Here is a 66552-nt window from a genome sequence, read left to right on the forward strand (position 1 = left end):
CAGAGGGCCCAACACCGAGGGAGACCCCAGGAATTCCAACCGCCCCCCCGACGGCATCTCCACGCACCCTTGGTCGACCAGGATGCGCACGGGCATCCGGACCAAAAAATCGGTGGCCAGGAGGCACGGCACAACCAAGGCCCCGGAGACCAAAATGGTCCCTATCACTTCAATTTCGCCGATCGCCACCGACGCGATGACGTGGCCCAAGATGCCGAGGCTGCCGCCGTTGGCGGCTATGCAAGCCCCGCGAACCGGCCGCAACAGCCCAACGCTGCGTGGCAGCGACTGAAAAATGGCCTCCGAGACCATGGTGGCGGACGCACCCGTGTCCACCAGTATCCGCACCTCCACCCCTTGCACGTGCCCCACAACGGCCGAGGAGCCCTCAGCGGCAGCCACCACGCGATGCGCGAGGCCCTTCCACTGGCGAGTCCGTCTGGGCCACCCCACCGACTGCGCGGAACTCGAGCCCGAACCTCTAGAGATGATCCCCTGAGGATGGACCCCAGCCCCGCTACATGCGTAAGGATTCGCGGTTTCGGCGAAAATCACCGCCCGCCGAGTGTACGCGGTCCCCCACCTCTGCCAACGCGACGGCGAGCTGCGCCATCGTGAGCTGCAGCGTCTCCAGCCTGGCCGCGATGGCGCGCCACTCGTCCGATGGCAGCGCGGCAGCTCCCCCGACCGTCGCCTCCTCTGGCTCCGACTGAACCATCTCCACCAGGATCATCACTGGGGCCCCGGTCTCCGGGCTCGTCGCCAGCTCGTCCTCGCCGACGTCCTTGTCGCCCAGGTGCACCCTAGGCTTAGACTTTTGTTTCGCGCCGGATTTAGACATTGCGGCTCGTAACGAAGCCACTTCTGGCACCAGTTGTTGAGGTGCAACTGACGACGCTGACACGGTTCTTGAGTAGGGGTGGATGCCAAGGTTTATTAAGGGCTACTGCCGGTAACTTATTAAAGGCTTACGCCTAACAGGTGACAACCCTAATATCTCCCCAGGGGAAGGGGTACTGGGAGGTCCCTAGCTCCACCCAGACTATACGTGATCTTCCCCCAGCACCGACCGAGGGATCATCCAACTCGGTCGGCCGTGTGAAGTATCACTCTAGCCTGGCGCTGATTCACCCTACCCTCGACCCCGACCCCCTAACTCTCTCCGTTCCTGGCCATTCGTGACGACCCCCTCTACGTCACGGGTCCCCCCTTATATATCCCCGTAACCTCTGGCGTCATCCATTCTCACCCCCCTGAGTGACATGATGTCCTCCACTACTCGTCTACACATGTATGGTTTGGGGGGGGGGGGCGGGCAGAGCTTTGTGACGTCATATTTGAGGGGGGGGGTCTGGCTTTTTGTGACGTCCAAAATTGCGTGACATCATTTATGGACGGCCCCTAACAACTGCAACACAATACAAAAACACAACACGGTAGGGCGTGCCAAAGTTTAGGAAAGGTTATGCATGTCACTAAAATACAAACTTCTTTTTTAAAGTACTATATTTAACTTCACCTATTTTTATTGTTACCAGGTAAGGCCCCACATCGAAGCTGTTGTAGAACTGTCTCAGAAGTGACTTGACCCATCACAAATGATAGCGAGCTCAACGAAGTGGCTTATCATCATCATCACCACGTGGACATTTACAGTGGTACCCCGGAGATCGAACTTCATTCGTTCCAGATGGCCATTCGAACACCGATTTGTTCGAACACCGAATTAATTTTCCCCATAAGAATTAATGTGAATGACATTAATTGGTTCCAGACACAAGAAATCTCTCATTAAAGCATTTTTACACGAAGTTTACAGTAATTACATGCATAAAATCATACAAAAAAACAAGAAACACAATAAATAAATGGAATAAATTAATAAATGTATGGAATAAATGAAATAAATGAACACTGAACTTCACTTTCCCTATATTAAGGAGAGCTGATGGCTTGAGTGGAAGGTGGTGAGGATGAGGAGGTGGTGGTGTTATTGTTTGGAACGGGAGTCCTGTTTGTCTGGGCAAGCGTCATGCACGCTGCTGGCCACACGCTTCTCAGCCATACAGGTTCTTTTAAGTCGTGATTGCCGTTCGACCTCCGAATTTCGTTCCATTTCCGGGGCAAAAAATGTTCGGAAATATCGTTCGAACACCGATTTACTCGAGTTCTGGTGCGTTCGATCTCCGATATTTTAGCAGCAGCCCCAATACCCAAGGGCAGTGGTGGTTTTTGACCCTGGGGTGCATCACGCCACCCCCTGGGGGTGTGAGATGCCCTTAATGTGGGTTAGCGAGACACAGTCAAATTTTATTTCGAAGGTAAATAATCGAAAACACAAATTAAGCCGTAAGTTACAACTTTGTTTCATCAAGCCCTATGTTAATAACCACTGACCTACACGATACACCACAACTATACACTACTAAACACTTCACACTACCCTATACACTACACTACTACAAACTACCCTATATTATACTCAACTAGACACTACACACGACTAAACACCATACTACTGTAGTGTGTTGCACGGAGGCACACACTGGAGTTGGAGGCAACGCGTTTATTTAACAGCTTCCCAACAGGGTAACTCTAAACGTAGCTGTTCAACATCTAACTATACGGTTAACTATGTGAGTAGCGGATTAACTACCTGAACGGGTCAGTCAGAGTGCATGCTGCCTGACCCACGATGCCGAGTGAAGACCGAAGACCCGGAGACGACGAGATGCAGGACCCCAGGATGATTCCACAGACGAGCCAAGAACGCTCTCGGTACTGCCCCTTTATGCTCCTGAGCGTGGCCTCGCTCCCGAAGGATCACGACGGAGCATCACGTGTCCCTCAAGCCCCCCTCACTACCCTGTCCCGGTCACATGCCCTCTCGGGTTCACCCAGACCACCATGTCCTGGCTTGCCCTCTCTCAGGCCACCACCAGGACTATGCCCCCGAGGGCCCGTTCGCATACTGTACTCACTCTGGCCCCAGAGAGAGGTTCCAGATACACAGTAGCACTTATATGAAAGTGCCTGGTGCTACCCCCATAGTGACACCCTTAACATCACTACATCACCCCCCCCCCCCCCTTTATAAAACACAGCCGACCCGGCTGTAAAACCCCCCAGATTCGAAAGGAAGAAAACCAGAAATGTGTGAAGTGCAAGATTGCGCCCAGCATTAGAGCAACGAGTGACACCTGTGTGTGGAGCGGCCATTCCCTAGTCAGTGTGTACTCGCCCATCACCCGGCAAGCCACAATCCCGAAACCTGAATGCATCCACAATTCCCGTAAAAAAAAAAAACAAGAGGGAAGAATATAAAGGAAAAGAGTTTCGATCAAAAAGAGATTTGAAAGGAAAATGCCAGCAATTCAGCGGGACCAACCCGACCTCCAGGCGGAAAGGACCCACCCTCATCCCACGCATGTGGGTCCCCACAAGCGACAACTATGGGAGAGGTAGAAGGAAGAACGAAGACACGGCAAACGCGCCAAGAGCGTGCCAAAAAACATTTAAACTTAGCACAACGAACGCGCCGACATGACCCCCAGGCAGCAGCGCAACCCCATGCCCGCATGTGAGTCCCCACACGCGGCACGAGAGGGGCCAGGATCAGCCAATGACCCCACTGGCTCGTGTGTGAGACCACAGCAAACGGCGTAGGGAAAATTTGTTCGCCGACCAGGGTCATTTAAATCGTGCAGATTTAGAGCGTGTCCTTGTCACCTCACCCCCAGACGGGGTGAGTGTGGACTTGTTGGGGGTGCCAGAGACAGGTAGAAGATGGCCTATTGGGCGGGGCCCCTCTCGGGAAGAAGAAGAAAGTCCGGCAGGAGTAGAAGGAGCGGATGACGGCCGTTCCTCCCCTCTCAATCCACAACCCGGCGGCGCGATCGGCTACTCCAAGGACTCTAGGCACTGGGGTCCTCTGGACAGAGAAGCAGAACTCCCCTGAGGAACAACCTCCACGGATACGTGCCCCAGCTTGTTGGGCGCACCCGACACACCGCCCTTGGGTAATGGAGATGAAGGGATATCGTCTGGTGGACAAATGGTTTAAGTCGCGACGAATGCACAAACCAGCGCCTGCGACCGAACTGGATGCGTACACTTTGCGGACTCTTAGCCAGACTATCCGCCACCGAGAAAGGTACTCGACACCCACCAATAAATGTTTATTTCCCCGCGGGGTGGTGGGAAATGGACCAAGCATGTCCAGCGCAACGAGCTCTTTCACACGGGTCACGCTGATCGATTTGAGAGAGGGGACATGCCATTTTTCGACGAGCGCATTCCGTGCATCCCTTCAAAACATTCTGGACACCTCCTGCCATGCCGGGTCTTTTGGACACCCAGATGCGTCACTCGTTCATGCGTTGCCCATATCAATTTGCCCCGCAAGACAGTGGGAACAACGACATTGTATTTCTGCAATTCCCCGTCCCATCTCATTAATAGACCCCCTCTAAGGATCACTGTGGACAAAGCTCGTCGGCCCCGACATCCTCGGAGTCCTTAACACAGCGTCTTGTTCTAATTAAGGAGGCATCTTCCACCTGGAGTCGCCCCCCATTCAGCGTTGGTAAGACCGAGTATGTGATCCCACATGTCAGCAGCGCCTGTGTGTGCAACGTCTGCTGCAGCCACAACCACGCGACGTGGTGCTGTTTCAGCGGTCTGCATCGTCCCGCACCCGAAATGCACGCACACTGATCACTGGGTGGCAGTCGTGACAGTGTGTCAGCGTTTACATGGCGAAAACCTTTCCTATAGGATACCACAAACGAGTAGTCCTGAAGGACTTCTAGCCATCGGGAGAGCTGGCCGGACGGCTGTTCGACTCGCAGCACATAAATGGAGAGCTGCGTGATCCGAGCGGACCTCAAACTGCCTTCCATATAGGTACGGACGGTATTGCTGGACAAAGTGAACTATAGCCAGCAGCTCACGGCGCATCACACGGTAGCGCTGCTCCACCAGGGACAGTACTCTACTCCCATATGCAACCACACGCTCCACTACATTTCCAACCTGGGATAAGATGGCGCCAATGCCAGTGTTACTGGCGTCGGTATCCAGGATTAAGGGCAAGGAAAAATCGGGGTAGCGAAGTGGAGGCGCGTTGACCAGGCCGTCACGTAAGCGGCAAATGCAGCCTCCTCCTCCGCCCTCCATCGAAATTTCTGTCCCTTAGCAGTGAGGACGTGGAGTGGTTTTGTGATCGTAGCGAACCCTGGGACAAAGCATCGATAATAAGAGGCGAATGCAACAAAACTAGGCACTTCACCCACCGACTTGAGGGTTGGCCTTGTGCGTACGCACGCGGTTTTATCCCGGATTCACTGACAATGTGCCCCGGGTACCGGACCGATCTTTGCAGCAAGTGCAATTTCTGCAGTTTAAACTTTTAGCTTTGCAACACGCATTTTGAGAAAAACTGCCTGCAACCTCCGCAGGTGTCCCTCGAACGTACGTCCGAAAACGATGACGTCGTCGAAGTAAATTAGACACGCGTCCCATTTGAGTCCCGCCAACACCAACTCCATTAACCTCTCGAAAGTGGCAGGGGCTGAGTGAAGTCCCATCGGGAGCCGGTCAAACTCGAACAACCCTTGGGGTGTATGAAATTTGGTCTTAGATCTAGAGCTGTCGTCCAAAGGCAACTGCCAGAATCCTGACAGTAAATCAAGGGTGGAAAAGAAACGCACCCCTGACAAAGCGTCTAAAGAGTGATCCATTTGTGGGAGCGGGTACGCATCATCCACGGAGACTTTGTTGAGTTTACGAAAGTCGACGCAAAACCCCAGACTCCCGCCCTGCTTTTTAACAAGCACAATGGGCGCCCCCATGGGGAAATGATGTCAGTGGCCAATATCTCGTCGACCGCGAAACGCACGTGGTCTTTCTCCTTGGGACTCAATCTGTATGGGTTTTGGCGAATGTGAGCGGCATTCCTCCTTTCGATCTGGTGATGTGACAGCGGCGTGCAACCAATATCATATTTAGATTGACTAAAAACATCGTAAAATGCATTCAAAAGCGCACGCAACTCGAGCCTCTGTGCCGCGGATAAATCCGGGCTTTCGGAGCAGAGTGCATCAATCCATGACTCGTCACATTCCTCACCCTACCCCGCAGCCGCTGCAACTCCCCCAGTCCCGCCGTTTCCCCCCTCGCGACACGCGGCTGACGAGTGAGCCAAAACAGTACCCTCTTGTATGACAGACATTAACGAACCGACATTCAAAACCCGGATAAATGGCTCATGATCGTTTGCCACCAAAGTCTGCGCATACAATAAAGTTCTACCAAGAGCAGCCTTGTTGGAGGGGACCAACAACATCCCTTCCGTGGTCGTTTCCCGGCCGAGTTGTTTTTTCAAACGCAAGGGAACGAGCATCGGTGCACCGGGGGGAATTTTGAAAGTTTGTTTGGCCAGCGCCAGGACTGATGCGTTAGCCGTGCGGAATTGAGTTGGCGATGACAGAAACGTCATTCAGCGGCCCGATGGCAACTCAATGCAGCCTTGATCCACAAGGATCTTTAGCGGCATTTTCCATAGAAAATCGGTCCCTAACAGGCAGGGTACGGCTAGGGACGTTGAAACAAGTACAGGACCCGTTAACCGAATGTCCTCTATGCAGACTGTAGCTAAAAGCTGGCCAATAATCCCTAAGGACTATCCGTTCGCGGCAAAACATGGTATGTTAACGGGCAGAATGGTGCGCGATTTTGGTGGCAAATAATTAAAAATCATTACTGAAATGATGGTCGCGGATGCACCGGTATCAACAAGGACCCGCACCCCCACACCCTCGACGGTCCCGATAACAGCGGACGATCCCGCCGCCGCGGCGAAAAGACAGCACCCCAAGGCCGACAATTGAGCGAGACGCCACGGCCAACCATCGCACGCAATAACCCGACCGACATGCAAAGCACTCCGACAAGAACGCACGACCCGTGACTCCGCGTAAGGTGACTGTGAGGGCTGTGTGTGTGGCGAGCTGCGACTAGCTTGAGGATCCAGCGGAGAGAAGGATGGTCGACCGTAGGATGGCGGCGACGTGAAGGGTCTCCCTCGTCAAGCGCGGCAGCCCATCGAGATGTGTCCCGGCAGGACGCACCTGAAGCAGACGACCGGATCGTCCCTCTGGCGAGGAAAGGGCCCTTTCGGTTGGTTCCGGCCGCCTCGACGACTCGTGTCCGCCTTCCTCCCCTTTGCACCGGGAAGGGAAGCGCAGACTCGAAGGTTGTCTCCGTCCTCGGGTGCTCCATCGTCCTCGGAGGGTCCGGTGCACGCGGCCACTTTGGCGCATCACTGGGTGTTGAAGTGCACCTCCAGGCACCGCGCGACTTTGAGTGAAGACAGGTCGTCCTCCTCCGTGGCTGGCATCACAACTTGAAGTTCTTGAGCCAGCTGTAACATTCTTTCGTGGACCAGCGAGTCTCTCCCCACTTGGTCCATTCCGGGGAATGACAATTTCGCCAGCGCCAGAAGTGCACTGCGGAAGGCGAGGGGCGTCTCGGCCTCCCCCCGCCTGCGCTTGGCGAACTTCTGGCAAATTGGCACAGTAGGTGGCACAGGTGGTGCATCGGCCAGTCATGTCAGTCAGTTGACCCGTGGCACCTGGGTCTGTTCCGTGACCTCCTGCCGGCGGGCGTTTGACACGTCACGTGGCCTTAACGTGCACATAGCCTGGCACAAGTGCCGTGGTGACGTCACCGCCACTTAGTGGCGAATGGCGGTTGTTGTTGTTGGTGGTGGTGTTTGTGTAGGTGGTAGAATAGTTGGGGAGTAGTGGTGGTGGTCATGTAGGTGGTGCTGTAAGTAGTGGTGGTTTGTGGTGCTGCTGTACGGGGGATCTTTGTCTTTGCTGTAGATAGTGGTGGTGGTGGTGCTGTAGATAGTGGTGGTGGTGATGCTGTAGATAGTGGTGGTGGTGCTGTATATAGTGGTGGTGATGCTGTAGATAGTGGTGGTGGTGATGCTGTATATAGTGGTGGTGGTGATGCTGTAGATAGTGGTGGTGGTGATGCTGTAAATAGTGGTGGAGCTGTATATAGTGGTGGTACTGATGTAGGTGGTGGTGCTGTAGATAGTGGTGGTGGTGCTGTATATAGTGATGGTACTGCTGTAGGTGGTGGTAGTGGTGATGCTGTATATAGTGGTGGTGGTGATGCTGTAGATAGTAGTGGTGGTGTATATAGTGGTGGTGGTGGTGATGCTGTATTTAGTGGTGGTGGTGCTGCTGTAGGTGGTGGTGGTAGTGATGCTGTAGATAGTGGTGGTGATGCTGTAGATAGTGGTGGTGATGCTGTACATAGTGGTGGTGCTGTCGGGGGTTTTGTTGTAGGTAGTTGTGGTGGTGCTGTAGGTATTGGTGGTGGTGCTGTACAGTAGGTGGTGGTGGTGGTGCTGTAGGTGGTGGTGGTGCTGTATATAGTGGTGGTGGTGCTGTAGGTGGTGGTGCTGTATGTGGTGGTGGTGCTGTAGGTGGTAGTGGTGGTGGTGCTGTATGTGGTGGTGGTGGTGCTGTAGGTGGTAGTGGTGGTGGTGATGCTGTAGATAGTGGTGGTGGTGGTGCTGTATATAGTGGTGGTGATGGTGGTGTCGTAGGTGATTGTGCTGCTGCTGTGACGTCGGTGTCAAACAACTGATGAGTGAAATCGTTCCATTGTGGGATGGAGACCGTGACGCGTGGGTTACACGCAGGCGAGAAACTCAGCTGTGTGCAGCAGTGGATAGAGCACGATTGCGGCTACTGCTGATGGGAGTGGCCGTTGCAATGATCATGATGATCAGGATAGACTGATAGTAATAGCAGGAGCGTGGATGTCGATGGCGGCGATGATGATGCTGCTGTTGATGGCTCCTACTACTGATGACGATGATGTAGCGACTACGACTGATCATGATGATGCTCACTAACTAACTCACTACCTAACTCACGAACCAAGTAAATCACTAACCAACTCACTAACCAGCTAACTAACTCACGAACTCACTAACTAACTCACTATCTAACTGACTTACTGACTCACCAACTAACTAACTCACTAACTAACTCACTAACTAACTCACTAACTCACTAACTCATTTACGAACTAACTAATTCACTCTGTCACTCAGTAACTAACTCACTCACTAACTAACTAACCCACTAACACACTCACTCACTAACTAATTTACTCACTCACTAACTCACTCACTCACTAACTCACTCACTAACTAACTCACTGACTCATTAACTAGCTCACTTAAGGACTCACTCACTAACTCACTAACTAACTCACTAACACACTCACTAACTCACTCACTAACTGACTCACTAACTCACTAACTCACCCACTAACTCACTAATTCACTGACTCACTAACTAACTCACTTACTAACTAACTCACTATATCACTCACTAACTCACTATTTCACTCACTAACTAACTCACTGACTCACTCACTGACTCACTAAGTCACTCACTAACGAACTCACTAACTAACTGACTCACTAACTAACTCACTCACTAACTCATTCACTCACTAACTAACTAACTGACTCACTAACTCACTCACTCACACACTCACCCACACACTCACTCACACACTCACCCACACACACACTCACTCACCCACTCACCAACTCACTCACTCACCCACCCACACACTCACTCACCCACACACTCACCCACACACTCACCCACACACTCATTCACTCACCCACTCACCCACACACTCACTCACCCAAACGCTCACTCGCTCGTTCACTTCCTTACTCACTCATTCAGCTCACTCATGCACAAACTTACTTACTCAATCACTCGCTTGCTCACTCAATCCCTCACTCATTCACATATCCGCTAGCTCATCCATTCACTTTCTTACTCAATCGTTCACTAACTAGCTCATTCAATCACGGACTTGCTTACGCGCTCACTCATCCACTCACTTGCTTACTAACTCACTTGTTTTCTTACTCGTTCATTCACTTGCTTACTAACTCACTTGTTTTCTTACTCACTCGTTCATTCACTTGCTCACTCGCTCATTCGTTTACTTGCTCATTCACTCACCAATTTCCGCACTCACTCACTCGCTCACTCATCAAATCAATTCACCTCGCTTATTCACTCACTCATCCACTCAATTTACCTCGCGCATTCATCCACTCGGTTTAACTCGCTTCGCTCCCCGTCTCGCCCCACTCATCCGGCCTCTTCACCTCTGCTGCTGCTTCACCGCAGGCGTCTCCTGCCAGGTCTGGCCCAAGTCTGGTCCAGGTCTGGTCTGGTCCAAGTGAGGTCTGGTCCAAGTCTGGTCTGGTCCAAGGGATGTCTGGTCCAAGTGAGGTCTGGTCCAGGTCTGGTCCAGGTCTGGTCTGGTCCAAGTGAGGTCTGGTCCAGGTCTGGTCTGGTCCAAGTGAGGTCTGGTCCAGGTCTGGTCTGGTCCAAGTGAGGTCTGGTCCAGGTCTGGTCTGGTCCAAATAAGGTCTGGTCCAGGTCTGGTCCAGGTCTGGTCCAGGTCTGGTCTGGTCCAAGTGAGGTCTGGTCCAAGTGAGGTCTGGTCCAATTGAGGTCTGGTCCAGGTCTGGTCTGGTCCAAATAAGGTCTGGTCCAGGTCTGGTCCAGGTCTGGTCTAGGTCTGGTCCAGGTCTCTTCTGGTCCAAGCCTGGCCCAGATCTATTTGGTCCAGGTCTGGTCTGGTCCAAGTGAGGTCTGGTCCAGGTCTGGTCCAGGTCTGGTCCAGGTCTGGTCTGGTCCAAGTGAGGTCTGGTCTAGGTTTAGTCCAGGTCTGGTCTGGTCCAGGTCTCTTCTGGACCAAGCCTGGCCCAGGTCTATTCTGGTCCAGGTCTGGTTCAAATCTGGTCCACGTCTGGTCTGGTCCAAGTGAAGTCTGGTCCAGGTCTGGTCCAGGTCTCTTCTGGTCCAAGTGAGGTCTGGTCCAGGTCTCTTCTGGTCCAAGTGAGGTCTGGTCCAGGTCTGGTCTGGTCCAAGTGAGGTCTGGTCCAGGTTTGGTCCAGGTCTGGTCTGGTCCAAGTGAGGTCTGGTCCAGGTCTGGTCTGGTTCAAGTGAGGTCTGGTCCAGGTCTGGTCCAGGTCTGGTCCAGGTCAGGTCTGGTCCAGGTCTGGTCTGGTCCAAGTGAGGTCTGGTCCAGGTCTAGTCCAGGTCTGGTCCAGGTCTTTTCTGGTCCAAGTGAGGTCTGGTCCAGGTCTGGTCCAGGTCTGGTCTGGTTCAAGTGAGGTCTGGTCCAGGTCTGGTCCAGGTCTGGTCTGGTCCAGGTCTGGTCCAGGTCTGGTCTGGTCCAAGTGAGGTCTGGTCCAGGTCTGGTCCAGGTCTTTTCTGGTTCATGTGAGGTCTGGTCCAGGTCTGGTCCAGGTCTGGTCCAGGTCTTTTCTGGTTCATGTGAGGTCTGGTCCAGGTCTGGTCTGGTCCAGGTCTGGTCCAGGTCTGGTCTGGTTCAAGTGAGGTCTGGTCCAGGTCTGGTCCAGGTCTGGTCCAGGTCTGGTCCAGGTCAGGTCTGGTCCAGGTCTGGTCCAGGTCTGGTCCAGGTCTTTTCTGGTCCAAGTGAGGTCTGGTCCAGGTCTGGTCCAGGTCTTTTCTGGTTCATGTGAGGTCTGGTCCAGGTCTGGTCCAGGTCTGGTCCAGGTCTGGTCTGGTCCAAGTGAGGTCTGGTCCAGGTCTGGTCCAGGTCTGGTCTGGTCCAAGTGAGGTCTGGTCCAGGTCTGGTCCAGGTCTGGTCTGGTCCAAGTGAGGTCTGGTCCAGGTCTGGTCCAGGTCTGGTCTGGTCCAATTGAGGTCTGGTCCAGGTCTTTTCTTGTCCAAGCCTGGCCCAGGTCTATTCTGGTCCAGGTCTGGTCTGATCCAGGTCTGGTCCACGTCCAGATTTTATTCAAGTTGGGGGGGGGGGGGGGGAGGAAGTGGGTTGGTGCAGCTCCACGGCCCGGGCAGCACCACCCGGCTCAGCTGTGAAGTGAACCCATTACGCCGCTGAACTCGTTAAATGTTCTCTTATTCACGTCCTCGACTGCCTTTTGTCGGTATCAATACATTTAAAACAAATAAAGCAGCGGCTCTCTCCGTATTTTTGTTTTTCGTGTCCCGACACGAGGTAACCACGGGCTAGGGCGTCACGGTGGCCATGAGATGTTAACTACGTCGCCTGGTGTACAGGAGGTCGTGAGTTCGATGCCGAGCCTGACAATACACTACACACTACACTATACACTACACTATACACTACACTAAACACTACACTATACACTAGTGCTGTACTAGTACACTACACTATACACTACACTATACACTAGTGCTGTACTAGTACACTACACTATACACTACACTATACACTACACTATACACTAGTGCTGTACTAGTATACTACACTATACACTACACTATACACTCGTGCTGTACTAGTACACTACACTATACACTACACTATACACTACACTATACACTAGTGCTGTACTAGTATACTACACTATACACTACACTATACACTACACTATACACTAGTGCTGTACTAGTATACTACACTATACACTACACTATACACTAGTGCTGTACTAGTATACTACACTATACCAGCCACTACACACTAGTGCTGTACTAGTATAATACACTATACACTACACAATACACTACACTATATACTACACTATACACTAGTGCTGTATTAGTATACTACACTATACACTACACTATACACTAGTGCTGTACTGGTATACTACAATATACACTACACTTATCACTAGTGCTGTACTACTATACTACACTATACACTACACTATACACTAGTGCTGTACTAGTATACTACACTATACACTACACTACACACTAGTGCTGTATTAGTATACTACACTATACACTACACTAAACACTAGTGCTGTACTAGTATACTACACTATACACTACACACTAGTGCTGTACTAGTATACTACACTATACACTACACACTAGTGCTGTACTAGTATACTACACTATACACTACACGATACACTATACACTAGTGCTGTACTAGTATACTACACTATACACTACACTATACACTTGTGCTGTACTAGTATACTACACTATACACTACACTATACACTACACTACTATACACTACACACTACAATATACACTATACTATACACTAGTGCTGTACTAGTACACTACACTATACATACACTATACACTACACTATACACTAGTGCTGTAGTAGTGTACTACACTATACACTACACTATACACTACACTATACACTAGTGCTGTACTAGTATACTATACACTATACACTACACTACTATACACTACACACTACACTATACATTACACTATACACTTGTGCTGTACTAGTACACTACACTATACACTACACTATACACTATACTACACACTAATTCTGTACTAGTATACTACACTATACACTACACTACACACTACAATATACACTATACTATACACTAGTGCTGTACTAGTACACTACACTATACATACACTATACACTACACTATACACTAGTGCTGTAGTATACTACACTATACACTACACTAAACACTACACTATACACTAGTGCTGTACTAGTATACTATACTATACACTACACTATACACTACACTATACACTTGTGCTGTACTAGTACACTACACTATACACTATACTACACACTAGTGCTGTACTAGTATACTACACTATACACTACACTATACACTAGTGCTGTACTAGTATACTACACTATACACTACACACTACACTACACTACACACTAGTGCTGTACAAGTACACTACACTATACACTACACTATACACTACTGCTGTACTAGTACACTACACTACACACTAGTGCTGTACTAGTACACTACACTATACACTACACTACACACTAGTGCTGTGCTATTATACTACACTATACAATACACTATACACTACACTATGCACTAATATAGACTACACTATACACTACACAATACACTACACTACACACTAGTGCTGTACTAGTATACTACACTATACACTACACAATACACTACACTATATACTAGTGCTGTACTAGTATACTACACTATTCACTACACTATACACTAGTGCTGTACTAGTATAATACACTTTACACTACACACTAGTGCTGTACTAGTATACTACACTATACACTACACTACACACTAGTGATGTACTAGTATACTACACTGTACACTACACAATACACTACACTATACACTAGTGATGTACTAGTATACTACACTATCCACTAGTGCTGTACTAGTATACTACACGATACACTACACTATACACTAGTGCTGTACTAGTATACTACACTATACACTACACAATACACTACACTACACTGCTATAGACAACACTTTACGCTATACACTACACTATGCACTACACAATACACTACACTACACACTAGTGCTGTACTAGTATACTACACTATACACTACACTATACACTAGTACTGTATTAGTACACTACACTACACATTAGTGCTGTACTAGTACACTAAACTATACTCTACACTATACACTAGTGCTGTACTAGTATACTACACTATACACTACACTATACACTACACTATACACTAGTGCTGTACTAGTACACTACACTATACTCTACACTATACACTACACTACACACTAGTGCTGTACTAGTATACTACACTATACACTACACTATACACTAGTGCTGTACTAGTACACTACACTATACTCTACACTATACACTACACTACACACTAGTGCTGTACTAGTATACTACACTATACACTACACAATACACTACACTACACACTACACTGTACACTGCTATAGACAACACTTTATGCTATACACTACACTATGCACTACACAATACACTACACACTAGTGCTGTACTAGTATACAACACTATACAATACACTATACACTACACTATACACTAGTACTGTACTAGTACACTACACTATACACTACACACTAGTGCTGTACTAGTATACTACACTATACACTACACTATACACTAGTGCTGTATTAGTATACTACACTATACACTACACTATACACTAGTGCTGTACTAGTACACTGCGAGTTTATACGTCGCTTGATGAGTTTATTGGCCTCGACGTGAGTGTGCAGGTTTCTACAGGAGCCTAAGGGTCTCTATGTGTGTCTACGGGAGTTTACGTGGGTCTGTGAGTCTCTATGTGACTCGCAACATCTCTACGTCAGTATATGGGGCTCAATGTGAGTCTATCGATCTATATGTGAACCTAAAGTTAGGAATGCGAGTCTATGGGTCTCTGCGTGAGTCTACTGGTCTCTACAGGTCTCTGTGCGAGTCTACGAGTCTCTAGGGGGGTCTCTACGGGAATCTTTGTGAGTATATGGGTCTATATTCTACGGGGCCTTTCGGTAAAGTCACGTAGATAGGTTCAAAGACGATTCAAAATAGTAAACAAAAAATTACGACGTTTCCGTCACAACACAAGCGATCGTCATCAGGAAGAGGAGAAAGCTGCAGAATGCAGACTGTTTTGTAGGGTGTCGTCCTGGGGTCATAAATTAATTGGGATAGTGATATTCTTAGCTCTTTCGGTAAAGTCACGTTGAAGGGAAGCAATAAAATAATAATAATAATATATATATAAAACAATAAAAATTCTCACGACGTTTCGACCATAACACAAACGGTCATCATCAGGTGTGTCGGTTTGCATTAATTTATTTATTTTTAAACGGTGTATTTATTTGTTTATAAAAAAACGTCAGCGCCACGCGCAGCGATTTGGCAGTTTGTTTAGAAGGACTAGTCCATCTATGTTCTGAAAAGAGGAGGGGGGAGACGAAAAATTAATGTATGCTGTCTGAAAGCCACTGTAAGCGTGAACAATCAATTAAGACCTGAAATGGTTTATCAAATCTTTCCAATGATTGCTAAGCCAGAATCCATCTTCTCGGTTGAAATTGTCTCTGTGCTTGTATATGTGGATAGCCTCATGAACGAATCTCTCGTGGTAGCCAGATGGCTTACAACGAACCTCTGTCTTGGAAAAGTCAATGTCATGTGATAGTGATGTTAATGTTATAAATGAGCATGTTAACATACGAGAATAGCATGTTAATGTGAAAGATTAGCACGTTAATGTGAGAGATTAGCATGTTAATGTGAGATATTAGCATGTCAATGGGAAAGATGAACATGTTAATGTGAGAGATTAGTGTGTTAATGTGAGAGATGAGCATGTTAATGTGAGAGATGAGCAAGTTAATGCGAGAGACCAGCGTGTTAATGTGAAAGATTAGCGTGTTAATGTGAGAGATTAGCACGTCAATGTGAGAGATTAGCATGTTAATGTGAGATATTATCATGGTAATTTAAGATCTCAAAGCAGCAACGTCGAGCTCGGTGGCTGTGTTAGTGTGGAAAATGTAACCTGTCGATGTAAAATAGAGCCGAAAATAACTAACATCGGAAGGTGGTAGGATGGGGACATCACAGCCAGTTATAACTTTTGATTTGAAGCTTTCGTGACTGCAGGGATTCATATTCTTGGTTCTTTTGGTAAAGTCACATAGAAGGGAAACTGGTTGATAACGTCCTTCCAATGATTGCTCAGTTTGTACCCATCTTCCCGGTTGAACTTGTGTCTGTGTTTATATATATGGATGGCTTCATGAGCGAATCTTTGTTGATAGCCAGTGGGCTTGCACAGTACCTTCGTCTTAGAGAAATCAATTTCGTGTGAGCCCACCGCATGAAAACAATGATCACCCACGGCCGAGGTATTGGTCCTACCGTGTTTCAGATCTGCCTTATGTTCACGAACACGGTCCGAGACATGTCGCTTAATTTCCCCAATGTAACTACTGCCGCAGATACAGCTTAGTTTGTAGACGCCGGGATATTGCATGTCAGGGATCACATCCATCACAGATGGGATCAGATCACTAATTTTATGTAGTGTTAAATCGAACCTGGATCTTGTGTTTGCTCATAATTTTGGAGATTTTTTGGTGACCCCTGCTATGTACGGCAAGGTGATGGTTTTGATTGGGTCCTCAGATGGTTCTTTCCCAACGGTTAGGGTGATAGCTTTACGTAACGTGTAGTCTGAATATCCATTAATCTTCAGAGCTTGGTGTACGTGTTTCAGTTCACTGGCTAGGTGATGATGGTCGGAAATACATCGAGCTCTATGATGTAGAGTTTTGACGAGGGAATTATTCTGGGAAGGATGGTGGTGGAAGTCAGGTTTTAGATATGCATCCGTATGGGTGGCTTTCCTGTAGAGTGTCCCATGGAGCCATCTGGTCTCCTTTTGATGGTTACTTGCCATCCTTTTCCATCTCCATGGTGAATTTGATGGCTGGGTGTACGGAATTGATGTGGTTGTGGAATTGGTTCAGAGCTGGTCGGCCATGTGGCCAGATGACGAACGTGTCATCTACATCTCTTCCACAAGGATACAGAGTGAATGCCTGGATGGCCTCCCTCTCAATTTTTTCCACGAAAACATTGGCTACAACTGGAGATAAGGGAGAACCCATTGGGGTACCTTGAACTTGTTTGTAGAATGTTCCATTCCAGGTGAAGTGTTGTTGAGGCAGTGTCTCACTTGGGCCGGTACATCAGCATTCAGTCCTTGTTGGACCAAATCTTCAATGATTGCAATGGTGTCAAGCACAGGAACTTTGGTGAACAAAGAAACTACATCGAAACTAACGAGCAAATCACCTGCAGATAGTGAGATGTCCTTAAGTCATGATACCAAGTAAGCTAAGTACAGCTGAGGTTGTCTTACCAGTGAATGGTTGCAAGGTCTCAGACAGAAATCGGGCCAGTTTGTAGGTGTGAGTAAATGGTGGAGACGATAGGACGAAGAGGTGTACCTTCTTTATGGATTTTTAGTAAGCCATACAATCTCTGTGGTCTATCAGCAGAGGGTTTTAAGGAAACCCGCTTGGTTGGTGTGATTAAAGATGTCGAATCGGTGATGACATTGTTGGCTTTCGCAACGAGGCTGTTGGTGGGATCTCTTTAATCTTTGTATAGCTACCATCATTAAGTAGGTCCTGAATGTGTTATTGTATGTGGTTTTATCCATGATGACTGTGGCATTGCCCTTGTCGGCTAAGAGGATGACGATGTCATCTCTCTTTTTTAATTGGGAAATCTTCACGCTCATCCTTACTGATGTTGCTAATAGGTGTCTTAGCGTTTTTGAGGATTGCAGCGATTTCCGATCTCACCAAGTCTGCAGTGATGTGTCCCAAACTGTTAAGGGCTACGTCAACCTGGGCAATGATATCATCAACTGGGATGTGTTTAGGAGTGACTGCGAAATTCAGCCCTTTCGCTAGAACCGATTTTAGGCTGTCAGAAATTAGACTGTTACTCTGATTGATAACAATCTTGTCAAAGTCTAACTTTTTAACGTGGATCTGGCTTCTTCTTGGACAGGAGGTTGAACTTGGTAATCAGGTTATCTTTGCATTTAGCTGACATTGAGGCAGCTGAAGAGGCTGACATGTTATCTACAAGTTCCCAATCAGATGTAGACATATGCGTCTATGCGAGTCTACGGGTCTCTACATGAGTCTATGGGTCTCTACGGGAATCTTGGTGAGTATATAGGTATCTATGCGAGTCTATGGGTCTCTGCTGTAGTCTATGGGAGTCTACGGGAATCTTAGCGAGTCTATAGGTATCTATGTAAGTCTATAGGTATCTATTTGAGTCTATGGGTCTCTGCTGTAGTCTATGGGAGTCTACGGGAATCTTAGTGAGTCTATAGGTATCTATGCAAGTCTATAGGTATCTATGTGTCTATGGGTCTCTGCTGTAGTCTACGGGAGTCTTAGTGAGTCTATAAGTATCTATGTGAGTCTATGGGTCTCTGCTGTAGCCTACGGGAGTCTACAGGAATCTTAGTGAGTCAATAGGTATCTATGTGAGTCTATGGGTCTCTGCTGTAGCCTACGGGAGTCTACAGGAATCTTAGTGAGTCAATAGGTATCTATGTGAGTCTATGGGTCTCTGCTGTAGCCTACGGGAGTCTACAGGAATCTTAGTGAGTCAATAGGTATCTATGTGAGTCTATGGGTCTCTGCTGTAGTCTACGGGAGTCTACAGGAATCTTAGCGAGTCTATAGGTATCTATGTGAGTCTATGGGTCTCTGCTGTAGTCTACGGGAGTCTACGGGAATCTTAGTGAGTCTATAGGTACCTATGTGAGTCTACGGGTCTCTACGGGAGTCTACGGGAATCTTAGTGAGTCTATAGGTATCTATGTGAGTCTATGGGTCTCTGCTGTAGTCTACGGGAATCTTAGTGAGTCTATAGGTATCTACGTGAGTCTATGGGTCTCTGCTGTAGTCTACGGGTCCATACGCGAGTCTATGGATCCCTACATGCGTCTATGGGTCTCAATGAGACTCTACGAGAGGCTACGGGTCTCTCGGGGAGACTAAGGTTCTCTGTTTGAATCTAAGGGTCTCTAAGTGAGGCGATAGGTCTCGACGCGAGTCTACGGGGTCTATATAAGTCTAGAGGTCTCTACAGGTCTCTACGTGAGTCTACTGGTCTCTACGCGAGTCTACTGGTCTCTACGGTTCTCCACCGGATTCTACGGTTCTTTGAGTTTATGGGTCTCTACGTGAATCTAAAGGTCTGTATGTGAACCTACGGGTCTCGACGCGAGTCGAAAGGTCTCTGCGGCTCTCTACGGGAGTGTACGGGTCTCCATGTGAATCTATGGTTCTCTACGAGAGTCTATCGGTCTCTATGTGAGCCTCCGGTTCTCTATGGGAGTCTACGGATCTCTAGGGGCGTGCAATGGGTCTCTACGTGAGTCTATGGGCCTCTTCACGAATCTATAGGTCGCTATATGAGTCTGCAGGTCTCTCCGTGAGTATGAGTATATGGTTCTCTACATGAGGCTATAGTTATCTATGCGAGTCTATATCTACGTGAGGCTACGGGTCTCTACGGGAGTGCAATGGTTCTCTATACGAGTCTACGAATCTCTGCATGAGTCCATGGGTCTCTTTACGAGTCTAGGGGTCTCTACGCGAGTCCACGTGACTCCGGTGTAATCGCCGTAGCTGTGCGACTTGGAGCCTGGATTCGAACCCAGGATCCCAGCGTCGGTGTCAGCTCAGCGTCTCTGACCTCCGAGCCGCCCGGCCGCCTAAAAAGTGCCGCCCTCCCCCAGCAGCCTCCCCCACCTCAACCCCCCCGCCCCCCCCCCACCACCACCACTCCCACCACCACCCCACCACCCCCAACCCCCCACCACCACCCCCACCACTAATGTAACCACCGCGCCAGGCATGAGCCCAATCCAAACAGTGTATTTTCAAATCGGACTGCAACCCATCATCACCTCCGCACGAATATAACCTCACCGTGAAAAATCAACAACGGTGGCAAGAGCAACCACCTCCATTGCGCCGATTCGCACTAATAATAACCCCCCCCTCCCCGCCATCGGGGAGACAGAAAATAAAACAGACAGATTTTACCGTTATACTTTAAAGTAAGAGATTTTTTTTTAAAAAGGGGAAAAAAAGCCACACTAAAATGGGGGGGGGGGGGGGGAGAACAAAAATGAAAAAGGACAAATCGAAAGGAATCTAAACAGGCTGCAGCGGATACAGTATATCAACTAGTGCCTATGCTCAAAGGTGCCCTTACGTCGACTACTTAAAGTGATTGCTTTGCTAACTTTGCATATAATTGGGGGAAAAAAAGGGAAGCTCTCGATTCGCGAGACACGTGGGGAGTTAAAGTTCGCGTTAGGATAACGGCGGTCGCGATCGTGACCCAAGTCCGCGCTGGTGGCAGCGGCGGCGGCGAGCGTTTTTGCTGTAAAAAGCCGACCTCTCGATGATGAACCGGCGGTAGCCAGGACACGAGGTCTCCGAGCCGCGAGCAATCCCTCAAAATCTCCTTCTCCCTCTTGCCCTCATTCCAAAGGGTCACAACAAAGGTTAACGGTGGTATTCGTCCGGAAGGTTCTAGAGGCGGCCGCGTCGTGACCGGGCTTTGCGGTTCGACCTCTCCAGAGCACGACGGCCCGGGGGGGGGGGGGGGGGGGAGAGTAAAAACATCGGATGGCGTGCCATGAATAAAGGGCCGCATGCCCGAAACGTCAGCTATTCATGACAGAGGCTTTGGGCTTTATTGTTGGGTTAGATCGCGTTATTAGAAATGCTGCGTCGTTTAAACCCTGCCAACCGCCACCCGACCATGGCCAATTGAGAATGAGGATGTTCGTCACGCAAATTAAACGTGGCCAATTCGTTAACTGGTTCAGCACTCGCCCCGGTTGTGTGTCGGGAGAGTGAAACCCGTGACATGTTAACGGCGCATTTATAGTTACGCTAAATATTGCCTCCATGTTAAACCGACGGCAGCGGGCGGGGCAGATATTGGCGGGCACGCCGAGAGGCGTCCGAAGCAAGACGAAATAATGAAAATCCCGATCATTTCAGCCCCTTTGTTCGACGAAAAAATAAGAATCCACACGCAGGAACAAGCAGACACACAGACACGCGCAGACATACATAGACACACAGACGCACGGAGACACGCATATTAGGGAATTTCTATCATCGCCCACTCAAGCTGGTTAAAGGAGAAAGTCGAAGATGGATATTCCAAGTGTTGTCATTGGAAGTTGGACCACGGGATCCTAGACTGGGGGGGGTGGGTCAGACAAAAATCCCCCCCCCCCTTCCCCGGGCCGTGTAGCCTTACCAGACTGTTAGGGCAAGTGCTGTTTAGCGAGTAGCAGTGAAGGCTGGCACGGTGGCGCACACGAGGGGGTTGGTGGCCAGCACCATGCCCGCACCGCCTGTGTCTACCCCGGTGGAGATGTTTTTTTTTTGTTACACATCGCACCAGGCACCGACTTGAGGCCGAGTCGACCTAGGAGAGGGCCCGGGACCGGTTCAGATAAGTCACCGATGTTGGCCGAGAGGGGGCAAACTGACCCTGGCCGTCGGGTTCGTAGGGCAGCGTCGCCAATCGCTGCACCACCGCTCACCGGCAGACGCCACTGCCACCGCCACGAATACCACCACCAATACCGCTACCACCACCCTCCATATTTGTTCTTTTGTGAAGCCACAAGGCCTGCCCCGTGGCACATTTCAGGCAAGAGTGAGAGCGCGAAACCAACAACACCACGACACTGACTCGTCGCTACGGCTGCGAAAGGTTTTCGCGGTTGTGCTGCCGCCAGCGCCGCCGCCACTATCACCGCCACTGCCACCCATCACCGCCGGCAAACACCACCGCCGCCACCACCACCGCCGCCACCACCACCGCCGCCGCCACAACCGGCAAACACCACCGCTGCCACCACCACTGCAGCCACCACCACCGCCGCAACCACCACCGCCGCCACAACCGGCAAACACCACCGCCGCCACCACCACTGCAGCCACCACCACCGCCGCCACAACCGGCAAACACCACCGCTGCCACCACCGCCACCACTGGCAAACAGCACCGCCGCCACCATCACCGCCACCGCCGCCACCCTCCGCAGCTCTTCCCAGGCTGTGCTGCTCGTCGCGATGTCAGACGTTCCGTTCCCCACACGTGCCGGGAGGAACGTTGTGGGGCAGTGGGGGGGGGGGGGAGGGGGGGGGGGGACGTCGGAGAGCAACTTGCCGCTCTTCCGCCGAAAGTCGCGGCAACGACGTCCGTGCCGACGTCCGGGCCAACGTGCGACCGATGGTTAACTACGGCGCGACGACGGAGAGACTTGGCCAGCTGACGTCAACGGGAGCGCGCCGCAGACATCCCCCTCCGGCCGCTTAAAGCATGGCGCGCACGCTCCATTGGCTCGGCAACCCGTGAGCCTCGCAGGCCTGCCAGCGGCAACCTCACACCTGGGCACGCTCGTCCGTCCGCTGGCTCAACAAGGGGCGTAGCGGCCGGAGATAGCCCCCCCCCCCCCCCCCGTTAGGGAGGGGCGGGGCCGGAGGGTTAGGGAGGAGGGGGGGGGGTAATTGCCATCACCAATCAGACAGGGGGCCACCGCGGTGGCTGGGAGACGTTAACTCCGACGCCTGGCACGCGGGAGGTCGTGGGACCGATACCCCGACCCTCGGCTCCGGGAAGGCGACGGCGACGCACCGCGACTGGCGCGGCGAAGGGGGGGACGGGGGGGGGGGGGACGGGGCGGGGGGGAGGGGGTCTGGAAGGCGTCCGTCCGTATCGATCAAAGCCGCGAGCAAGGCACAAATCTTAACGTCCACAAATCTCGTTTTTTCTTTAGAAACTGCTCTTTGTCTGGGCGCGTGTCTGCGTGCGTCTTCAGTTTGCTGCCCTATCCCTCGCCGCCCCCACCCCCTCTCCCGCGCCAGACACCTCCCTGTTAGCGCGGTCGGCTACGTACGGCGCGAAAGACGTTCGACGTACGTGCGACAGCGGGAGGGTGGTGCGGCGGGGGAAGAGGAGTGTGGGGTGCGAGGACTTAAAGAGATTTCGTGTGATGTAGGCACAACGGAAGAGCCCTGTCGATGAACGGATTAAAAAAATGCCAATGTTGTCTGAAGGGAGGCACGAAAACTGACCACCACGTGAAGGCTGCGTCACACCTGAGCGCGTGTGCGTGTACGTGTGTGTGCGCGTGTACGTGCGTGTGTGTGTGCACGTGTACGTGCGTGTGTGTGTGCGCGTGTACGTTGTGTGTGTGCGTGTACGTGCGTGTGTGTGTGCGCGTGTACGTGTGTGTGTGTGTACGTGTGTGTGTGTGTGCGTGTACGTGTGTGTGTGTGTGTGTGCGTGTACGTGTGTGTGCGTGTACGTGTGTGTGCGTGTACGTGCATGCGTGTGCGCGTCTTTGCCTTTGTTTAGTGTAACTGCAACTCGCTAACGGCACTTGCCCCAGCAGTCTGTTAAGGCTACACGGGGGGGGGAAGATCTTTATCTTTGTGTGTGCGTGCAGCTTCTACTCACTAACGGCACTTGCCCCAACAGTGTGGTAAGGCCATATGGGGGGGATCTTTATCTTTGTGTGTGTGTGTACATGCGTGTCTGTGCGTGTCTGTGCGTGTGTCTATGTGTAGCTGCTACTCGCTAACAGTATTTTCCCCAAGAGTCTGTTAAGGCTACGCGGGTATTGTCTGCGTGTGTGCACGCGTCTGCATCAGAACTGCGCACGGTCCGGGCCTAGGCGAGCCGGAATCGCGAGGCTCCACGCCTCGTCGATCCGGAATCGCGAGGCCGTGTTGCGTTCCAAGCCGCCGCTGCGTATTCTACCGTTTGCCAAATCGACGCCGTGTTTCAGCGCTTTGTGTCACGCCGTCACTACGCTGCAGTTAAGACGCTGCCCCTGTGCCGCATCGCGCGATGTGCCTCCCCCGTACCATAGCAGGGCTGTGTGGCGTGTGCTGTGGCGTGTGCTGTGCTGTGGCATGCTGTGTGGTTCTGTGTGGTTCTGTGCGGTGCTGTGTGGTGCTGTGTCGTGCTGTGTGGTTCTGTGCGGTGCTGTGTGGTTCTGTGTCGTGCTGTGCCGTGCTGTGTCGTGCTGTGGTGTGTTGCTCAGTGCTGCAGGGCCTCGTAGAGTTTGTAGGTGGGGTTCTCGTAGCCATTCTGCTGCATCTTGGTCAGGTGGCGCTCCTCGTGGGAGAGCTCCTCGTCCACCTGGCACACGCGGTGACACACAGTGACGCACACGGTGACACGCATGTGATGACACACACGGTGACACGCATGTGATGACACACACGCTGACACGCATGTGATGACACACACGCTGACACGCATGTGATGACACACACGGTGACACACACCCAAGGTGGCACACGCGTGGACCTCGTACGGTGGCGACACGGTGGCCAGGAGATGTTAACGACCTCGCCAGGTGTACAGGAGGTCGTGGGTTCGATCCCTGGGCCTGCCTGAGCTGCTGCTCCCCGGGTCTACCTGAGCTGCTCCCACGGCTCCCGTCACGCTGCGGTCGCAGCGACTCCGTCGGCGCCTGGGAGCCGTGGACGCCCTCCCATTTACAAGACACCGGGCATCTGGGTACAAGCTAGTGCTAGCTCCACGCCGGGATAATGCCACCGCTCCACTCCACTGCCGACTTCCACTCAATCAACAACCACCTTCATTTGGACTGCATTGACATTCACCGAGAAACTGGACTAATTCGCCGTCCGCTTCACAGATGCTCTGGTCGTGTGTTCAAATTGCAACTCCTCAACCCCAAACTCCATTCCATCCATCTGGTCCTGTTTGCGCACCACAACTTCCTCAATACATCATCACAACGTACGACACGTGCACCTAACCATTCACCACGAAGCAAAGTCACCTGAAACTGGCTTTGCTCAACACCCGCTCACTAAACAATAAAAGCCTCATTTTAAATGAATTCATTACTGACAACAACCTGGATTTTCTCTGCATCACTGAAACTTGGCATAAACCTACGGACTATTTCGCACTCAACCAGACTACACCTACAGGATATACATACATGGACAAACCCCGATCTGAGGGGCGGGGAGGTGGTGTCGCTGCAGTGTACAGAAACGACATTAAAACATCTACCATCTCCATCCTTGCTGTTCAGTCCTTTGAACACATCACTTTCAAACTCTCTGGTCCCACTCCTCTGGTCACTGCCATAATCTACCAACCCCCCCAAACCAAATCCTTCCTTTCTCTTTGACTTTTCTGACTTTTTAACTCGGTTATCTGCCATCTCACCTTCTGTTCTGCTCCTGGGAGATGTCAACATCCACATTGACACTGACTGTAAATTTGCTACTGAATTCCTGGAACTGCTACACTGCTTCAACTTCACCCAACATGTCAACTTTCCAACCCACAGCCGTGGTCACATTTTGGATCTGGTCTGCTCTACTGGTCTCACCATACCGCTCCTCGAGCCCCACAAGCTCAACATCTCGGACCACCTGGCAATCGCCATGAACATTGATCTCCCCCATTTCTACAACCAAGGACAAAAAGGACAATTTCTTTCAGAAATCTTAAATCCATCTCTAGTCCTGCCCTTTCAGCCTCTCTTGCCAGCAAAATATCCTCCTCCCCCCCCACCCGTGACTGACAACCCTTCCGACCTCACCAACTACTACAATGGAACACTTTCCACCAGTCTCGATCATCTGGCTCCCATCAAAACTAAAACTGTCTCATTCACTCACTCTGCTCCCTGGTACACTCCTATTCTGCACAAAACGAAATCCCGTAAGCGTCAGCTTGAAAGGCTCCATAAGAAAACTGGTTTAACTGTTCATCTACAAGCTTACACAGATTACCTTCAGCAGTATAAGGAAGCTATTAACACTACACGGTCCATCTACTACTCACACCTCATACATTCTGGTTCTACCAACCCAAAGGCTCTTTTATACACGGTAAATAAACTTCTCAAACCCAGTGACAATATCGTCAACTCATTCACAATTGATAAATGCAACACCTTTCTATCATTCTTTCAGACCAAAATTGACACCAATTACACCAACCTGTCCTCTTCTTCTGCTACCACTGTCTGCTCTGTCATTCCATCATTTGTTCCACCCCCCCTACACCTCTCAGCCACTGTCTCAGTTATCCCCAGTGTTGCCGGGGGAGCTGTCTAAAATCTTGACAGGGATGAAAACATCAACATGTGTCCTGGACCCCATCCCATCCCACCTCATCATAGACTGTCTACCAGCTATCTCCACACTCATCACAAACATCATTAACTCCTCTCTCAGCTCTGGCTCAATCCCACGTTCACTCAAACTGGCTGCTGTCACCCCCATTCTCAAAAAACCTGGACTTGACCCAAACATTATGTCAAACTTTCGGCCCATTTCCAATCTCCCCTTTCTGTCTAAGATACTGGAACGCACGCACTGTCGCCAAACAACTCAAAACCCACCTCTCCTCAAATGACCTGTTCGAACCATTTCAATCCAGCTTCCGTTCACAACACAGAACTGAAACAGCCCTCCTCAGAGTTACCAACGACATCCTCCTCTCCGCAGACTCTGGTCACCTCAGCATCCTCATCCTCCTGGACCTCACTTCAGCTTTTGACAACTATCAACCACGCCGTTCATTCTCTCTCGCCTCAAATCTACCCTCAGCATCACCGGCACCGCCCTCCCCTGGCTCCCAATCTTATCTCACCGACAGACGACAGTTCATCCACATCAACAACTGCACCTCCTCCACTGCTCCGTTGTCCCAAGGTGTCCCCCAGGGCTCGGTGCTTGGTCCTTTGCTCTTCCTGCTATACCTGCTTCCCCTTGGCAACGTCATTCGCCACCGTGGTCTTAACTTTCACTGCTATGCCGATGATGTCCAGCTCTACATCTCCACCAAATCCATCACACCTCCGCCACCCACTCCGCTCTCTCTAACTGCCTCGCTGACATTAAGTCGTGGATGCACAACAATTTCCTTAAACTTAACTGCCACAAAACAGATATGATCATCATCGGTTCCAAATCTATCAATAAATCCATTCGCAGTTTCTCCGTCACTGTCGACACCAACGCCCTGTCTCCATCCCTTCAAAGTCGCAATCTTGGGAGTAATTTTTGACAATAACCTCTCCTTTGAACACCACGTAAAACAAATCGCCAGAACTGCCTATTTTCACCCGCAAAAACATCTGCAGACTTCGCCCATCACTCTCTTTCTCAGCTGCAGAAACCCTCATCATCCACGCCTTCATCACCTCCACAATCGATTACTGCAACAGCATCCTATACGGCACCTCAACCAAAACATTAAATCAACTCCAGTACATCCAGAACTCTGCTGCTACGTCTGCTCACTCACACCCGCACGGGTGACCACATTAGCCCTGTCCTCCAGAACCTCCATTGGCTCCCGGTCCCACAACGAATTCAGTTCAAAATCCTCCTCCTCCTCACACGTAAAGCCCTTCGTAACCAGGCCCCTTCCTTCCTCACCGACCTGCTCCACCGCCACAACCCATCCCTGTAGCCTTCGCTCATCTGATGCCAACCTCCTGACTCCACCTCTCAGGACCAAGCATCAGAATCTGGGGCGACAGAGCCTTCTCTATAGCTGCCCCCCCCCCCCTCACTTTGGAACTCTCTCCCAAAACAAATCCGTGACTGCACCGACCTTCCAGCGTTCAAATCTTCGACCAAAACTCACCTTTTTAAAATAGCTTTTAATGTTTAGCCAAGTTTGATGTGTTTTTAGTGGTTTTTTTTACCATTTGATGTTGTTTTTGCTGCTTTAAAGATTTGATGCAAAGTGTCTTTGAGCATTCAGAAAAGCGCTCACGATTAAAATGTATAATTATAATTATTATTATCGTCGAGAAATCCCAACAGGCGTGAAGGCAGCAGTCTCCGCCCTCACCTCGGTGGTGCTGACGGGGCGGTAAGCCTTGCGGCGGAGCAGCACCAGGCTCCCGATGACCACGGTGGTCACCACGGCGATGCCGACGAGCAGGGCGATCACGGCCCACACGTTGAACTGCTCGGCCTTGCGCGCATCCATCTGAAACGACGGGCGGGCGGGCGGGAGGCTTCAACACGACGGCTCGGCTCCTCGCGGTAGCAAAGCGGTCGACCGTAGCGCGCGGGGTGATAGCTCTACGGATTGCGTCGTCTGAATATTCATTCATCTTGAGGGCTTGGTTGTGCGTGTTCCCGTTTCGCTGGCTAGGTGATGGTCGGGAATAAATGGAGCTCTATGGTGTAGAGTTTTGATGAGGGAATTCTCTGTGAAGTTTGCCTTTGGAAGCTAAGCCCCCTTTCCTGATGACGACCGTTTGTGTTGCGATCGAAACGTCGAAGTATTTTTTGTTATTTTCTTTGAACCAATCTACGTGACATCACCGAAAGAACCAAAGAATGTGAATTCCTGCACTCACGAAAGTTCAGTCCAGATTTATACCATACTCACTAAACTATACTATACTTACTATACTCCCTAAACTATACTCACTATACTAAACTCACTATACTCACTATACTACACTCACTATACTATACTCACTATACAATACTCACTATACTATACTCACTATACTATACTACACTATACTACACTCACTATACTATACTACACTATACTACACTCACTATACTACACTCACTATACTACACTCACTATACTATACTCACTATACTACACTCACTATGCTATATTCACTATACTATACTCACTATACTATACTCACTATACTACACTCACTATACTATACTCACTATACTATACTCACTATACTACACTCACTATACTACACTCACTATACTACACTCACTATACTACACTCACTATCCTATACTCACTATACTACACTTACTATACTATACTCACTATACTACACCCACTATACTATACTCACTATACTACACTCACTGTACTCACTCACTATACTACACTCACTATACTACACACACTATACTACACTCACTATACTATACTCACTATACTATACTCACTATACTACACTCACTATACTATACTCACTATACTACACTCACTATACTATACTCACTATACTATACTCACTATACTACACTCACTATACTACACTCACTATACTAAACTCACTACACTCACTATACTATACTCACTATACTACACTCACTATACTACACTCACTCTACTATACTCACTATACTACACTCACTATACTATACTCACTATACTACACTCACTATACTAAACTCACTATACTACACTCACTATACTCACTATACTATACTATACTCACTACACTACACTCACTATACTATACTCACTATACTACACTCACTATACTATACTACACTATACTATACTCACTTTACTATACTCACTATAATATACTATACTACACTATACTCACTCACTATACTACACTCACTATACTCACTCACTATACTCACTCACTATACTACACTCACTATACTATACTCACTATACTACACTCACTATACTCACTCACTATACTACACTCACTATACTATACTCACTATACTATACTCACTATCGTACACTCACTATACGATACTCACTATACTACACTCACTATACTCACTATACTACTCACTATACTATACTCACTATACTACACTATACTAGACTATACTATACTCACTATACTACACTCACTACACTCACTCACACGTAATTTCTCGTGCATTAAATCACCTGGAAGAGGTCAGAGGCGAGGTCCTCGTCGGTCGCATTCCCGTTCTCTGCACACCACGCACAAAGACAAAGATCCTCCGTATAGCCTAACAGACTGTCAGGGCAAGTGCTGTTAGCGAGCACCTATTAAGGCCGGCATGGCACACGAGGGGGTGGGTGGCCAGCACCACGCCCGACCGCCTTTGTCTCCCCAGTGGCGATGTTCACACCTAGGTGAGGCCCAGGACCGGTTAAAATAATCGTTGCCGGAGTTGGCCGTGAGCGGGAATCGAACTCGGGGTCGCCGGGTTCGTAGTGCAACTTACCGCTAACCGCTGCACCACCGCTCCCCGCACACACAATACGAAGGCAAAGATCCCCAGTATAGCCTCCACAGAGCGTTGGGGCAAGTGCTGTTAGCGAACAGCACCTATGGAAGGCCGGCACTGTGGCACACGAGGGTTGTGGATGGCCGCGCGCGGAGGCACGTGCGTAGAGAGGGCATCGCGAGCACGGTCTAAGGAGCTCGTAGTGCGAGGTGTACACACACGCTTAGCGTCGCGGAGCACACGGGACGGGGCACACAAGACAGACAATACACACGAGACAATAGAAACGAGACAGAACAAACAAGACAATAGAAAGGAGACAATAGAAATGAGACAGAACAAGCAAGACAATAGAAAGGAGACAATAGAAACAGACAGAACAAACGAGACAATAGAAACAAGACAATAGAAACAGACAGAACAAACAAGACAATAGAAAGGAGACAATAGAAACAGACAGAACGAACAAGACAATAGAAACAGCCAGAACAAATGAGACAATAGAAACGAGATAGAACAAAGGAGATAAAAGAAACGAGACAAAAGAAACAAGACAAAAGAAACTAGACAAAAAAAACTAGACAATATAAACGAGATAGAACAAATGTGACAATAGAAACAGACAGATCAAATGAGACAATAGAAACGAGACAGAAGAAATGAGACAATAGGAACGAGACAATAGAAACGAGATAGAACAAAGGAGATAAAAGAAACGAGACAAAAGAAACAAGACAAAATAAACAAGTCAATAGAAACAAGACAATAGAAACAAGACAATAGCAATGAGACAATAGAAACGAGACACTAGACACAGACAGAACAAACAAGACAACAGAAACGAGACAATAGAAACGGACAGAACAAACGAGACAATAGAAACACACAGAACAAACGATACAATAGAAACGAGATAGAACAAAGGAGATAAAAGAAACAAGACAATAGAAACAAGACAATAGAAACGAGATAGAACAAATGCGACAATAGAAACAGACAGACCAAACGAGACAATAGAAACGAGACAGAACAAATGAGACAATAGGAACGAGACAACAGAAACGAGATAGAACAAAGGAGACAAAAGAAACAAGACAATAGAAACGAGACAATAGAACCGAGACAATAGAAACAGACAGAATGAACAAGACAATAGAAACGAGACAATAGAAACAGACAGAACAAACGAGACAATAGAAACGAGATAGAACAAATGCGACAATAGAAACAGACAGATCAAACGAGACAATAAAAACGAGACAGAGCAAATGAGACAACCGAGACAGCAGAAACGAGATGGAACAAAGGAGATAATAGAAACGAGACAAAAGAAACAAGACAATAGAAACAAGACAATAGAAACAAGACAATAGAAACGAGACAGAAGAGGGGGTAACGCCGCGCCGTGCCGCACCGTCATCGTCCACCGGGGGTCCCTCGCGTGCCCGTTCGGGCCACAGGGCGGGCGGCGTGTCGCTGGGCGGCATGAGGCCGTCCGAGCCGTAGCTCTGGCCCACGTTGAGCAGGCCCTGCCCGTAGCTCTGCACGTAGGCCGCCAGACCACCTGCAAGGCGCACAAAGACAGAGATGGCCTTAACAGACCATTTGGGCAAGCGCTGTTTCGCGGGTAGCAGCGGCGCGCCGATGTAAAGGCCAGCCACTGTAGCACGCGGCGAGGGGGTGGGGGTGGCCAACACCACCCCGAGCCGCCTTTGTCTCCCAAAACGGCGATGTTTACTAACACATCGTACACGGGTACTCACTTGAGGCCAGGACCGGTTCAGATAATCGTCGCTGGTGCTGGCCGTGAGCGGGAATCGAACTCGGGTCGCTGGGTTCGTAGCGCAGCGTAGCGCTAGTCGCTACGCTATGCAAAAACAACAACCGCCATTCGCCACTAAGTGGCGGTGACGTCACCACGACGCTTGTTCCAGGCTGTGCGCACTTTAAGGCCACATGAAGTGTCGAACGCCCGCTACTGGCGGGAGGTCACAGGACAGACCCAGGTGCCACGGGTCGACTGACTGAGATGACTGGCTGATGCACCACCTGTGCCCCCTACTGTGCCAACCTGCTGTGCTTTAGCCACCCGGCGCTCCGCTCGTTGTTGTGAGCGTCGCTCCTCCGCCCTCCGTCGTTGTTGAAGGGCGACTACCTCCAACTGCCCAGTAGCGTCCTTCACGAGGCCGATCTTGACATCGCTGGTACCAGCCATCGGCAAGTCCACTAAGCTCCACGTCCCCCTGTACCACATCACTCCATCTCTTCTCTAGCCCCCTCAATTAGGTCGAACAAAAGCTGTTTTGGCATGCGGTGGCTGGGCATGCGGGCTACATGACCCAGCCAACGCAGCCTTGCCTGCCGGAGGAGCTCACCGATGGGACCTTGCCCAGATCTTTCAAGGATTTGTGAGCTCCTCACACAATCCAGCCTGGTTAAACCCAGGATGAATCGTAGGCAGGCTAGCCTAAATGTTTCTAACCGGCGAAGATGATCCATTAAGGGGGTCCACGTTTCGCAAGCGTAGAGAAGGGAGGGAATGACCGTAGCCGAGAAGACCTGAAGCTTAGTGCGGAGCGACAGACCAGGTAGCTTCCACACAGCGTTACGCAACCGATGAAAATAAATTGCCGCTCGACTGATTCGGAGTGAGACCTCTGCTGTTAAACTGGAGCCGGTCATAAGCACACTGCCCAGGTATGGGAAACTCTGCACTCTCTCCGCAACTGCCCCATCACCGATTGGGAGTTGTGGGGGTGGAGTGTCCGATGGTACAAAATACCCAGGCAGGTGCTTAGTTTTGGCGGGGCTGATGGTAAGGCCCCATCTCTTAGTGGCACGCTCCAGTCTCAGCAGCAGTGTCTCCAAACTCCTTCTCTGAATGAGCAGCTATTACCAAATCATCGGCATACATAACGTGGTTGAGCAATAGGTAGCCATCCCTTGACCGCACCCAGGCATCAATCAGCCTCCCATTATATCTGTACCAAATGGAGATTCCCCCGGTACAGCTATTGAAGGCTTCACGTACTACGTGGTCAAAATAGATGTTAAATAATGTGGGAGCCAGAGGACATCCCTGTCGCACCCCAAGGTGTACAGGGAATGGCTCTGACTCCCGGCCACGTAGTTTTACCCGGGCTCGCTCACCACGCACGCATACACACACACACGCATGCACACACACACATAGACAGGCACACACAGACACGCACGCATACACACACACGCACGCACACACACGCACACATAGACACGCACACACATACACGCACGCACACACAAGCGCGCACACAGACACACATACGCGACGATCCCTTCGCCAGAAAGCCACGGATGCGCCCCGGATGACCGGGGCTGCAGCATGGCCCTCTGACGCGGCACTGTGCAACCAGCAAGGGTTGGTGGATCACGCAGAAACGGAGCATGCACGCGCGCTGCTACCACCTCCTGGCACGTAGCCAGGATAACGATGTTGACAACCTCGCTTGGTGTGCAGCAGGTCGTGGTTTTGATCCCGATCCTGATGATGCCTGCTGCTGTACATTTGGAGATTGCGTCTCTCTCTCTCTCTCATCATCATCATCATCACGGTGACTAGCAGATGTTAACTACCTCGCGTGGTATACAGGAGGGTTGTGGGATCGATCCCACGACAGCAGGCAGGGAGGAGGACACCACTCACTTATCTGGGCCTGGATGCCGGGGCCAAGCCTGGGCACTTGGCTGAGAAGGGAGAGGCTCTCGTTGAGACGTTTCTTGATCACCGTCAAGTGGGCCTGAACCTGTACACGCACGCACACAAAGGCAGAGATCCCCCCAACCGAATAGCCTTAGCAGACTGTGGGGGCAAATGCTGTTAGCGAGTAGCACCGACCACGGCCAGCACCGTGGCACACGATGGGCGGAATTGGGGGGCAGCCACCACGCCCGGCCGCCTTTGTCTCCCCAGTGGCGATGTTTACACACCGCACCGGGTACTCATTTGAAGCCGAGTCGACCAATGGGAGGCCCCAGGACCGGTTCGGACAACCGTCGCTGGTGTTGGCCGTGAGCGGGAATCGAACTCAGGTCGCCGGGTTCGTAGCGCGGAGCGCTAACCGCTACACTACCGCTCCCCACACACACACACAGACGCACACACACACAAAGATAAATATTTAAAGCTTCTGTTCATCCCTCCGGCCCCCCTCTCTCTCCCTCCTGGGCTCTCTGTCCGTCTTTCCTCCCTCCTTACCTCTTGGTGGACTTGTATATATATTTTTACTGACCGTGTACCTCGTATTTTTTCATTCTGTCTATGCTGGTATGTGCAATTCAGAGGTTTGAACACGAAATTTAACACTTCTGAAATTCGTGGTCCGCCAGGAAGTGTCTAACTGTGTTGTTGGCCTGACTGGATGTGCTTCACATAATGTTTTTTCAGGTTTGTTGAATTCTCGTCTCTTATCTTTTTGTTGTATTTACCTCTGTGATTTGTTCTTGACACCTGTTGAAGATCACTTGTGTTGTGATCGAAACGTCGTGATTGTTTTGTTTTAATATAATTTTATTGTATTTCTACATACGTGACTTTACCGAAAAAAAACAATGAGTAATTTTATGCAGTCACAAAAGCTTTAATACTTTATTGTCACACTTCTACGGGGAAGTTACCGTTGTAATTATGTGTAAGATGTGCCCTTTTTTGAGCTGCCGTTTTGTATTTACAAGAGGTGGTCATTTTTTGAGCTGCCGTTTTGTATTTACAAGAGGTGGTACTTTTTTGAGCTGCCGTTTTGTATGTGTAAGATGTTGCGTGTTTGACCTGCCGCTCTCGCTCTGGCCCCTCCCCCCCTCCAACCGTATTTCCTATTTAAGCTTCTGTTCATCCCTCCCCCCCCCCTCTCTCTCTCTCTGCGTCCCTGTCCGTCTTTCCTCCCTCCTTACCTCTTGGTGGACGTCTATATGTATTTCTACTGACCGTGTACCTCGTATTTTTCATTCTATCTATGCTGGTATGTGCAATCCAAAGGTTGAACACGAAATTTAACACTTCTGAAATTCGTGGTCCACCAGGAAGTGTCTAACTGTGTTGTTGGCCTGACTGGTTGTGCTTCACAAAATGTTTTTTCAGGTTTGTTGAATTCTCGTCTCTCATCTTTTTGTTGTATTTACCTCCGTGATTTGTTCTTGACACCTGATGAAGATCGCTTGCGTTGTGATCGAAACGTCGTGATTGTTTTGTTTTAATATAATTTTATCGTAATTCTACATACGTGACTTTACCGAAAAAACCAATGAGTAATTTTATGCAGTCACGAAAGCTTTAATACTTTATAAATATCCCCCCCAACCGAATAGCCTTGGCAGACTGTTGGGTCAAGTGCCGTTAGCGGGTAGCACCTACGAAGGCCGGCACTGCGGCACACGGTGGGGGTTGGTGCGGCCTGGAAAAAAAAAATGCACGGCCAGCGTGGGCCTCCTCAGTGCCGAGATTTTTTACAAACCGCGCCAGGAATTCGTTTAAGGCTGAGTTGGCCGACGGAAGGTTCAGAAACCAGTTCAGATATTTGGCACTGACGTTGACTGTGGAGTGAGATGAGAGGCAGGAGGGAGCGTGGAGGGGAGTGGAGTTAGATGAGAGGGTGAGAGGCAGGAGAGGGCGTGGAGGGGAGTGGAGTGTGATGAGAGGTGAGAGGTAGGAGAGAGCGTGGAGGGGAGTGGAGGTGTGATGACAGGTGAGAGGTAGGAGAGAACGTGGAGGAGAGTGGGGTCTCCGCTCACCATCAGCAGGGCGGTCGGAGGAGGCGGAGGATCACTGCTGCGCTGCGTGTGCTGGAAGTGTCTCACGGAGTGGACCTGGTCACGCTGCTCCGTCCACATGTAGCGCTTGAGCGCGTGCAGCAGGCGCTCACGCTGCACCCAGCAGCAGCAGAAGCAGCAGGAGGGAGGTGGGGAGGGAGGGGACACACAGAGGAGGAGGAGACACATGCACGCACATATTGCAAAAATAATTCTGATTGAACAAATCGTAACACACACAGAAGCCGAGATGCACTCGCACACACAAGGCAAGCGCTGTTCGCGAGTAGCAGCTGTTAAGGCCGGCACGGCACACGAGGGGGTGGGTGGCCAGCACCACGCCATGGCCACCTTTGTGACCGCCCCCAGTGGCGATGTTTACTACACCCCAAACCGGGTGATCATTGCAGGCCGAGTCGGCCTAGGGGAAGGCCTATGATCTCCGCTGGTGGTGGCCATGATCGGGAATTGAACTGGGGTCACCGGGTTCGCAGCGCAGCGCGCCGACCGCTGCACGACCCACTCACACACATACACACAAAGACAAAGATCCCCCGTATAGCCTTAACAGACTGTAGGGGCAAGTGCTGTTAGCGAGCAGCACCTATGAAGGCCGGCACGGCACACGAGGGGGTGGGTGGCCAGCACAACGCCCGACCGCCTTTGTCTCCCCAGTGGCGATGTTTACACATCTCACCAGGTACTCATTTGAGGCTGAGTGGACCTAGGGGAGGCCCAGGACCGGTACAGATAATCGTCACCGGTGTTGGCCGTGAGCGGGAATCGAAACCGTGTCGCCGGGTTCATAGCGCAGCGCGCTTACGGCTACACCACCGCCTCCCCACAGACACACACAGATAAAGATAACCCCCCACCGAAGAGCCTTAGCAGACGGTTGGGGCAAGTGCTGTTAGCGAGCTCCACTAATGGGCGTCCGTGCGCACCTTGGGTGGCTGTGCCTGCAGCTGGGACAGGTATTCCTCCAGGGCGGAGCGCCGTTGCATGTTGAGGGCCGCCTCCACGCGAGATTGGTGAGTGTCGCTCAGTCGCTGCTTGGCGCTCGCCAGCGCCGTGTCCAGCTGGTTCACCAGCCGCTGGAACCGCTGGCGGATCGGCGGATAGGTGGACATGCCGAATCATACACTCGCACAGAGACCGACAGAGTCACACGGAGACCCGTAGACTCCCACAGAGACCCATAGACTCACACAGAGACCCGGAGACTCACACCGAGACCCGTAGACTCGCACAGAGATCTGTAGACTCACACCGAGACCCGTAGACTCACACAGAGACCCGTAGACTCACACCGAGACCCGTAGACTCACACAGAGACCCGTAGACTCGCACAGAGATCCGCAGACTCACACCGAGACCCGTAGACTCACACAGAGACCCACAGACTTACACAGAGATCCGCAGACTCATACAGAAACCTGTAGACTCACACAGAGACCCCTATACTCACACAGAGACCCGTAGACTTACACAGAGACCCACAGACTCGCACAGAGACCCATCGACTCACACAGAGACCAGTAGACTCACACCGAGACCCGTAGACTCACACAGACCCGTAGACTCACACAGAGACCCACAGACTAACACAGAGATCCGTAGACTCATACATAAACCTGTAGACTCATACAGAAACGTGTAGACTCACACAGAGACCCCTAAACTCACACAGAGACCCGTAGACTCACACAGAGACCCGTAGACTCACACAGAGACCTGTAGACTCACACAGAGACCCACAGACTCGCACAGAGACCCATCGACTCACACAGAGACCAGTAGACTCACAGAGACCCACAAACTCACACAGAGACCCACAGTCTCACACAGATACCCACATACACACACGCGACCCACAGACTCACAAAGAGACCCAGAGACTCACATAGAGACCCACCGACTCACACAGAGACCCACTGACTCACACAGAGACCCACCGACTCACATAGAGACCCACCGACTCACACAAAGACGCACAGACTCACACAGAGACCCACAGACTCACACAGAGGCCCACTGACTCACACAGAGACCCACAGACTCACACAGAGACCCACTGACTCACACAGAGACCCACTGACTCACACAGAGACCCAAAGACTCACAAAGAGACTCACTGACTCACACAGACTCACAGACTCACACAGAGACCCACAGACTCGCACAGAGACCCATCAACTCACACAGAGACCAGTAGACTCACAGAGACCCACAAACTCACACAGAGACCCACAGTCTCACACAGATACCCACATACACACACGCGACCCACAGACTCACATAGAGACCCACAGACTCGCACAGAGACCCATCAACTCACACAGAGACCAGTAGACTCACAGAGACCCACAAACTCACACAGAGACCCACAGTCTCACACAGATACCCACATACACACACGCGACCCACAGACTCACATAGAGACCCACAGACTCACACAGAGACCCACCGACTCACACAGAGACCCACCGACTCACGAAGAAACCCACCGACTCACACAGAGACGCACAGACTCACACAGAGACCTGTAGACTCACAGAGACCCACTGACTCACACAGAGACCCACAGACTCACACAGAGACTCACTGACTCACACAGAGACCCACTGACTCACACAGAGACTCACTGACTCACACAGAGACTCACTGACTCACACAGAGACCCACTGACTCACACAGAGACCCACCGACTCACACTGAGACCCACCGACTCACACAGAGACTCACAGACTCACACAGAGCCCATAGACTCACACAGAGACCCACCGACTCACACAGAGACCCACCGACTCACACAGAGACCCACCGACTCACACAGAGACCCACCGACTCACACAGAGATTCACCGACTCACACAGAGACCCACCGACTCACACAGAGACTCACTGACTCACACAGAGACCTACTGACTCACACAGAGACCCACCGACTCACATAGAGACCCACTGACTCACACAGAGACCCACCGACTCACACAGAGACCCACCGACTCACACAGAGCCTCACAGACTCACACAGAGACTCACCGACTCACACAGAGACCCACGACTCACACAGAGACCCATCGACTCACACAGAGACTCACTGACTAACACAGAGACCCACCGACTCACACAGTGACCCACCGACTCACACAGAGACTCACAGACTCACACAGAGACCCACTGACTCACACAGAGACTCACAGACTCACACAGAGACCCGTAGACTCACAAAGAGACTCACTGACTCACACAGAGACCCACAGACTCACATAGAGACTCACTGACTCACACAGAGACCCGTAGACTCACACAGAGACTCACTGACTAACACAGAGACCCACCGACTCACACAGAAACCCACTGACTCACGCAGAGACCCACCGACTCACACAGAGACCCACTGACTCACACAGACTCACTGACTCACACAAAGACTCACTGACTCACACAGAGACCATCCGACTCACACAGAAACCCACTGACTCACACAGAGACTCACTGACTCACACAGAGACTCACTGACTCACACAGAGTCCCCACTGACTCACACAGACACTCAATGACTCACACAGAGACCCACCGACTCACACAGAGACCCACCGACTCACACAGAGATTCACCGACTCACACAGAGACCCACCGACTCACACAGAGACTCACTGACTCACACAGAGACCTACTGACTCACACAGAGACCCACCGACTCACATAGAGACCCACTGACTCACACGGAGACCCACCGACTCACACAGAGACCCACCGACTCACACAGAGCCTCACAGACTCACACAGAGACTCACCGACTCACACAGAGACCCACGACTCGCACAGAGACCCATCGACTCACACAGAGACTCACTGACTAACACAGAGACCCACCGACTCACACAGAGACCCACCGACTCACACAGAGACCCGTAGACTCACAAAGAGACTCACTGACTCGCACAGAGACCCACAGACTCACATAGAGACTCACTGACTCACACAGAGACCCGTAGACTCACACAGAGACTCACTGACTAACACAGAGACCCACCGACTCACACAGAAACCCACTGACTCACACAGAGACCCACCGACTCACACAGAGACCCACTGACTCACACAGAGACTCACTGACTCACACAAAGACTCAATGACTCACACAGAGACCATCCGACTCACACAGAAACCCACTGACTCACACAGAGACTCACTGACTCACACAGAGACTCACTGACTCACACAGAGTCCCCACTGACTCACACAGACACTCAATGACTCACACAGAGACCCACCGACTCACACAGAGACCCACCGACTCACACAGAGACCCACCGACTCACACAGAGACCCACCGACTCACACAGAGACCCACCGACTCACACAGAGACCCACCGACTCACACAGAGACTCACTGACTCACACAGAGACCCACCGACTCACACAGAGACCCACCGACTCACACAGAGACCCGTAGACTGCTACCTTAATGAGGGCGGCTGCCTGGCGGTCACTGTTGGGTCTGTTCTCCGCGTTGATCTTCGCTTCCTCCCACGCCTTCATGATCTGCCGAGGGGGGAAGGAGGAACAGGAGGAGGCGGCAAGTCAGCGGCGACGCCGGAGCTGGCCGGGGGCGTGTGGCCCGGCAGTGGCTCGGAGGTCAGAGCGGTGGAGCCCCATCCGCCCCGAGGCGCCGGGTTCCAATCCGGTAAAACCCGGAGAGGATTTGTACGTTGTGGGGAGCGGCGGCGGTGCGGCGGTCAAGCGCTACGCTGTGCTACGAAACGCGGCGACCCGGGTCCGATTCCCGATTATCTGATCCGGTCCTGGGCCTCCCCTAGGTCGACTCAGCCTCTAATGAGTACCCGGTGCGGTGTTCGTGAAAACATCGCCACTGGGGGAGACAAAGGCGGCCGGGCATGGCGCTGGCCACCCACCCCCACGTGTGCCACAGTGTCGGCCTTCATAGGCGCTGCTACTCGCTAACAGCACCTGCCCCAAGAGTCTGTTGAGGCTATACGGGGGATCTTTGTTTTTCTCTAACGTAACTTGAACTTCGAACCGAGGGTCTCGGTGGTAGAAGCCAGGACCCCTCCTCGTCCGCCCGTTCACTCCGGGGTCCTCCGGCTTTTGTCACCTTCCAAAGTCTAAAATCCACGTCACGCGTTTCAGAGCACTGGGCAGCTGCTCGACATTTCCCACGCGACAATGATGCCGATGATGATGAGCCGACAACTTTGCCGAGCTGCTATCAACATTGGCCATGGCCAAGGTCGCTCGTGAAAAGAAGAGAGCTATACAGCAGCTGTGGGGGGCCTTACTTGGTAAAAAAAGATTTTAAAAAACTTACATCCATGAGAGGTTTTTGTTGGGGAGGGTTAGATCGCGTAAATAAACAAATGTGTCGTTAAAACCCTCCACCACCCGACACAGCCAACTCGCAAGGGTTGTCGCGTAAACAGAACGTGGCAATTCGTCACTAGTACAGCACTAGTGTGTAGTGTCGTGTGCAGTGTAGTTTATAGTGTAGTGTATAGTAGTGTATAGTGTAGTGTATAGTGTAGTGTATAGTGTAGTATACTAGTACAGCACTAGTGTGTAGTGTAGTGTATAGTGTAGTGTATAGTGTACAGTGTAGTGTATAGTGTACTGTATAGTGTAGTGTACTAGTACAGCACTAGTGTGTAGTGTAGTGTATAGTGTAGTGTATAGTGCAGTGTATAGTGTAGTGTATAGTGTAGTGTACTAGTACAGCACTAGTGTATAGTGTAGTGTATAGTGTAGTATACTAGTACAGCACTAGTGTGTAGTGTAGTGTATAGTGTAGTATACTAGTACAGCACTAGTGTATAGTGTAGTGTATAGTGTAGTGTATAGTGTAGTGTATAGTGGAGTGTATAGTATAGTGCAGTGTATAGTGTAGTGTATAGTGTAGTGTATAGTGTAGTGTATAGTGTAGTGTATAGTGTAGTATACTAGTACAGCACAGCGGTGTGTTGGAGAGCCAAGCCACAACATTTACAATCGTGGCTTGGCTCTCCAACACACCGCTGTGGTGAACTAGTACACTACACTGTACACTACACTATACACTACACACTAGTGCTGCACTATACACTACACACTACACACTAGTACTGTACTAGTACACTACACTATATACCACACTATACACTAAACTATATACTGGTGATGTACTAGTATACTACACTATACACTACACACCACACTATACACTACACTATACACTAGTGCTGTACTAGTATACTATACACTACACTATACAGTAGTGCTGTACTAGTATACTACACTATATACTACACTACACACTACACTATACACTAGTGCTGTACTAGTACACTACACTATACACTACACTATACACTAGTGCTGTACTAGTACACTACACTATACACTACACTACACACTAGTGCTGTACGAGTACACTACACTACACACTAGTGCTGTACTAGTATACTACACTATACACCACACTATACACTAGTGCTGTACTAGTATACTACACTATACACTACACTATACACTACACTATACACTAGTGCTGTACTAGTATACTACACTATACACTAGTGCTGTACTAGTACACTACACTACACACTAGTGCTATACTAGTATACTACACTATACACTACACTACACACTAGTGCTGTACTAGTACACTACACTATACACTACACTACACACTAGTGCTGTACTAGTACACTACACTATATACTACACTATACGCTACACTATACACTACACTATACACTACACTACACACTAGTGCTGTACCAGTGAAAAATTGGTCACGTTCTCTTTACGTGACACAACCCTTACTGCTAGTTGGCTGTGTCGGGTGGTGACGGGTTTTAACGACACATTTAGATATTTAGGCGATCTAACGCAAAACAACCTCTGTTATGGATGTAAGTTTTTTTATGGATGATATTGATTCGCGAAAGCCTACCGTGTTAAAAAAACTCAACAGTTTGAGTTTACTGGGGTGGGAGGCTGCTACCTGGATGAGCCGGAGGTGATGATGCACCTCCAGCTGGTCCTTGGCCTTGAGGAAGCGGTCGTGCTCCAGCTCGTCGCCCGCCGGCGAATCGAAGTACAGCTTCAACACGTCCTGCTGCTGCTGCTGCTCGTCGTTATCGTCGTCAGCGCCAGTCTCGCCTGAGTGGGTGGGGTGGGCGGGTGGGGGTGAGCCCTCCTCCTCCACCTCCTCCTCCTCCTCCACCTCCTCCTCCTCCACCTCCTCCTCCTCCACCTCCTCCTCCTCCACCTCCTCCACCTCCTCCTCCTCCACCTCCACCTCCTCCTCCACCTCCTCATCCCGCCCCAGACGCCGTCACTGGGCCTCGACGACGTTTTTGCCGGAGGTTCACGGTCGCGGCCGGGCGCCCTCCCCCCCCGCAACCCCCCCAGCTACCCCCCCCCAGCTACCCCCCCCACCCCCACGCATCCCGCGGCTTCCTGTCCCGTCTGGTTTGGCTCGCGACGCGACCACAGCCACCACCGCGGTGGCGGAGTTGGGCAGCGTGCGGTGCGACTCTCTCCAGCGACCACCACCCACCCCCTGGGTTAATACCGCGGCGAATCAAACGCACGCACACACACGAATACACAACAACAACCGCCATTCGCCACTAAGTGGCAGTGACGTCACCACGACGCTTGTGCCAGGCCATGTGCACATTGAGGGCACATGAAGTGTCGAACGCCCGCTGGCAGGAGGTCACGGGGCAGACCCAGGTGCCACGGGTCGACTGACTGAGATGACTGGCTGTGCCCCCTACTGTGCCAACCTGTTGTGCCTTAGCCACCCGGCGCTCCGCTCGTTGTTGTGAGCGTCGCTCCTCCGTCCTCCGTTGTTGTTGGAGGGCGACTGCCTCCAACTGTCCAATAGCGTCCTTCACGAGCCTCCTCCACAGAGGCCGATCTTGACACCGCTGGTACCAGTCATCGGCAAGTCCACTCAGCTCCACGTCCTCCTGTACCACATCACTCCATCTCTTCTCTAGCCCGTGCCGCGCCCGTTCAGCCCCCTCGATCCGGCCGAACAAAAGCTGTTTAGACATGCGGTGGCTGGGCATCAGGGCTACATGACCCAGCCAACGCAGCCTTGCCTGCCGGAGGAGCTCACCGATGGGACCTTGCCCAGATCTTTCAAGGATTTGTGAGCTCCTCACACAATCCAGCCTGGTTAAACCCAGGATGGATCGTAGGCAGGCTAGCTTAAATGTTTCTAACCGGCGAAGATGTTCCATTAGAGGGGTCCACGTTTCACAAGCGTAGAGAAGGGAGGGAATGACCGTGGCCGAAAAAACCTGAAGCTTAGTGCGGAGCGACAGACCAGGTAGCTTCCACACAGCGTTACGCAACCGATGAAACGATATTGCCGCTCGACTGATTCAGAGTGATACCTCTGCTGTTAAACTGTAGCCGGTCATAAGCACACTGCCCAGGTATGGGAAACTCTCCACTCTCTCCACAACTACCCCATCACCGATTGGGAGTTGTAGGGGTGGAGTGTCCGATGGTACAAAATACCCAGGCAGGTGCTTAGTTTTGGTGGGGCTGATGGTAAGGCCCCATCTCTTAGTGGCACGCTCCAGTCTCAGCAGCAGCATCTCCAACTCCTCCTCTGAATGAGCAGCTATTACCAAATCATTGGCATACATAACGTGGTTGAGCAATAGGGAACCATCCCTTGACCGCACCTGGGCATCGATCAGCCTCCCATTATATCTGTACCAAATGGAGACTCCCCCGGTACAGCTATTGAAGGCTTCACAAACTACGTGGTCAAAAATAGATGTTAAATAATGTGGGAGCAAGAGGACACCCCTGTCGCACCCCAAGGTGTACAGGGAATGGCTCTGACTCCCGGCCACGTAGTTTTACCCGGGCCCACTCACCATCATGAAGGTCCTTAATGATCGTGAGCAGAGGGTCAGGGACTTCAAAAGCACGAAGAACAACCCAGAGCCCAGGCCTACTGATGGTATCACAGGCCTTGACCAGGTCAATAAAGCAGAGATGTAGGTCTTGTTGGAATTCCCTACACCTCTGCTGTAGCAGACGGACAGAAAATATGGCATCTGTGCAGGACCGCCCTTTCCTGAAACCGCATTGGGGCTCCGCAAGCCTCTCCTCAGCGTGCCTGGCAAGGCGATGTTGAATAACCCTTGCCAGGACCTTTCCCGGCACACTGAGGAGTGAGATGCCCCTGTAGTTGTTACAGTCTGTGCGGTCCCCCTTCTTAAAGAGGGGGACCACCAGGGCATCCTTCCAATCCTGCGGAACCAGTCCAGTGGTCCAGATTGTTGTTATGATGTCATATAGGGTAGTCTGTGCACAAATGCCACCCTCCCTCAGCATTTCGCTTGGGAGATCGTCTCTACCCGGTGCCTTTCCTGGTCTCAGACTCCGGATCGCCTTCAGTACTTCCTCAACAGATGGCACCTCAGCCAGCCACTCACAGGGGGTGATTTCTTCCAATATTTGAGGCACTGCAGCCTCAGCAGGTACATCCCCACTTTGTGCCACGATGTTTTCCTGGCTGAAGGATTTCCCCTCCCCCAGGAACTCACAGAGATGCTCAGCAAATCTGCAAACCTGTTCCTGGGGGTCGGAGATTGGATAACCGTTTTTTCCCCTAATGATGGTAATAGGGGTGGCGCTGCAGGTTACTTTTTGATGGATTTAAATAGAGATTTGTGATCACGGGCCACTGAGGCAGACTCCATCTCCTCAGCAACCCGCGACCACCACCCATCCTTGCAGCGCCTCATAGCTCTCCGAACCTCCGAGCGAAGGCTGCTGTAAGCCTCCTCATTCTCTGACGTGGGATCCTGTAGCCGATGACAATGGGCCTGTCGCTTTTTCTCAACCATCCTGAACACCTCACCTGTCAGCCAGGGTCTCCGAGGAGGTCTGGACCGCGTACCCAAAGCAGCCATTGCAGCTGCATGAGTCATAGTCCTAAACCTCGCCCATTTACCCTCGACATCAGGAGGAGTGGGGGACAATGCCAACCCCAGCCGCAAGAGATGATTAAATTCTAGCTTGCAACTTTCATCAGATAACTGAGACCAGGCCACTTTAGGTTGGAATGGGGTCCTGGGTGTACACCCACCACCGGAGTGAAAGAATGGCAGGCGCATCTTACAGATGACTAGTCGATGGTCAGAGGGCAGATCAGCTCCACGGTAGGTCCTGGTGTCAAGGACATGGGCTCGCATCCGCTGGTCCGTCACTATGTAGTCCAGCAGATGTTCTCGCATACATACACGCACACACACGCACACACACGCGCACACACGCGCACACACGCGCACACACACGCACACACACGCACACACACGCACACACACACACACGCACGCGCACACAAACACCGCGCTCCCCGCAACCACTGACAATGTCGTGGCCCGCGGTGTTTCACCCGCAGCGAACGACGTGCCAGGAAAGTCGGCCCCACGCCGCGTCCATTCAACTCTCCCCAAACCGGGGGGGGTGGAGGGGCTTGGAACCCCATCCCTGTCAACCCCTGACCACTGCCCCTACCTTATACCTCATTGGTCACCCCGTGCCCCCTTATAAATCTCAACGTTCATCCCAAAAGTCCCATCATCATCACAAATAGACAAATCTAAATATTTTTTGCCCGCCACTGAAACGCCGTGTGGACCCTGAGAACTCGGTTTCCCCGTATACAAGACGAGGGGAGAAAACCGTGACGCGTTGACACGGCGTGGGAATTAGCGAGCGGCACTCGGAAGCCTCACCGGCCTCCTCCTCCGCCTCCTCCTCCTCCGCCTCCCGATCCTCATAGTCGCTGTGCCCGGGTGCGCTGGGCCAGTCGTACTCCACGTTGTAGTCGTCCGTGCCGGGGTCGCTCCCCTCCTGCGTCTCGTAGTCAGACTCCTCCTCCTCCCCCTCGTCGTCGTCGTCGCCGTCGCCCTCGACGACGGCCGGGTAGTCTTCGTCCGTGTGGTCCTCCCCGACGGGCGCGGCCGCGTCCGTGTCGGCCTCCTCGCTGGTGGGTTACCCGCACCCAACAGAGACAAAGGTCGCTCCCCCCAACCCCGTGCCGCCCGTCACGGACCGTCGCGGAACGTGCCGTCGGGCGAGCAGCAGCGACGACGCGGCGGATGGCCAGCAACCACGCCGCGCCCGGCCGCCTTTGTCTCCCCGGGTGGCGATGTTTACCGCACGCCGCGCCGGGTACTTATTTGAGGCCGAGTCGACCTAGGGTAGGGTCCGGCACCGGTTGAGATAACCGTGCGCCGGTGCTGGCCGTGAGCGGGAATCGAACCCGGGTTCGCCGAGCGGCGTGGCGCCGACCGCTACCGCCACCGCTCGCTGGTGGGACCCACGCCACCATCGTCACCCGCGGTCAGTCACCCGCTCGTCAGCCTTCTATCGCTGCTGCTGCTGCTGCTGCCGTGGTTACTCTGCCCGTGAACTTCAGTCACTGAATCACTCTCCAAGTCGCTCGCTCATTGGCATGCAGCCACCTCCCTGTCACTCTTCTGTCGCTGGGGGGTGGTGGGGGGGTGGTGCGGGGGTGGTGGTGGGGGGGGTGGGGGGGGGCATGCGGGCAGAACCCACCTGGACTGCGCGTCGTTCATGTCGAACCACAGCTCCAGGTCGTCCTCGTAAGGGCTCCTCTGGGGCTTGTCCGCAGCCTCGTCCTCGTCATTTCTCAAATCGTACCCCCTCCTCCTCCTCCTGCTGCTCCTCCTGCTCCTCCTCCTCCACCTCGTCCTCCACCTCGTCCTGGGAAAATTCCTCTTCAGGAGCGTCGACCTCCTCCTCATCCTCCACCACGTCTTCATCCTCCTCCTCCTCCTCCTCCTCAGGGACGACCTCCTCCTCTACCTCAGGGACCTCCTCATCCTCCTCTTCCGCCGCCACCACCTCCTCCTGGACGTCGTCGACGTCATCATCGTCGTAGTCGTCGTAGGAGGAGACTTCCCGCGAGCGCGTCTCCTCCGAGCCGCCGGCGGGGGACGGGCAGCACGTGTAGCGTATGCCGCGGAAGCCGTCCGCGGCCGCACGGCCTTCTGGGGGTGTAGTCCCACAGGGTGTACTCCAGGCACATCTGGGTGCGGGGGGGGGAGGGGAGCCGCGTGCGGGGGGAGTTACGTGGAGACACGGGCAGAGAGAGACACAGGCAGAGAGAGACACGGGGAGAGAGACACGGGCGGAGAGAGACACGGGCAGAGAGACACGGGGAGAGAGAGACACGGGCGGAGAGAGACACGGGGAGAGAGAGACACGGGCGGAGAGAGACACGGAGAGAGAGAGACACGGGCAGAGAGAGACACGGGCAGAGAGAGACACGGGGAGAGAGAGACGCGGGCAGAGAGAGACGCGGGCAGAGAGAGACGCGGGCAGAGAGAGACGCGGGCAGAGAGAGACGCGGGCAGAGAGAGACACGGGCAGAGAGAGACGCGGGCAGAGAGAGACGCGGGCAGAGAGAGACACGGGCAGAGAGAGACACGGGCAGAGAGAGACACGGGCAGAGAGAGACACGGGCAGAGAGAGATACGGGGAGAGAGAGACACGGGGAAAGAGACACGGGGAGAGAGACACGGGCAGAGAGAGACACGGGCAGAGGGAGACACGGGCAGAGAGAGACACGGGCGGAGAGAGACACGGGGAGAGAGAGACACGGGGAGAGAGAGACACGGGGAGAGAGAGACACGGGCAGAGAGAGACACGGGCAGAGAGAGACACGGGCAGAGAGAGACACGGGCAGAGAGAGACACGGGCAGAGAGAGACACGGGCAGAGAGAGACACGGGCAGAGAGAGACACGGGGAGAGAGAGACACGGGCAGAGAGAGACACGGGGAGAGAGAGACACGGGGAGAGAGAGACACGGGCAGAGAGAGACACGGGCAGAGAAACAGGGACAGGGAGACACGGGTAGAGAGACACGGGCAGAGAGACACGGGCAGAGAGAGACACGGGCAGAGAGAGACACGGGCAGAGAGAGACACGGGCAGAGAGAGACACGGGAGAGAGGGACACGGGGAGAGAGGGACACGGGCAGAGAGAGACACGGTCAGAGAAACAGGGACAGGGAGACATGGGCAAAGAAACAGGGACAGGGAGACACGGGTAGAGAGACACGGGCAGAGAGACACGGGCAGAGAGAGACACGGCAGAGAGAGACACGGGCAGAGAGAGACACGGGCAGAGAGAGACACGGGCAGAGAGAGACACGGGCAGAGAGAGACACGGGCAGAGAGAGACCCGGGGAGAGAGACGCGGGGAGAGACGCGGGGAGAGACACGGAGAGAGAGACACAGGCAGAGAGACACGGGCAGAGAGACACGGGGAGAGAGAGACACGGGGAGAGAGAGACACGGGGAGAGAGAGACACGGGAGAGAGAGACACGGGAGAAAGAGACACGGGGAGAGAGAGACACGGGGAGAGAGAGACACGGGGAGAGAGACACGGGGAGAGAGAGACACGGGGAGAGAGAGACACGGGCAGAGAGACACGGGCAGAGAGACACGGGGAGAGAGATACACGGGGAGAGAGAGACACGGGGAGAGAGAGACACGGGGAGAGAGAGACACGGGGAGAGAGAGACACAGGCAGAGAGACACGGGCAGAGAGAGACACGGGAAGAGAGAGACACGGGCAGAGAGAGACACGGGCAGAGAGAGACACGGGGGGAGAGATGCGGGGAGAGAGACGCGGGGAGAGACACGGAGAAAGAGACACGGGGAGAGAGACACGGGCAGAGAGACACGGGCAGAGAGAGACACGGGCAGAGAGACACGGGCAGAGAGACACGGGGAGAGAGACACAGGCAGAGAGACACGGGGAGAGAGACACGGGGAGAGAGACACGGGGAGAGAGAGACACAGGCAGAGAGAGACACGGGGAGAGAGAGACACAGGCAGAGAGACACAGGCAGAGAGAGACACGGGCAGAGAGACACAGGCAGAGAGACACGGGCAGAGAGACACGGGGAGAGAGAGACACGGGGAGAGAGAGACACGGGAGAGAGGGACACGGGAGAGAGACACGGGGAGAGAGAGACACGGGGAGAGAGACACGGGGAGAGAGAGACACGGGGAGAGAGAGACACGGGCAGAGAGACACGGGCAGAGAGACACGGGGAGAGAGAGACACGGGGAGAGAGAGACACGGGGAGAGAGAGACACGGGCAGAGAGAGACACAGGCAGAGAGACACGGGCAGAGAGACACGGGCAGAGAGAGACACGGGGAGAGAGAGACACGGGCAGAGAGAGACACGGGCAGAGAGAGACGCGGGGGAGAGAGACGCGGGGAGAGACACGGGCAGAGAGAGACACGGGCAGAGAGAGACACGGGCAGAGAGAGACACGGGGAGAGAGACGCGGGGAGAGACACAGAGAAAGAGACACGGGGAGAGAGACACGGGCAGAGAGACACGGGGAGAGAGGACACGGGCAGAGAGAGACACGGGCAGAGAGAGACACGGGCAGAGAGAGACACGGGGAGAGAGAGACACGGGGAGAGAGAGACACAGGCAGAGAGACACGGGCAGAGAGACACGGGGAGAGAGACACGGGGAGAGAGACACAGGCAGAGAGACACGGGGAGAGAGACACGGGGAGAGAGAGACACAGGCAGAGAGAGACACGGGGAGAGAGAGACACAGGCAGAGAGACACAGGCAGAGAGAGACACGGGCAGAGAGACACAGGCAGAGGAGACACAGGCAGAGAGACACGGAGAGAGAGACACGGGCAGAGAGAGACACGGGGAGAGAGAGAGACACGGGAGAGAGAGACACGGGAGAGAGACACGGGGAGATAGAGACACGGGAGAGAGACACGGGGAGAGAAAGACACAGGCAGAGAGAGACACGGGAGAGAGAGACACAGGCAGAGAGACACAGGCAGAGAGAGACACGGGCAGAGAGACACAGGCAGAGAGACACAGGCAGAGAGACACGGGGAGAGAGACACGGGGAGAGAGACGCACAGACACAGCTAGGAACAGGAGGGTGGTGGTGTGGGGCACCTGGCGAGCAAGACGCTTCCAGAACCTGGCCGGGTGACACTCGTCCAACTTCATCTGACCCATCTGGACGCAGTCGCCAGCTGCGAGTGAGCGTCGCCATCGGTCACGGTGGCCTCCTCCATGTCCACCTCCTGCTCCACCTCAACTGCACGCGCCGCCAGGCCGGAGAGAGGAGCCCGCGTCATTGGAGAGCTCCTTGCCCTCAAACTCATCTCACCCCACTCCCTTCCAAGCTCTCTCCTGCCTCTCATCTCACTCCACTCCCCTCCACGCTCTCTCCTGCCTCTACCCTCTCATCTCACTCCACTGCCCTAGGCTTTACACGGAGATACCCATAGGCTCACGCAGAAAACCACTCTCGCAGAAAACCACTCTCGCAGAAAACCACTCTCGCAGAAAACCACTCTCGCAGAAAACCACTCTCGCAGAAAACCACTCTCGCAGAAAACCACTCTCGCAGAAAACCACTCTCGCAGAAAACCACTCTCGCAGAAAACCACTCTCGCAGAAAACCACTCTCGCAGAAAACCACTCTCGCAGAAAACCACTCTCGCAGAAAACCACTCTCGCAGAAAACCACTCTCGCAGAAAACCACTCTCGCAGAAAACCACTCTCGCAGAAAACCACTCTCGCAGAAAACCACTCACGCAGAAAACCACTCACGCAGAAAACCACTCACGCAGAAAACCACTCACGCAGAAAACCACTCACGCAGAAAACCCACTCACGCAGAAAACCACTCACGCAGAAAACCACTCACGCAGAAAACCACTCACGCAGAAAACCCTCACGCAGAAAACCACTCACGCAGAAAAACCACTCACGCAGAAAACCACTCACGCAGAAAACCAGTCACGCAGAAAACCACTCACGCAGAAAACCACTCACGCAGAAAACTCACTCACGCAGAAAACCACTCACGCAGAAAACCACTCACGCAGAAAACCACTCACGCAGAAAACCACTCACGCAGAAAACCACTCACGCAGAAAACCACTCACGCAGAAAACCACTCACGCAGAAAACCACTCACGCAGAAAACCACTCACGCAGAAAACCACTCACGCAGAAAACCACTCACGCAGAAAACCACTCACGCAGAAAACCACTCACGCAGAAAACCACTCACGCAGAACACCACTCACGCAGAAAACCACTCACGCAGAAAACCACTCACGCAGAAAACCACTCACGCAGAAAACCACTCACGCAGAAAACCACTCACGCAGAAAACCACTCACGCAGAAAACCACTCACGCAGAAAACCACTCACGCAGAAACCACTCACGCAGAAAACCACTCACGCAGAAAACCACTCACGCAGAAAACCACTCACGCAGAAAACCACTCACACAGAAAACCACTCACACAGAAAACCACTCACACAGAAAACCACTCACACAGAAAACCACTCACACAGAAAACCACTCACACACAAAACCACTCACACAGAAAACCAGTCACACAGAAAACCAGTCACACAGAAAAACCAGTCACACAGAAAACCAGTCACGCAGAAAACCACTCACGCAGAAAACCACTCACGCAGAAAACCACTCACGCAGAAAACCACTCACGCAGAAAACCACTCACGCAGAAAACCACTCACGCAGAAAACCACTCACGCAGAAAACCACTCACGCAGAAAACCACTCACGCAGAAAACCACTCACGCAGAAAACCACTCACGCAGAAAACCACTCACGCAGAAAACCAGTCACACAGAAAACCAGTCACACAGAAAACCACTCACGCAGAAAACCACTCACACAGAAAACCACTCACGCAGAAAACCACTCACACACAAAATGCCATAGGTGCCCACACAGACACCCATAGGTAATGTAGACGTTAAACAACCCCCTCCTTCCCCCTCCCTCCCTCCCTCATTCCCCCCCCTCCCTCCCTCATTCCCACCTCCCTCCCTCCTTCCCCCTCCTCCCTCCTTGCCTCCTTCCTCCTCCTTCCCTCTCTCCCCCCCATCCCCTCCCTCCCCCCTCCCTCCCCCCCATCCCCTCCCTCCCCCCTCTCCCTCCCCCTCATCCCCTCCCCCCTCCCTCTCCCTCCCCCCATCCCCTCCCTCCCCCTTCCCTCTCCCTCCCCATTCCCCTCCCCGCGGGCCGCACCCAGGCAGTGGTAGGGCAGCACGATGTGCGAGTTGGCGTGGCAGCGAGCCTTGCCCCTCCTGCACCAGTTGTCCACCGACACGGCCTGCGTCGCCTCTTCAACGCCCGTCACCCGCAAGTCCGGGTACACCTGCACGAGCGCACAAAGGCAAAGATCCCCCGTGTAGCCTGGGCAAGTGCCGGTAGCGGAGCAGCAGCGCCCTACGAAGGCCGGGGCGTCACGCACGAAGGGGGGGTGGGTGGCCAGCGTCACCCAGCGGCGATGGTGACAGCACGTCGTGCCGGGCAACTCATTTGAGGCCGAGTCGACCTGGGGGAGGAAAGCCCAGGGACCGGTTCGGACAGTCGTCACCGGCGTTGGCCGCGAGCGGGAATCGAACCCGGGTCGCCGGGTTCGTAGCGCGGCGTAGCGCTGACCGCTACCGCCGCCGGCTGTAATTACCGGCGAAACTTCACCGGTGCCCGAATGTGCAAATGGCTGCAGTGGGTTGACCTGTCCAGCGCAGAAGCGGTTGTCGCTGAACGAGCAGCCGACTGGCCACGTTGTTGTTTACGTGACGAACCCCTCGCTGACTGGCCGTGGGTCGTCGTCGTCGGGTGGTGGCGTGGGTGGCCGGGGTTAACGACGCACAATTACGTGTTCACGCGATCGAACGCCAGCAGAAACCTAACCTCCTCTATTACGAGCATGCATTTCTTAATCAGCTGCTGCTGCTGCTGCAGGTGAGGGTCGCTCGAGAGAGAGAATCAAACTGCAAGCACCGCCGCCGCCGCCGCTACCACCGCAGCCATCACCGCCACCACCGCAACCACAGCCACCACCACCGCCACCACCGCAGCCACCACCGCAGCCACCACCGCAGCCACCACCGCAGCCACAGCCACCACCGCAGCCACTACCACCACCACCACAGCCACCACCACCACCGCCACCACCGCAGCCACCACCACCACCGCCACCACCGCAGCCACCACCGCGACGGTGGTGGCTGCGGTCGCGTCGTGAGCCAAATCGGACAGAACAGGAAGCCGCAAGACGAGTGGGGGGTAAGGGGGGGTAAGAGGGGGGGGAGAGACGTGTGGGGGGTAAGGGGGGGTAAGGGGAGGGGAGAGATGTGTGGGGGTTAAGGGGGGGTAAGGGGGGTAAGGGGGGGTAAGGGGGGTAAGGGGGGGGGGGAGAGACGTGTGGGGGGTAAGGGGGGGAGGAGAGACGTGTGGGGGGTAAGGGGGGGGGGAGAGACGCGTGGGGTGTAAGGGGGGGAGGAGAGACGCATGGAGGGTAAGGGGGGTAAGGGGGGTAAGGGGGGGGAGAGAGACGTGTGGGGGGTAAGGGGGGGGGTAAGGGGCTGCTGCTTGCCTGCTGGCAGTACTTGAGGATGTCGTGGCTGCTGCTCAGGCAGGACGTGGTACCGGATGGGTCGGGCTCCCAGACGCCCGTGCGCAGGTCCAGGTGCATGTTCAGCTTCCCGCAGAACATGGCCACCTGGGGATGGGCGGAGCTTGGAGGAGGGGCGGCCTGCGGAGAGGGCGGGAGACGGGGAGCGTCGGTTAGTGTAGTTTGTTTAGTAGAGTTTAGATTGGTGAGTGTAGTTTGTTTAGTATAGTTTACTTTAGTTAAGATTGGTTAGTGTAGTTTGTTTAATATAGTTTAGTTTAGATTGGTTAGTGTAGTTTGTTTAGTATAGTTTACTTTAGTTTAGATTGGTTAGTGTAGTTTGTTTAGTATAGTTTACTTTAGTTTAGATTGGTGAGTGTAGTTTGTTTAGTATAGTTTACTTTAGATTGGTGAGTGTAGTTTGTTTAGTATAGTTTACTTTAGTTTAGATTGGTTACTGTAGTTTGTTTAGTATAGTTTACTTTAGTTTAGATTGGTGAGTGTAGTTTCTTTAGTATAGTTTAGTTTAGATTGGTGAGTGTAGTTTGTTTAGTATAGTTTAGATTGGTGAGTGTAGTTTGTTTAGTATAGTTTACTTTAGTTAAGATTGGTGAGTGTAGTTTGTTTAGTATAGTTTAGTTTAGATTGGTGAGTGTAGTTTGTTTAGTATAGTTTAGATTGGTTAGTGTAGTTTGTTTAGTATAGTTTACTTTAGTTTAGATTGGTTAGTGTAGTTTGTTTAGTATAGTTTACTTAGTTTAGATTGGTGAGTGTAGTTTGTTTAGTATAGTTTACTTTAGTTTAGATTGGTGAGTGTAGTGTGTTTAGTATAGTTTACTTTAGATTAGATTGGTTAGTGTAGTTTGTTTAGTATAGTTTACTTAGTTTAGATTGGTTAGTGTAGTGTGTTTAGTATAGTTTACTTTAGTTTAGTTAGTGTAGTTTGTTTAGTATAGTTTACTTTAGTTTAGATTAGTTAGTGTAGTTTGTTTAGTATAGTTGACTTTATTTTAGATTGGTGAGTGTAGTTTGTTTAGTATAGTTTACTTTAGTTTAGATTGGTGAGTGTAGTTTGTTTAGTATAGTTTACTTTAGTTTAGATTGGTGAGTGTAGTTTGTTTAGTATAGTTTACTTAGTTTAGATTGGTTAGTGTAGTGTGTTTAGTATAGTTTACTTTAGTTTAGTTAGTGTAGTTTGTTTAGTATAGTTTACTTTAGTTTGGTTAGTTTCGTTTCGTTTAGTCGCCTTCATCGTCCCATTGCGGGACGTGAGGCCCAAAGGAGGAGGTCGACCGCAGCGGCTGCCAGCTCGTCGCTCGTGGTGCGAGATCACGACGGCCACAGCTGGCGGCGGTTCCAACCTCCCACCGGGGAGCACGGGGGGGGGGGGGGAGTGTAGGGGGGGTGGTTCAGAAAAACTGGGACATCTGGGAAAGGAACTATTTTATACTCTCTGGTACTTTCGGTAAAGTCACGTAGGTGGAAATATTTCATTTGATTTATTTGCTACCCACTACGTGGACTTCACCGAAAGGATCAAAGAGTATGGATCCCTGCAGGCAGTCACGAAAGCTTCAAATCAAGATTGAACTATTTTATCTTGCCAGGTTAAAAAAAAATACAACGCGCTTTGGAGAATTAAATGGGGGATCCACAAGACATCTGGACCGCCCTGCATATGGACACTCAAGTGCCTACTTCTTTCTTTTTGTTAATTATTTTTTTTACCAGAAAAGGCACCACTAAGCCAAATGACAGCTCAACCAAGTGGCTTCATCATCATCATCGCGTGGACATTTATAGCCAGTAGCCACAAACGATTCTGAACGTGCAGGGAAAAAAACCCGGAGGACCCGGAGAATAATCCACGCGACCACGGACAGAGAGAGAGAGGGAGGAGAGAGACACACCGCAAACTCCAAATATACAGCGGCAGGCGTCAGGGTCGGGATCGAACCCACGACCTCTCCTGTGTACCAGGCGAGGTAGTTAACTTCTCCTAGCCACCGTGGCGCCTCTGAAGCAGATCTTTGCCCTATATGTGCTTTTTAAAATAACACGATTCTGGGGGGGAGGGGAGGTGGGGGGTTGCTCGACCCCTGGCAGAAAAATATTTTCGCCTCGCTGCGCTGCGCACGAGTGTCCCCGCGTGACGTCACCCCACTTCCACCCCCCCCCACCCCCGGCTATGCCGCCTCTCCAAACAAAGCCAAAGATCCCCCCCCACCTCGCGTAGCCTTCACAGCCCGTCGGGGCAAGTGGCGTTAGCGGGCGGCGGTGGCGGCGGCACTGCGGCACACAAAAGGGGGGTGCGGGGTGGCCAACACCACGCCCGGGGCCGCCTTTGTCTCCCCAGGGGCGGTGTCTTCTCCGCAACGCACCGGGGACTCATGAGGGGAGGCACAGGCACCGGTTCGGATATTCGTCACCGGTGTCGGGGTCGCCGAGTTCGCAGCGCAGCGCGACAACCCCGCTGCACCACAAATCCGCACCCAAACACACACACACAAAACACACACACACAAAACACACACACACACACGCAAACACACACACACACGCAAACACACACACACACGCAAACACACACACACACGCAAACACACACACACGCAAACACACACACACACGCAAACACACACACACGCAAACACACACGCAAACACACACCCACACGCAAACACACACCCACACGCAAACACACACCCACACGCAAACACACACCCACACGCAAACACACACCCACACGCAAACACACACACACCCAAACACACACACACCCAAACACACACACCCAAACACACACACCCAAACACACACACCCACACACACGCAAACACACACGCAAACACACACACACCCAAACACACACAAACACACACACCCAAACACACACACACACACAAACACACACACATAAAAACACACACCCAAACACACACACACACACACAAAAACACACACCCAAACACACACACACAAACACACACACACAAACACACACACACACACAAACACACACACGAACACACACACACAAACACACCCAAACACACACACACAAACACACACACACAAAACACACCCACAAACACACACACACACCCACAAACACACCCACAAACACACACGCACAAACACACACGCACAAACACACACACAAACACACACACACAAACACACACACACACCCAAACACACAAACACACACAAACACACAAACACACACAAACACACACACACAAACACACACCCAAACATACACACACACTCACACATTCGTGTGTACGTAAAAAAGTTAACTCAACCTGTACTTTGGTTATTGAGGCAATGTCACCCGTCCATTCCCTCCCCCCGGTCCCCCTCCCTCCCTTCCCTCACTCCCACACCCTCCCGGAGCGATTTAATGACGCAGATTAATAAAAAAAAGAAACGACTTTACAACGCACGTGGCCTCTTCGCCCTGAAGAGGGCGGCGGCGGCGGAGGAGGCGTCTGAGCCGCCTTTGCCCGATCCTCCCCGCGGGTCCACGTGCCCCCCCCAAGAGCTGTGCGTGCAACACCCCGCAGCAGCAGCAGCCGCTGACAAGGGGGGGGGAGCGCTCCGGGACAAGTCTCGCCAAACTCCCTTCGCGCCGTACGCAGCCACGCGACCCGAGTTCGATTCCACCCCCCCACCCAGCTCGCGGCGACGAATATCACCTGAAACCGGTCCCTGGGATTTTGCCCACCCACCCACCCACCCTCCCTAGGTCAACTCGGCCTCAAGCCGAGTAAGCTGCTGCTGCTGCTGCGGCGTATAAAAGCGTCGCTCTTGGGGGGCGAGGTGGGGGCGGGGAGACAAAGACAGCCGGGCGTGGTTGCTGGACACCCGCCCACCACGTCGTGTGCCACAGCGACGGTGACGCCGTGGCTGCTGCCGCTCGCCAGCAACACTTGCCCCCAGTCTGCTCAGAGGCTACGCGGGGGGATCTTCGTCTTTTGCTTTGGGCGCCCGTGTAAAGTTCATCTGCGAAGCTCCTCGCTAAGACGACGACGACGACGCCGTGGGGTTTACAACTCCAGGGCTCGCAACTCAAGAGGAGGGGGCAGGGGAGGGGGCAGGGAGGGGGCAGAGGTTGTCGGAACGCCGTGCGTGGTCACGTGCGTCACGGAGCGCAGTTGGGGCGACGGCGTCCGCAAAGATCCACGGCCCACCAAGAACCAGGGACGGTACACGACCCCTATCACTACCCCTACCACTACCACGACCCCCATCACTACCACTGCCCCTACCCCTATCACTACCACTGCCCCTATCACGACCCCTATCACTACCACTGCCCCTACCACTACCACTGCCCCTACCACTACCCCTACCACTACCACTGCCCCTACCACAACCCCTATCACTACCACTGCCCCTACCACGACCCCCATCACTACCACTGCCCCTACCACGACCCCTATCACTACCACTGCCCCTATCACTACCCTACCACTACCCCTACCACGACCCCTATCACTACCACTGCCCCTATCACTACCCCTACCACTACCCCTACCACGACCCCTATCACTACCACTGCCCCTACCACTACCACTGCCCCTACCACTACCACTGCCCCTACCACGACCCCTATCACTACCACTGCCCCTATCACTGCACCTACCCCTATCACTACCCCTACCACTACCCCTACCACTGCCCCTACCACTACCCCTACCACTACCACTGCCCCTACCACTACCACTGCCCCTACCACTACCCCTACCACTATCCCTATCACTACCCCTGCCCCTACCCCGACCCCTATCACTACCCCAGAACAGACCGCAGTACAATATGCAACGACGCAATGCCCCGATCAACAAATACGAAGGAGACATCGCAGCGACGTCGACGCTCCGCCACCGCTCCGCCACCGCTCCTGCTGACGCGGCTGCCTGGCCTTGACCCCCTGAACGTGACGCTGCAGTCGTCGCTGCGTCTGCCCTCATCATCGCCGTCATCACCGAGTGATCTCCGCACGCCACCGCTGACGCAACCACCACTTTGCGGGGGTCACGCGCCGTTGGCGGGGTGGCCAGCACCGCGCCGCCCGGCTCCATCGGCGACGTTCACGGTTCGCTGGGCTCACCCGAGGCCGAGCCGACCTGGCGGAGGGCCCAGGTTACCGGTTCGGGTAATTATCGTCGTCGCTGGGTGGTCGGCGGCCGCGGGCGGGAATCGAACTCGGGTCGCCGGGTTCGTAGCGCGGCACGCGCCGACCGGCTGGCACCACCGCTCCGCACGCGACGCACGCGACGCACTCAAAGCATTCAACCGTGAAGCAACAGAGGGGTTCCCGGTGTTGGAAATATTTCCAGCCAAACCCTCCACACCACCCCCTTCCCCTCCACCCCTCCCTCCCACCATCACCCCCCATCCACCCCCTCCCTCCCTCCATCCCCCCCAACCGCCCCCCACATCGGGCGAGGGATGAGATTAGCAGTTGGGGGGAGGGGGGGGGGATTATGAACATTCTACTCAGTAGGCCTGGGGACCAAATCACCCGCAAATCGCTCTCCCCAAATCCCATCGGACCTCGGGTGGCGGCTAAGCAGGGGGGGGGGGGGGGAAAGAGGGGGGGGGGGTGGGGGGTTGTGAGCCTGGTTATAGGTGCCCCGGGCTGAGGCCGGCCGCTGTGCTGACTGGCCGGAGGCTGGCCTGCCCTGGCCGGCCGGCACTTGCCAAGGGAAGGGGTGGGGGGGGCTTCCGCAGGTCAAGGCGTGGGTGGCGACACAGAACACAGCGCTGCCCTCATCGTTCGTTGGAGGCGTGGTGCGCGGTTCTGAATCGTCCGGCCGCCCCCTGGGTCAACCCCCTTCCCCCTCCGCCCCCCTACCCGCCCCCCAAGAGACTCCTGCAAGTTGCAGGTTGTGGGCCGAACGTGAGCGGCTCGCGATGGCGGTCATTTTTGTTCCGAGAGAGGCAGCGGCGTCATCGTCGTCGTCGCCATCCTTAAAAGACACCGCCGCTCTCTACGACAGCCGGAGGAGCCAAAACTGGTGGCCGCACTCGCCCCCCCCCCCCGCTCCGCCCGCAGCACGGCCTTGTGGGAGCCTCGGATACGTCCGGTGAAGTTATTTTAGTTTGGGTTTTGATCCCGTGATGTACACACGCACGCGCGCGCTCGCTCGGAGAACCATCGGTACGGGACCGCGGGTGTACGGGCCCGCGGGTGTACGTACACCCAAACGGAACGGTAACGGGGACCGGGTTAAAATACCGCGGTGCGCATCGACCGTGGGCACGGCACTCTACGCTAGCCGGAGCTTAAACCTGTGGCACGCCCGCTGCCGCACGGCATTGTGGGAGCCTCGGTTAACGCCTTCCGACCTGGAGACGTCCCGGCTAAGTTGTTTTGTTTTAGTTTCTCTTCCTTCCCCGACAGCGTACCGATGACGTACGCTTACATCATCATCTAAGATGTAGGTTTTACCCTTTCTGCCAATAAAACGTGGGGGTTGTTAAAACACCAAACATGAACCTTTGGCAAGGAATCGTGTCACTGCATTAACCGCACACACAGTGCCGTACTTGTGTTGAACATCCTTTTTTCGTGTTATGTTCAGTGAACATGCGTGTGTTACCATGTACCGTGTGTGGTTAACGCAGACAGGGCTCCTTGCAAGAGGTTCCTGTTTAGCGTTCTAACATCCTAACAAACCCCCTGTTTCATTGCCAGAAAGGGTAACACCAATTCTTATATTTTGACACCGGCACTTTTTGAAAAAGGAAATGACAAAAATAAATCGCCCCGGGGGACCACACTTGAGAGGAACGAGATGTTCCGAAGCGAAATATTGGCGGCGCCACGGTGGCTAGGAGATGTTGACTACCTCGCCTGGTATACAGGAGGTCGTGGGTTCGATCCCGACCCTGACGATGCCTGCTGCTGTATATTTGGAGTTTGCGTGTCTCTCTCTCTCCCTTTGGTGAGATGTTAACTACCTCGCCTGGTATACAGGAGGTCATGGGTTCGATCCCGACCCTGACGATGCCTGCTACTGTATATTTGGAGTTTGCGTCTCTCTCTCTCTCCCTTTGGTGAGATGTTAACTACCTCGCCTGGTATACAGGAGGTCGTGGGTTCGATCCCGACCCTGACGATGCCTGCTGCTGTATATTTGGAGTTTGCGTGTCTCCCTCTCTCACCCTCCCCGTGGCCGCGTGGATGTTTCAACATCCCGCATTTAGAGTGTTTGGCTGCTGCTATCAATTCCCGAACGACGCCGATGAGCCGCTGCGTTGAGCTATCATTTGTGATGACCAGGTCGCTTCTGAAAGAAACGAACTGCGTAGTCTCAGGTGGGCCTTGCAAGTGGTTATGTAAAAAAAATAGTTGCATAAGAATAGGTGTTCACCCTTTCTGACAATGAAATCGTTGTGTTAAGATGTGAAAGCACCAAACAGAAACCCCTCTGCAAGGATGCATGTCACTGCATTCACCACATATACTTGTGGTGAACACGCAAACAAAACACACGCCCTGGTAGTATGTGATGCATAGCGTTTGAAGCTAGTTGGTCCACAACCAGAGACAGCTTTCTTGAGATCATTGTGCCAAACGGTGTTAGACCAGAGGATGCCACTGAGAGCTCGGTGTGAGCGGTTACATCACGGTACCTCTCTTGCCAGCATCACAATATAAGAGCAGGCTTCACCCTCTCTCTGGCAATGAAACAGCTGTGTTAAGATGATAAAACACCGAACAGAAACCTCTTGCAGCCTTTTGCATCCTAACACGCCTGTAATTTTATTGTCAGAGAGGGTGCAAACTTTGATTATATTTCGATACTGGCAAGGTGAGGACGCGTTAAAAATAAAATTGTGTTTCGATTTAAAGCTTTCGTGACTGCAATGATTCATCTTCTTTGGTCCTTTCGGTAAAGTCACGTAGAATGAGAATAAAATAATAAATTGATAAAATAAAATAACACAATAATATTCTCACCTGATGAAGGCCGCTTGTGTTGTGGCCGAAACGTCGTGAGAATATTATTGTGTTATTTTATTTGATCAATTTATTATTTTATTCTCATTCTACGTGGTGACTTTACCGAAAGAACCAAAGAAGATAAAATTGTGTTGTCGAGTATATTCTGGAGTGTGCAGAATGTTTCTCCCCGTGGTTGCGATGATACCTCTCTGGCTCCTCCGGCTTATCCCTCTCTCCAGAATAAGATAAAAACATTGTCTCGGTTGTATCATTATTAATCTTCATTTTCACAAGACTCCGGTGCAATAGGAAGGAGCAGGAGGAGGAAGGCGAGTGGGGGGGCCTCCACCCCCCCTCCCCCCCCCCCACCACAGGAATTCCGCGGACCAACAAAACAATCCCGAACCTCGGTGACTCACGGGGTTCGGGGAAAAGGGAGAAAGGGGACGATGATGAGACCCACGGGGGCACGGGAGCGCAACCAACATTCTTACTTACAAGTTTCGTTCTATTACTTACAAGTTTCGTTTTTAACCCGCTCAACGCTCTCCCCGTCTCCTCCTCCCTCCCACCTCCACCGCTTCCTATTCAGGGCCCTGCCGTAAAAATAGACGCGGGGGGGGGGGCGCAAGGCCCCGCGATGCCAGCGGGCGGGCAAACGGGCCGGCGGCGTAGGCTGGACGCAGGCCGCTAGTGGAGGATGATGATGATGATGAAGAGGAGGATGATGATGAAGAGGAGGATGATGATGAAGAGGATGATGAAGAGGAGGATGATGATGATGAAGAGGAGGATGATGATGATGAAGAGGAGGATGATGAAGAGGATGATGATGAAGAGGGTGATGATGCTGATGAAGAGGATGATGATGATGAGGATGATGATGAGGATGATGATGATGATGAAGAGGATGATGATGATGAAGAGGATGATGATGATGATGATGAAGAGGAGGATGATGATGAGGATGATGAAGAGGATGATGATGATGGAGGATGATGATGATGAAGAAGAGGAGGATGATGATGAGGATGATGAAGAGGATGATGATGAAGAGGATGATGAAGAGGAGGATGATGATGATGATGGAGGATGATGATGATGATGAAGAGGAGGATGATGATGATGATGAAGAGGAGGATGATGATGATGATGAAGAGGAGGATGATGATGATGATGAAGAGGAGGAGGATGATGATGATGATGAAGAGGAGGATGATGATGAAGAGGATGATGATGATGAAGAGGATGATGATGAGAGGATGATGATGAAGAGGATGATGATGATAAAGAGGAGGATAATGATGATGATGATGAAGAGGATGATGATGATGAAGAGGATGATGATGAAGAGGGTGATGACGCTGATGAAGAGGATGATGATGATGATGAAGAGGGTGATGATGCTGATGAAGAGGATGATGATGATGAAGAGGATGATGAAGAGGATGATGATGAGGATGATGATGATGAGGATGATGATGATGAGGATGATGATGAGGAGGATGATGAAGAGGAGGAGGCACGAGAGGCAGCCTAAATAAAACACGCGTGGATTAACTTCTGATAACGTTGGCGGTGGTGCCAGAGGAAGTCACGTGACCCCCCCCCTCCTTCCTCTCTCTCTCCTCACCAATCCTCTAAGCCCGGCCGAGGGTTTGCGTTGTCGCCTCATTAAATTATAATCGTCTGGCGGTGGTGGTGGCGGTGGTGGCGGTGGTGGCGGTGGTGGCGGTGGTGGCGCTGCCCGGACCCCGAAACACTATTCCCATTGTGAGCCTCACCCCCGCCACCAGCGCCACCTTAGCCCCGTGCAATGTAACCGGAAGCCGGAGTGAGTAAGAGACCACGGAACACGAACGGGGCGAGGGCAAGGGGGGAGGGGCACGGGGAGGGGGGCACTGGAGGGGGGCACGGGAGGGGGGCACGGGAGGGGGGCACGGGAGGGGGGCACGGGAGGGGGGCACGGGAGGGGGGCACGGGAGGGGGGCACGGGGAGGGGGGGCACGGGGAGGGGGGCATGGGGCGAGGGGCACGGGGAGGGGGGCACGGGGCGAGGGAGGGGGCACGGGAGGGGGGCACGGGAGGGGGGGGGCACGGGAGGGGGGGTGGGTGGGACTGGTTGCTTTCCAGGGCCGCAATGGAAAAAAGAAAGAGGGTTGACACACACACAGACACACACACAGACATACGCACACAGACACGCACACAGACACATACACAGACACACACACAGACATACACACACGCACACAGACACACATACACAGACACACACACACACAGGCACACACACACAGGCACACACACAGGCACACACACAGGCACACACACAGGCACACACACACAGACACACACACAGACACAAACACAGACACACACACACAGACAGACACACATACAGACAGACACACACAGACACACAGACACAAACACAGGCACACAGACACACAGACATACACACAGACACACACACACACAACAACAACAACAACAACCGCCATTCCCCACTAAGTGGCGGTGACGTCACCACGACGCTTGTGCCATGCTATGTGCACCCTGAGGCCACGTGAAGTGTCGAACGCCCGCTGGCAGGAGGTCACGGGGCAGACCCAGGTTCCACGGGTCGACTGACTGAGATGACTGGCTGATGCACCACTTGTGCCCCTACTGTGCCAACCTGCTGTGCTTTAGCCACCCGGCGCTCCGCTCGGTGTTGTGAGCGTCGCTCCTCCGCCCTCCGTTGTTGTTGGAGGGCGACTGCCTCCAACTGCCCAGTAGCGTCCTTCACGAGCCTCCTCCACAGAGGCCGATCTTGACACCGCTGGTACCAGTCATCGGCAAGTCCACTCAGCTCCACGTCCTCCTGTACCACGTCACTCCATCTCATCCCTAGCCCGTGCCGCGCCCGTTTAGCCCCTCGATCCGGCCGAACAAAAGCTGTTTCGGCATGCGGTGGCTGGGCATGCGGGCTGGGCATGCGGGCTACATGACCCAGCCAACGCAGCCTTGCCTGCCGGAGGAGCTCACCGATGGGACCTTGCCCAGATTTTTCAAGAATGTTTGAGCTCCTCACACAATCCAGCCTGGTTAAACCCGGGATGGATCGTAGGCAGGCCAGCCTAAATGTTTCCAACCGGAAAAGATGCTCCATTAAGGCGGACCACGTTTCGCAAGCGTAGAGAAGGGAGGGAATGACCGTGCCCGAGAAGACCTGAAGCTTCGTGCGACAGACCAGATAGCTTCCACACAGCGTTACGCAACTGATGAAAAGATATTGCCGCTCGACTGATTCGGAGTGAGACCTCTGCTGTTAAACTGGAGCCGGTCATAAGCACACTGCCCAGGTATGGGGAACTCTCCACTCACTCCACAACTGCCCCATCACCGATTGGGAGTTGTGGGGGTGGAGTGTCCGATGGTACAAAATACCCAGGCAGGTGCTTAGTTTTTGATGGGGCTGATGATAAGGCCCCATCTCTTAGTGGCACGCTCCAGTCTCAGCAGCAGCGTCTCCAACTCCTCCTCTGAATGAGCAGCTATTACCAAATCATCGGCATACATAACGTGGTTGAGCAAAAGGGAGCCATCCCTTGACCGCACCCGGGCATCGATCAGCCTCCCATTATATCTGTACCATGTGGAGATTCCCCCGGTACAGCTATTGAAGGCTTCACAAACTACATGATCAAAATAGATGTTAAATAATGTGGGAGCCAGAGGACATCCCTGTCGCACCCCAAGGTGTACAGGGAATGGCTCTGACTCGCGGCCACGTAGTTTTACCCGGGCCCACTCACCATCGTGAAGGTCCTTAATGATCGTGTTGAGCAGAGGGT

General features: G+C 52.6%; 1 pseudogene; it reads right to left on the reverse strand.

Moving 5' to 3' along the window:
- Window positions 1-20298: 20298 nt before the first annotated feature.
- LOC142923372 (amyloid-beta A4 protein-like) lies at window positions 20299-54920 on the reverse strand (annotated as a pseudogene).
- Between the last annotated feature and the right edge of the window lie 11632 nt (window positions 54921-66552).

The sequence above is a fragment of the Petromyzon marinus genome, unplaced genomic scaffold, assembly GCF_048934315.1.
Source record: "Petromyzon marinus isolate PM22_M1 ecotype Great Lakes invasive population unplaced genomic scaffold, UKy_Petmar_22M1.pri1.0 PM_Scaffold_467, whole genome shotgun sequence".
Taxonomy (NCBI): domain Eukaryota; kingdom Metazoa; phylum Chordata; class Hyperoartia; order Petromyzontiformes; family Petromyzontidae; genus Petromyzon; species Petromyzon marinus.